At 52.3% G+C, this 72,089-nt stretch overlaps 1 pseudogene; it reads left to right on the plus strand.

Moving 5' to 3' along the window:
* Window positions 1-29,801: 29,801 nt before the first annotated feature.
* Window positions 29,802-30,271, plus strand: LOC125154165 (guanine nucleotide-binding protein G(I)/G(S)/G(O) subunit gamma-12-like; annotated as a pseudogene).
* Window positions 30,272-72,089: the final 41,818 nt, after the last annotated feature.

Raw genomic sequence — 72,089 nt, forward strand, 5'->3', positions numbered from 1 at the left:
CTGACTACTGGGTCAGCGAGCACACAAACCGATCAAACTAGTTGACACATCTTTCTGTTACATCAAATCCACCTTGGCTGAGAAGTTAATTCCTCCCAGAGGTTGTGTGGTTCCTCACTAGTGCGAAGGAGACGCTATAAAATCGGGATTTGGGGCTTTTCCAGGACAATTCATGACAGCTCTGGTAAGACTGTGGTGTTAGCACAGAAGCAGCAGAGCGCAGACCCCACCCTGAAAGGAGCGGCTGAGCAGAGAGCGCCAATGGAGTCCTCGTCGAAATACGGTGAGGCTCTGGAGCACCCTCAGACTCACCCATGACGCACCCCGGGCGGAAGGGGTGAGGGACAGAGTCGTTACCAAAGACCACCAGCCCGGGGGGAAGGATGGACCCCGAACGACCATGGCCCAGCAGCCAAGGAGCCCTCTGGTCTCCCACCATCGCCACCACTGTTCAAACCCAGTGGAAGTCGGAGGACAAGGGGGCCCAGAGGTTGTGGCCCACAGAGGTCAGCCCCCCGGGGCCACCACCACAGGGCTGAGGACATCACCGAATGGTCTGGAAGGCCAAAGAGAGCATTACCAGTACCCGCATCATCCCTGCTGTAAGACGAACATCACAGGAGGACGGGAAAGAGCTCCCCCCCCAACCCCAAGAGCTGAGGACGTGTTTAGTGTGAATCCGATGGCGTCACGCACAGTGAGCGGCGGAGCAGAGACGCGCAGCCAGCGGCCCGTGGAGACCACCCCAGGGCCTCTTGGCCAGGCACACCCCCCCACCCCTCCACCCCGCTGCGGCCACGGCTGCCGGCCCGCATGGTCCACCCGCCACCCAGGCGCTCACGTCTCGTCCCCTTTTCCCTCTTACGAGGTAAGAAATAAAACTGGAGGCATCCGTGAGCAACTCGTGTTCTTTACAAAATGTTCAGCTTCCAAACCCACTGGATGGGGTTTGCCAAGCCGCCGTCCTGAGCTCATCGGGTGAACAAACATCACAGCACAAAAGGCGAGCTGAGGGCTGGCCTCAAACGCTCTCCCCACATCCCTCCTCAAGTGCATTAAGACATTTTAGAGCTCGCTGGCAAGTTCTAACCTTAAAATCCTGATTATTTATTTATGCCCTTTTTGTCTAAGAAGTTAAATCCCCAAAGCATCTCAATTTAGATCAAAAGCAATTTACCAAACTTCACCTGGCACACCTGTGCCTATGATTTGTTAATTACCCGCTTAGCATTTCCAGAGCTGGAAGGCAGAGAAGCAGCCTCACTGGCTGCAGGGGGAAGCCTCTGATATTCAGCTCCTGTGATAGAGCCTTCCAGAACGCCCGAGGTGTTCAGCGGGTGAAGCTACTCCACAGCCACGGAGCCACATGCATTTCTGCAAATTGCTTTTATTTTCCAGGGTGAGGAATGTAACAGTGAGCAAACAGACACATAAAGGCAGGTGAGGTTGCTGACATATTTCTTGGCTACCTGATCAAATTATATAATGGCACTAATACATCTTATCAGCGGTGATCTATCACACACAGGATCACCAAGTACCAGCACCCCATTTATTTCCCCGCCGCTCCTGGTTTACAACTTGGCATGGGGATATCAGGAATAACAATAATTACTTGCCTTTACATTGCTTCAAACGAAAGAAATCATTAAATTGCACGTGTGAAAATAGGATCTCGTTGCTAAGATGGCTTTGTTAGCTTGCTTTCTTGCTTTCTTTTCTTTCTTCCCTCCTTCCTTTCTTACTCCCTCACTGCATCCGTAACAGTCATCTGTGTAAGTATCACCCTCCGTAACAGTATAAGCAGTGGTTATGGATGCCAGGCAAGTAAGAAGATAGGGAGTTTATTATAGCAACACAAGGCAAAAAAAGTTTTTTCCAGTTTCCTCGTGAAGAAACAGAGAGCATAACCTTTTCTGAGCCCCACCAGTGCCAGAGGGAGGCAAGGAAAACGGGGCTCTGTGGGGGGCTGTATCACACGCAAGGAGTTCTTAAATCTTCATTTGCTGACTGCTTTTTAAGTTAAACTCTGAGGGAGTTGGATATGCCCCATGCTTTGGAAACATCTAGAAAATTAAGATTATAAAATTTATTGGCTTCTGGAAGTAATAGAGCTGTAGCTCAATGCCTCTGGGCAGTGGCTTTCTGATTCTCCCCCTGGAAATAGCCCTCCTCCCCCATTAAGCTCCCACTGTACTTTATTTTTATCTCTTCCATGAAACTCGCCACGTTTTAACTTGTGTTATAATTGTAATTATGTCCTAGCTCGTTCATTACACTGTGAGTCCCTTTAAGGCCAGATCCTATCACAGATTCCTCCCTGGATCCCTCGCCCCCCTCGCACACACACAGCCGCCCACAGAAACCACTCAGGACGCACGAGGGCTGCCGGGAGCAGACGGGCGCTCTTGCCTCTCCCAAGGTGGGTACCTTTCTGGTCTCTTCTCCACTCCTCTCCAGGAAGACCAGGGCAGCATCTTCCACTGTCGCTTCATGTTCAGACATGCAAAACTCCATCAAAATGTCTTCACAGTTAGCCCTCTCACTACCGTCCATCCTGAAATGTTGGCTTGGAAAAAATGGTACATTCGGGAGAGGGGAAAACAGGTATTCTAGTAGTCACAACTAATTGAATCCTACCCTTCGTAACACAGCACGAACAATCTCACAAAATACAGCGAATATTGAGTCAAAACCACTGGTTTCCAGAGGCTGCAAAGAAACACCCACCTTGGTCTGTCTCCGTCCGTGGAGCAGGACACGGGTGGATGTTCTCCTTCGGGAAACACAATCTGTTTGGATAATGAAGCTCACAAAATGCTGTGTTCGTTGGGTGTCCCAGGACCCATGAGCATGTGCACACCAAAGAACACTCACCTCTGACCTAACTTGTGCAAACTGAGAAGATAGGAGCCTGTGTGCATTCGGCCCAATAGTAACAGCTGAAATAACTCCAAGGCGATGCATAACGATGACTTGAAACACACAAGGAAGGAAGTGTTGGGGCGGGCAGAGGGAGCCCAGACACAGGACACAGGACTCAGGGTCCCTCTACAAGCAGAGACCAGCACTGAAGCTGCCTCAGCTTCCTCATCTTACCCCATAAACTGATGGGCTGGAGTCACAGCGCCAGGCTGACCTATAGAGGTCCAGAAAGCTTCCACCCTCGATGGAAACTGAGGATGCCAACCCCAAGACAGCCATCAGTCACCCAGGATGACCAACAGTCACCCCAGGACGGCCAAGAGTCACCCAGAATGGCCAACAGCCACCCAGGACGTCCCAGTCACCCAGGACGACCAACAGTCACCCAGGGAGGCCAACAGTCACCCAGAAAGACCAACAGTCACCTAGGATGGCCACAATCACCCCAAGACAGCCAACAGTTATCCATGACAGCCATCAGTCACCCCAAGATGGCCAACAGTCACCCAGGAAGACCCACGGTCACCCAGGACACCAAAGTCATCCAGGATGGTCAACAGTCACCCCAAGACAGCCAACAGTCACCCAGGACAGCCATCAGTCACCCAGGATGGCCAACAGTCACCCCAGGACAGCCAACAGTCACCCAGGACAGCCATCAGTCACCCAGGATGGCCATCAGTCACCACAGGATGGCCATTAGTCACTCAGGATGGCCATCAGTCACCACAGGATGGCCATCAGTCACCCCAAGATGGCCATCAGTTACCCTGGATGGCCATCAGTCACCCTGGACGGCCATCAGTCACCCAGGATGGCCATCAGTCATTGCATAAGAGCCACAGTGATTGGAACGTAGGACCTGCATATCCCTTCCATCTCAGAGGTTCTTAAGGATCTAACCAAAGCTGGAAAACAATCACCTGGGTAACGGCCCCTCAGACACACCCAGGCTCAAATCCACCAAAACTTAGGAAGGAGTCGTGGTCAACACTCCCTCGTTTCTGGAGTGGCAGCACACACGCACCCTGGCCCCTGGCTCAGCCACCGTGCCGATCTCCATCAGTCATCAGAGTCAGCTTCCCAGCAAGGTGTGCCCAGAGCAACTGCCATCTCCATTCCCAACCAACATTTAAACAGCTCACGGTGGATGACAACGAGAGAAATCACGCCGTGGGCCAGACGGCATCCCACCTGTTCCCCGGGAGACGCCCCGAGACTGAGCTCAGAGTGAGCCAGAGCAGTGCCAGGAGGAGCCCAGTGCCCCAGTGTCCATGTCTCCCTGCCCGGTACGGAGTCACATCCTTGTGCGTTAGTGTCCTGGGGCTGTTGAGCAACTTAGCACAGACAGACACAAGAGCAATGTCTTCCCGCCCGTCCTGGAGGAAGACAGCTGATAACGCGGGGCGAGCACGGTTGGTCCCTTCTGAAGGCTCTCGGGCAGGATCTTCTCCACGCCTCTCTCCTACTTCCCGAGGCTGCCTGCAAGCATTGGCATGGCTGACCCCACGCAGCCCCCCGGTCTGTGCCTCTGTGACACCCGCCCTTCCTCTGGTGTCTCTGCAGCTGTGTCCTTGGGTTCAGAGCCCCCTGGCGAGTCCAGGGTTCTCTCATCTGGAGATCCTTACTTACATCTGCAAAAGCCCTTTTTTCTAAATACAGTCCCAGAGCACCTGGGTGGCTCAGTTGGTTGAGCGTCCGACCCTTGATTTTGGCTCAGGTCGTGATCCCCGTATTCGTGCGTTCGAGCCCCATGTCACACACTGCACTGGCGTCACAGAGCCTGCGTGGGGTTCTCTCTGCCTCTCTCTGTCTCTCTCTCTCGAAATAAGTGAACTTTAAATCAATCAATCAATCAATCAATCAGGTCCCATATGGCTGGACACACTTTGGGAGATGGGGCCCCAGTCCACCCACCACACAGACTTCTCTGAACCCTTACAAACCCTGGCACCTCGCGCCCCCACCTCCCCTGCACCCCTCAGTGCGTCTCACAAGACCACCATCTCCCCGAGAAGCACCCAGTCGGTGCCGTGGACAGATCATGTTATCACTACTGCCTTTCCAAACTCCTGGAGAACAAGAACAAAGGGTGTGTTTTTTCATTTCCACAGAATAGGCCTCTACCAGGAACCTAATGTTTTAAACTTCTCTCGTCATCGTCTGTGGTCAGTTGCATTATTTCCCCGAGATTCGATTTTGTGGATTTGGATCAGGAATAAGAGAGAAGAGCTGGGAGTAGAGAGGTATTATCTTTGCAGACAGTACTGAGTGCCTGCCACCCGCACAACCTGCAGGAAGCCCCGTGAGGAGGGGGAGGAAGAGGAAGAGGAAGAGGAAAGCAGGGCTGGGTCCTCAGGACTGACAGGGAACAAAAGTCTGTAACAACTCACTTTCCATGCAACATGACACAAGCGACAAGACAACTAGGAATGGAATATAAGGGCAGGAGGCAACTCAGTCCACGGACAGAATGGAGGGATGATGTCTCAGAGGAAACGGCCCTCTGTTGGGTAGGGAGAGAAGGACATTCAGGACCAAGGACAAGTGTGCAAAAAGGTACAGAGGAATGAAGATTTGGAGATCACGCAGGTATGTGATGGGGCAGAAAGTGGAGGAAGCAAAGCTTGAAATGCAAACTGAAGCCGGTTTGGGAGTTGCCTTAAATGCCACTTTGAACTTCTATCCTATAGACAGTGGGTATTATAAAGCTCCCCACGTCCTGCGGTTGGGGAAGACCCCTGCCCCTGCCAGCATTTCTGCACATAAAGGTGCAAGTTGTGCACTGAAGAACTCCAGGGGGCCACCATTCACATGACAGTCTGGGAGAATGACCCCCTGGATTTGTGCAGTGTTCAACACCGCAACCGTACAGGGCCATCCTTCCCTTCATTCTCTCTTCCCACTCAACAGCCTTTTGTGTGAAAGGCAGATTTTTGCATTTAGATATTTTGGGACTGGAAGCTAGTATTGGTAATACATCAGAACTAATCAGAATAAAGCATGACAGACTGTCATAAAAGCTTGCTTGGTAATTCATGCTAGCATTTATAACATATAAATAAGTTATGTATATTGTAGCTGCGCAGAAAGCCTGCAACAAGAGAGTAAATAATAAAATGATGAAAGGTTGCCAAACTGGAGTGTGTCTATCAGGGTATTACAGGAATTATTTTAAGGTTTCATTTAAGAAGAGAGCATAGGAACAGATTTATGAAATGGAAGGAAGTCCAAGCTGAGCACCAGCACAAACTTGAAAGCAGACAGTGCTGCGTGATGGGGAGACGCTGGTAGCGGTCGGCAGAGCCAGGCGACCCACAACACCTATACTCTGAGACAATCAGACACTGGCCGTGTCACAGAGGCACTGCGAGGATCTCACACGAAAACTGGGAAAATACAAAGGGATACGTCCACATAAAACACAGTTATGTCAGGGGAAAAATGAAAAAGCATGCTAACTCCTTAGGCATTGGAGAGCAACGAAAGTCACACAGTGTGTACCCGGACTTCTCCCTCCTCTTGATTTGGATTTCCGCATCTGATATGTCGGGAAGATAACTAGCAATAATCCTGCATTAAAAAAAAAAAAATAGATTCGAGAGAGAGCGAAGGATCTGACTTGTATCTACAGCTCGAAGTGTGGGAGGGGAGACAGGCTTAATTTTAGGAGGCTTGGGCCAAAGCATTAGCGTGCTGCAAGGGTACATTAGTAAGTCTGTACCCACAACAACTCTGCCTTCAGCTTATTCAGGTCAGGCAGCTCAATGCAAGAAAGATCGACGATTTGGAAGAGGTTCAGAGGAGAACAGAGTAACAACACTGTTAAGGGGCCGGTTTCAAGGACTGATTTAGGAAGAAAGATTAAGGACGCTAAGTGTGCACAGCTTCCCTAATCACGGACTAAGTGAAGACAAGATAAACATCATCGGATGTTTAATGGGTAGAAGCAGGGGGATAGAAGGGGATTATTCAGACGAGATTTTCAATGTATGCAACACATCGTAAGCTGTTGTGCAGAGCGATAGGATAAGGACTCGGCTCGCGAGGAGGGACCGTGAACGAAGCCTCACCGAAATGGGTTTACGGGACTCCTCCGACTTTCAGAGAAGCCTCCGCCCCGAGACGTTAAAACGGATGAAGAGATGAGGTCGATCCTCGTTCGTGGAATACGAGGCCATGCTTACGCTAAAATAAACCGGCGTTTCGGCAGGGAACACGCTGGAATGAACGGACTCAGGCAAAATCCTGACTGCCCAGCCCAGCCCAGCCCCACGGTTCTCGGGAGCCGCCGTGGGGAAGAGCAGAGGGGCAGCACTGCTCCTTTGTCTCCCCTGAACATAAGCTCGCAAGAATCTGACTGCTCAGCTCACCCCTGCTCCCTCCAGGTTCACTGCTATTTTCGTGCTGTCAAGATCTTACCCATTCGCCTCCGTTATCGTTCTTACGGTGGCGGTGGTGGCAGAGACGGTGGTAATGGAGGTGGTCACGATGACGGCGATGGAGGTGACCTGGTGGTGGTGGTGACGCAGTGTTGACGGTGGTCGTAATGGTGCTGGTGGACCTTACAAACCACCTAAGAGGCTGGTGCTGAGCCAGTGCTAGGAGGAGGTCAGTAAGAACAGTTGGGGACTTAAAACCTGAGATGTCTGCTACCAGAAAGAAACGCTCATCAGGGAGACTCGACAGAGCATGCCTGCAATGCTATGTGGTGTTCACTTGCACGTCACAAAATTCGTATAAACAGTATTGAGCTACAAATCACATGGTTTTGTTGTTGTTGCTCCTGTTTTGGTTAACATCGTGCTTTTAAGATCTGTCCACACTACTTTAGGGACATCTCATTATTTATTGCTGCACTATGTTCCATAGTATCCATTTGCCACCATGTGACTTAGCCATTCCCCAAGTCATGGGCCCCTCCCCGCCCCGAGGCTGCCTCCAACTCCCCACCAGTACAACCAAATTTGGAGCAAACATCTCCAACACTAAACATACGGACGCAGGCGAGAGTGGCACTGTTGCGTCACGAGCTAGAGGAGGGTTTAATTTTGCTACGGAATCCCAGAGGGCCTTTCAGGCTGGGTGCCCCACCTACCCTTCCTCCAAATGTGCATGGCGACCTCCATTCCCCCACATCCTTGCTGATACTTGATATTAAAAGATGGTCTACTTTTTGGTAACTCTATGCACGTACAACCGTATTTCATTATTGTTCCAATTTTTGTTTCTTCAACAATCGGAAGCCAACACTATCTGATTAAGGGTAGACTTTCTGAGTCAGAAATTGACCAGGGAAATAGAAACCACAGTAGGTATATTTCAAATGCAGGGGGATTTAAATTAAGGAAGTGGCTACGGAATTCTAGGAACGGCCAAAGGAGCAATCCAGGATGGGTGGAAACCCAGGGATTAGTTACTACAGGAAGCTGCACCCTCCTGAGAGCTGGGAGGACAGAGAGAGGACGGTGCACGCACCTGCTGCCACGATGCCACTGTGGGAGCTGCCAAAGGCCCCGGGAGCACACGGCCCCCCGCCGGAGCCAGACCCCGGCGCCACTGAAACCCCAGCACTGCCTCTCACTGCGGCTGCCGGGCCCCCGGGGGGCACAGCCACAGAGGGCACAGCCACCGGAGCCAGCTCTTGGCGCTAAAGCCCAAGACCTCTGACAGCTGCTGCTGCCGGAACCACCAAGGACCACTGGAGCCCCAGGAGGCCGGCGGCAGGGACTCATCCAGACTGGCCACAGGGCCGGCCAGCAGACCCGCTCTGTGCACCGCGAGGCGAAGTCAGGCCGATGCTGCACGCACCATCCAACCCCTGGAAGCCCCCGCCCGACCAGCGGATCACGCTGGCACTTGTATCCTCGGCACGAACCTACAGCTGGTTCAGATAAGCCCCCAAAGTCTGGGTGTCCCTCTCTCTCCGGTGCACGTTGCCACGGGCACACGTCCCGGGTCCCCTTGGGGAAGCTCCGACGAGGACGTACCGCTCACCTCTGTCACCAGGACGCGGGGCGCTTCCTCAGAGGGACCCACTCTTCCCATCTGTCGAAGGGCTCCGAGGCGATGAGCGGGCTCAGGTCTGGCAGACTGCGGGAGACGCCTTCGAAGTGGAGTAACCCTTCCAAAATCATCATGGACGGAGGCCGCAGGGACCTCTGCGTCCTCCATGCACCACCTTCTGGAAGGAGAGAGGGGTTCTTGGGCCAGGTAACTCCCAGCGAGGCGTGGCCATGGGCCACCTGCTGCTGACGATCACTTGAGGAGGGGTCTCTGAGGACCCCGCCCACCTCACACCAGGCGGCACTGCCGTCCCCACCGCGGGTTCCAGGGCACAGTCCATGCACCTGCCCATGAGCCACCGCTTGGCCTTCTAGAAACACCCAACCTACGTAAACCCTTCACTATTCTACTCAGGTTCAAGAGTTTATTAATCTTTAAGAGTTCTTCGTACATCAGACATTACGAACACCTCTACTTTTCTACCCACCTGCAAACACTATCAATGATCTTCACTGAAGAGAACTTTTTTTTTAAATTTTTTTAATCTTTATTTATTTTTCAGACAGAGAGAGATAGAGCATGAGCAGGGGACGGGCAGAGAGAGGGAGACACAGAATCCGAAGCAGCCTCCAGGCTCTGAGCTGTCAGCACAGAGCCCAATGTGGGGCTCAAACCCACGAACGGTGAGAACATGACCTGAGCCAAAGTCCAACGCTTAACCGACTGAGCCACCCAGGCGCCCCTGAAGAGAACTCTTTAATCGGGAGGCAACCACTCCAAAATTGATTCACCCTATGACCTTAGGTCTTCTGAAATGTCTCCTCCCCCAAGATCACGAAGATATTCCACTATATTTTCTTCTGTAACTGCACAGTTTTTCAAAAATTTGCAGGGAGTTTAACTCTGTACAGCGTGTGAAGTCAGGATACAACACCCTTCTCCATTTAGTGACTCTATTATGCCAAACCGCCTCTGAAGTCAGAGCGTGTCCTTCCACAGTGGAGGGACCACTCACCAGACAGCAGCCTCCTATATTCGGGCATCCATTTCTGGGTCCCCCCATCCCACATCCCTAGGCCGGTCCCTGGGACCTCATCCTGCTCCACTGGGCTGGTCCCTGGGCCCCCCATACTGCACCCCCAGGCTGGTCCCCGGACTCCCGTCCTGCTCTGCTGGGCTGGCCCCTGGGACCGCCCCCACCCCCGTCCTGCACCCTCAGGCTGGTCCCTGCACCCCCTCTCCTGCTCCGCTGGGCTGGTTATCAGTTCTTGCACCAGAACCATTCTCTCCCTGGTCTGGCTGGGTGTTCTGTGTTTATTGTGGTCTTTTAATACCCCTTAATATGGGGAGGGGATTTTCCTGTTTGATCTTCTCTTACGAGAATTTCTAGGTTATTCATGCATCTTGATTTCTCCAAATGAATCCATTTCTTGAGTTCCCAAAAGAAATCTTGCTGGAATTTTTATTGAAATTACACTGAAATTATCAATTAATTTAGGATAAACTGACATCTTCACAAAGTTAAACTGTTGGATCCATGAGCGTGATGTGTCTTTCCATTAATCAAAATCTCCCTTGGGGCACCTGCGCGGCTCAGTCAGTTGGGCGTCCGACTGCAGCTCAGGTCGTGATCTCGGGGTTCACGAGTTCGAGCCCCGCGTCCAGCTCTGTGCCGACAGCTCGGAGCCCGGAGCCTGCTTCGGATTCTGTGTCTCCCTCTCTCTCTGCCCTTCCCGCTCTCGTGCGCGCACTCTCTCTCTCTCAAAAATAAATAAACATTAAAAAAAATTAATGAAATAAAAAATGCAAGTAAGTAAGTTCTTTCCAGGACGACGTTTGCTCCTGTGATGTTGGAGCTACTGTTTTGCCCGTACCTAATCGCTGGACGGAGGACCCTACGCCTTCAGGAGGAGTTTCAGCAGCAGCCGTCGGCCTTCCGCGTGCTTGTCTGCACCTCCCCGGGAGCCAGGCACTGTCTGGCGCTGTCCTCCCCTCTGACTGTGATTCAGGAGTCACTGGATCTACAGAGATCATTCCAGAAACCCCAGAATGGATCCACCGTAACCCAGAACCTGTGGTTCTGGAAACGCACCTCCAGAGGAGTTGAGAGAAGCTTCAGGAAATAGATAAGGTGAAAGAACTCGCAGCCGCCATCGCCAGGGCAAGTCCTGTGTGCCACTGGCGGGCAGGTGGCTGCACAGGGGCCGGTGTGCACCTGGGGAGCGTGCTTGCTGCACGGGGAAGCAGGTGCCCGAACGCCATCACGTGCGTCGGGCCCCGTGCTGGGTTCCTGCTGGGACCCCCACCGTGCAGGCCAGGAAACTGAGGCTCGGTGGCTTCCCGAGGGCAGACGGCAGGCCGACCCAGGACTAGAAGCACATTCCACATCGCCTCTGCTCCGGGGGGCCCTGCTCCTCCCAGGCGCCTTATCAAAGCGAAATTCAGCCAGGGAAGCAAACACACACCTGTGCTGTTTCGGACCTGTACCTGCACTACATCCACACTCAGGTTCAAGGCCATGACTTCTGTTACCGACAGGGCAGTGAACGAAAGTCTGGCCCAGTGTTTATGGGCTCCGGGCTCAAAACAATTTCATCCTTCTAAATCCCACAATTATCACAACACGAGGGGAGAAAGCCTCGTGGTTTTGGTCTTATTTTGGTTCACATAAAAGTACCAGGTAATTGAGCGGACTGTACAGTGTGGGGACATAAAGATTCACCCAGATATTTTTTTTAACATTTATTTATTTTTGAGAGAAAGAGAGAGAGGGAGAGAATGAGCAGGGGAGGGGCAGAGAGAGGGAGACACGGAATCCGAAGCAGGCTCCAGGCTCTGAGCTGTCGGCACAGAGCCTGACGCGGGGCTCGAACCCATGAACCGTGAGATCATGACCTGAGCTGAAGTTGGACGCTTAATCGACTGAGCCACCCAGGCGCCCCTACACTCAGATATTCTTAGAATCCATTTGGGGGAGCTCAATCACCTGATGCATTGCATGGACACTGCTGACTGAAATGAAGGACAGTTTGATTACTAAATGTAATCACAGCTAGTAAAAGTTTGTTATTTCTTCATAACGATGTACAAGTAGCTAATCTGAGATCATGGAAGCCATTGCAGAACTTTCTGGGTGATACTGTGATTTTTGTGGGACTTTCTGTGTGTGTGTGTGTGTGTGTGTGTGTGTGTGTGTGTGTGTGCTGAAATTTACATGCATATTAAGTGTTTTAAATGCGGGGGGGGGGGGCGTCATAACAGCAATAACATGTGCAGAGGTTAAGAAAGGAGACGCACGGAGCCAATCCTGGGGGGCCGTCTGCACAGAGAGAGGACGGTGCTGAGTCTCTGCAGATGTGCAGTTGCAGGGAGAACAGCAATGCTCCAAGCCAGAGAGGGGGATACGCCTCTGCTCCCTCACTGTTAGCACCCCTGGGGGGTGAGGATCCCTTACCGTTGGATGGGTGAATGGGGCAGGAGTCGTGTGGTACTGGGGGACATCTGCAGACACTTCCCAGGCACTCGGTGCCCTCGCCACCTTCACCAGGTTGTGGGGGCAGAACTACCCCAGAAAGTGCGGCTCCTGGCTATGCCCCGGGGCTGCCCTGAGCCTCGCCCCCTCGCCCTCACCCCTCGCCGAGCGGGGTCTGGCATACTTGCCCTGCCTGGCAACAGGTGGCACCGAGGACCCAATCCTGCCCCGGAAGGAACAGGACGGTAAGATGCTGCTGGCAAGGCTGGGTCCAGGTCAAGGCCTTCCCCCTCTACCCTGATCGCACGGGACCTGCAGGCGTCTGACTTTTGGCTCCTACAGGGTGACACAGCCCTGCTTGAGGTTTCCAGTTCAGGACACTGTGACCTGTGCCGGTTCGTGGGTGAACTGCACGGCACTTAGTGTGGAGCATTATTAGGGTAAATGCCCTCATGCTCTCAATTCTGTTTGGGGTTTTGTTTAAGTTTTTCTTCCTTTCTTTCCTTGTTCCTTCCTTTTTTTCTTTCTTTCTTTCTTTTTTTCTCTCTTTCGACAGAGAGAGAGAGGGGAGGGGCAGAGAGAGAGGGAGACACAGAATCCCAAGCAGGCTCCAGGCTCCGAGCTGTCAGCACAGAGCCCGATGCGGGGCTCGAACCCACAAACCGCGAGATCATGACCTGAGCCGAAGCTGGACGCTTACCCGACTGAGCCTCCCAGGCAACCCCTCAAGCCTGTTTTTAATGGATACGTATTTCCATGGGCAAAACCACAGCCCAACCGGCAATGATGGCTGAGAGAGGAGCCACACAGGAGTGGACAGTCAGACGAGAGGCCACAGACTGAGCAGAAGGGACACAGGAACTGCGAACTGGCCCCCAGTGCCCACGGGGCATGGACGGGGTGACAGGGGGAGGGCAGACGGCCCCCCAGCACTCTGAGAAGGACTCTAGGAGGGAGACGGGGGTGTCTGCGTGGAGCCCTCTGCCACAGGGCACACGGAGCGGGCGGTCACCGTCTTGCACCACAGAACAAAGGTGGCTCTGACTTCCGGCAGGTGCGCTGCACGCTGGCTGGGAGTGCAGGGGGCACACGGGGCAGGGCGCTGCTCTGCACTCCAGAAGCCGACCTTCCAGTGGAGAGTTTAAGGATAAAAGGGTGGAGGCACTGACCACGGGGGATGTAGGAGCTCGAACCTCCAGGTCTGTGGGGGACGGAATTAAAAGTTAGTTTGCGGGGGGCACCTGGGGGGCCCCGTCGGTTAGGTATGAGACTTCAGCTCAGGTCACGATCTTGAGGTTTGTGAGTTCAAGACCCACATTGGACTCTCTGTCGTCAGCACAGAGCCTGCTTCCGATTCCGTGTCTCCCTCTCTCTCTCTGCCCCTCCCCCACTTGCACAAACGTTTTCTCTCTCTCTCAAAAAAAAATAAAATAAAAAATAAAATAAAATAAAATAATAAAAATAAATAGGGGCACCTGGGGGGCCCAGTCGGTTAAGTATCCGACTTCGGCCCAGGTCATGATCTCACAGTTCGTGAATTCGAGCCCCTTGTCGGGCTCTGTGCTGACAGCTCAGAGCCTGCTTGGGATTCTCTGCCTCCCTCTCTCTGCACCTCCCCAACTCATGCACACACTCTCTCTCGCAAAAATAAATAAGCATTTTTTTAAGTTGATTTATGGGACAAAGTGGCATCCAGCAGACCTGTATGGAAGGATGAAGATTTAGGCAGAAGGAAGAGAGGCATTCCAGAAGACACAACATAAGTAAAGACTGAGTGGAAAAAAGAAACAGGTCTGGTGAGCGAAGATGAACGCCAAACTCACAGGGTTGGGGGTGGGGGCAGGAGGAGGAAGGAATGAGGGAGGGAGGAGGCTGGGGGAGGGGAGAGGCTGGGGAAGATGAGGGGAGGGAGAAGGCTGGAAAAGGGGATTGGGAGGGGAGAGGGTGGGGAGGGAGAGGGGAGGGAGGAGGCTGGGGGAGGGGAGGGGAGAGGCTGGAGGAGGAGAGTGGGAGGGGAGAGGGTGGGGCGGGAGAGGGGAGGGAGGAGGCTGGGGGAGGGGAGAGGCTGGGGGAGGGGAGGGGCGGGGGCCTCTGGCAACAAGGGTGAAGAAATCATGGCAGAGAAGCACCAGCAGGAAGGTGCAGTCGGGCATAGAGATGGGTCGCCGACATCAGAAAGCGTGAGTTGGGGTCCCGGACAAGTCCCTGACTCTTTCAAGGCCTGGGTGTCCTCAGCAGAGGAGGGCAGCCGGCTGCTCACACCCTCAGCGGAGAGGCCTCTGGAGTGACACGGGAGTGGGGGGAGGGGCAGGGCGGCTATGGAGAGGGTGAGGCAGGGCCCCCCAGGACCTCGGGCCCACAGAGCCGCAGGCCATCAGCCCAGAGTCTGTTTGGTGGCCTGGAAATGCAGAGGGGTGCAGAAGACATGGAGAATGTCCATGTTGCTCTAACATTTTACCCCGAGGATGCAGGGCTTTCTGGAAAGAGACGCCCGCTAAGATCTTGAGGCCTGAAATTACAGGATCAGGAAGCAGAAGAATCAGAAAACTATAAACGTATGATCCGCAATGATCTGCGAGCTCATCATCCCGGACCCCAGTGCGTCACACTCACATGGGCTGGCCCTCAACCCTGGGTTTGTCTTCAGCCCCGTCATCGAGATGATGGCCCTGCTCCTCACAGCCCCTTGATATGCCCGTCCTGGCTCTTTGCAACTGTGCCCTTTCCTTGTGTCCAAGCCCGTGAATGCTGAGGCCACCTGCCAGCCCCTGCCTCGTGAGTGTGGCCGTGAAAGTTGTCCTTCTTTTCAGGAACTGCCTGCCCAAATTCCGGCGCTGGCTGCCACTGGGTCTGTCCACAGACAGACACGTCCCGTGGACCCCGTGACTCACCACCTCCACCCTGACGCCAGACCCCACAGCCCCAGCAGAATGACAATGAAGTAAGTCTCCGTTTACAGAACCAATCACCCAACAGGTATTTATGGGCACTGTCGTAGGTATAAAGACGTTTTTCTGGGTGCCTCTAACATAGTTAGAAAAATGAGAAAACCACATCTCCAGTAAATAACACACAGAGACACCACATGCCTTCAGAGGAAGGAGAGGAAGCGCTTCAAAAGTCTGAGCTTGAAGTGAAGAATGGGACGGGTTTGGGAGAGGTGGAGAAGAGTTTCTGGCAAGAAAACGTCCCGTTTGCACGCATGCCGTCCTCACAAAGTCTGCCCTTGGTGCTGAACGTTAGGGCCTCTGTGTCCTCGCCTTTAAGATCGGGCTAGCACCAGATCTCACTCAAGCATTCTATGATGGTGATTACCTCTTGATTTTCAAGTAAAATTTCTGGGATTAGCAGGAAAAACGAATCTAGACAGCTGTCCATTTCGGTTTTCCTTTACAAGTTGCAACTGTGTTTATTTTTCTCATCTTGGTAAGGAAAGCCCTCGGTCTGTGTTTGCGGACCCTCCCTCGTACTCAAATCTGGTTTTACATTTCATAAGGGAGGGACAGGCACTCCCTGTGTGCCTGCGACCCGAAAAAGGCTGAAAGCCACCCGGATTGTTTCTGTCGTGGAACCCCGTGGGCACCCACAGCCCCTGGAGACGCGTCTGCTATTCAGGGAGTGTTCCCAGGTCTGGAAGCCATGGCCGGCACTGACTTGTCGGACAGGAGGATGGTCGGGGAAAGAAAGGTACAGGGAACAGGGGCACAGGCCCTGGGGTGGGGAGGGGCTGTCTGAGCTGCTAAATAGCCCTCCCTGCTCCGTCTTTTCCCGCTGCCCTAGCCCTCAGTCTTCAACCGAAGACGCGGGAAGGCCGTTAGTAAGTGTCCCAAACACATCCGAGATCTAAGGTCTTTATGTAGTGTGACCGGGACAGGTGAGGATTCAAGCAGTAGGTTCGGGCTCAGTCCAGGCAGGTGAGGGATTGGAATTCGTGAGGCCCCCTGGCAGGTATCAGGGCGCGCTTGTAAAGAGATAATTCAGGCACTGACGAATGGAAGTTCAAAGCCAGTGACACAGAGAGAAATCTGAGATACGGAGTTCAAAGTCGACGGCAGCAAGAACAAATTGCCACCGCGTCTCGAGCTGTGAATGTGGGCTCCTTGCATGGCTCCGCCCGCACCTCGGGTTGGGGCGGGGCTGAGCTGGAGGTGCGGGCGCGGCTTTGAAGTCCCCCCGGATGACGGCGAGGGCAAGGACCCGGCGGGCGGGGCGAGGGAGGGGACAGCATCAAAGAGCACCGTTTGCTCAGGGTTGGGCCTATCTCCAGTTACAGCCGCATAATCCACGGTGTTCACCACTGTTTGCTTAGGTTTAACGCGGAGTTAGAATTCTGGTTTTGCTTCTCACTTAGGAAAAAAACAGCTTTGTGCAGAGAGGTTACTAAGTAAGACTTTTGAGAACTCTGTTCGCCCTCATAGGGTGACTTTTGGCTTGTAACCTGATCCCTGGCAGGTTACTGTTGGTGTATAGAATTTCCAGGAGACTGGAAGACATTCGGAAGACATTCTTACTGAATACTGGCCTGCCCTGGTAACCACCCAGGCACGTCTACCTGCCAAGCTCCAGGCCGAGAGCTTGGGGTCCTGGGACCGAGAAAGGTGTAGAGACCGCCTTGCCTTCTCCACCGTCGAGGATTTAGGACGTAATGAAAGCGCATGGAGAATTCGGCCCATCAAGCTTTCAGACTGTTTTCTAGTTGACTGAATGCCGTCAGCCCAACAAAAGCCAACGGCTCTGAACTACAACTCTGAGATCAAACATCGCGGGTTCGGGCCCCAGGAAGAAGCAGCACGACGCTGCAGGGGGGCCTGGAGAGCAGTTTTCCCGGAGAGGCAGTGTGGACGCGCGGTCCACCGTGGGAGAGGTGGGTCCCGCATAGACGTCTGGGGCCCTCCTGAACACAGGGCACCTGACGCACGGGCATGTGTTCAACGCACCTGGGACAAAGCGTGTTCACACACACGCCCCGCGGTGCAGAGACCTCTCCTAGGTCAAGGTCACGGCCGGATTTGCACATGAGCCTGCGGCCAAGTTCAAGCATTGTGGCCTGAGCTGTTCGTCTTCAGATCCAAACCCCCGGACTCACGTCAGACTGCAGCACTTGGAGAAGGATGGGCCGCCGTCCCCAGAAGTGGCAGGCTGTGTCACACGAGGGGCCTCGCTTCCTGCCTTACTTCTCTCCTAATAAACCACACATTTACGTGAAGGAAAAGTCGAGACACTCTAGTGTGTGACACACACGACACATCCTCTCCACAAGTGTCTGCTGAGCACGTCCTAGTCCATCCACCGCTGGGTCAGAAAATGAGAGGGAACCAGAACAAATCACAGAAACTGCTCCTGTCCCCAGACACTCTGCACGTCGCATTGAGAAGCAAGGCATTCCCACAAGGAAACCTAAGCAAGTGCCCAAATGGCTTGAAACTGGGAACACACAGTGCTATGAGGGTCCAGACAAGGGGGAATCAACACTGGCTGCAGGGACGAGACCTCCCGGAAGCAGGTCCTGGGAGGCTCCTGGGTGACCCAACAGATACAGCAGGTGGCAGTGACGTGGGGTAGGTGGAGAAGGTAATCCAAAACAGGAAAACAGCCAGGGGCGCCTGGGTGGCTCCGTGGGTTGAGTGTCTGACTTTGGCCCAGGTCATGATCTCACAGTTCGTGAGTTCGAGCCCCGTGTCGGGCTCTGTATAGACAGCTTGGAGCCCGTTAGGATCCTTTCTCCCTCTCCCTCTCTGCCCCTCCCCTCTTCTCTCTCTCAAAAATAAGTAAACATTAAAATAAATAAAATAAATACAACAAAGCAGGAAAACATCTACAGCCAGGGTGGGAGAGGACGTGTGGGGAGATGCAGGGTTGCAGGGCCACCGGGCGGGAGAAGCAGCGGCCCTGCGCCGCGTCCCCATGATTCCCACACCAACGCTCTCCGACTGCAGATGAACAGGAAAGGACAGCACGTCACATCCTTGGCTTCATCAGAGCTCGGACAATCCACTCTCAGTGGCCACTGGCCGGGTGTTGAGGCGTCGGGCACAAATGGGTACCACCGGGGGCGCCTGGGTGGCGCAGTCGGTTAAGCGTCCGACTTCAGCCAGGTCACGATCTCACGGTCCATGAGTTCGAGCCCCGCGTCAGGCTCTGGGCTGATGGCTCGGAGCCTGGAGCCTGTTTCCGATTCTGTGTCTCCCTCTCTCTCTGCCCCTCCCCTGTTCATGCTCTGTCTCTCTCTGTCCCCAAAATAAATAAACGTTGAAAAAAAAAAAATTCAAATGGGTACCACCGGAGACGGGAGCGCATCCAGGGGGCACCCCCCGCCCCCCCGCCCCAGGCACCCCGCCCTGGGAAGCAGGGTGTTACCTGGGGACATGGGAGAGCTCGACGGGGTGTAGGGGGAGGGCGGCACAGGGAGGTGAACCGCGCAGGGGCGGGGAGGGGGGGGAGAACACATGCAAAGATTCTCCCAAGTTTTGTTCCGACCACTGCTGAGGGACAAGCCCAACATGCCCCTGCTGCGTCCTTCCGTCCCAGGACAGGGTCGGGATTGTACCAGAATGCACCAATCACGGCAACAGCCGTCCTAGTCCCGCATACGAACAGACAAGACCGATGCTGCATCTACACCCGCAAACCGGCACCCGCCGCACACCCGCCTCAGCAGAGCAGCGCCGCCCTGCTGGCTGTGCCGGCCACAGACACTGGATCCTCCTCCGCATCCGGCTCTCTCGTGCCCAACCCCCATTCCGCCGGCAAAACGTGCGGCGCCATCCGCAGGGCACGGCGGCCACAGTGCTGTGCGGCCCGTCACGGCCACGCCCCCGGCCTCGGCCACACCCTAGGCCACGCCCACGGCCTCGGCCACGCCCACCGGTCCCCCTGCGCTTCTGCCCGGGCCCCGCCATCTTGTTTCGAACAGAAGGCGCGTTACAGAAAAGAAAAAAGCGCCGGTGTCGGCGGGGACGCGGAGCCGCCAGAACGCTGCGCCACCGGTGGGCCGCCAGGTGGTGGTGCCGGTGCGGTGGGAGCCGCGGACGGCCCCGCACGGGGCTAAACACAGAACTGCGTCCCACGCGGGAGTCCACGGAGCGGGCAGGGCTCCGACACGTGCTTCCCACGCTCACCGCGGCACCGCTCCTGGCGGCCAGGAGGTGGAAAGAAGGCAGAGGGCCATCCGCGGGTGAACCGACAGACAAACGCGGTTGTTGAAACACATGTTGTTTATCTGTGGAGCGGAATATTGTTCAGGCTTAAAGAGGAAGGACATCCTGACACCTGACATCCTGACGTTGGTTGCGACGTGGACCGGCCTTGAGGACACTGCGTTCAGTGAGATAAGACCAACCTGGAGGAGGACAGTGTGCTCAGTGAGATAAGGCGGTCACGAAGGGGCAAGCGCCGTGTGACTCCACGTGTACGAGGTCCCTGGATACGTCACATCCACAGAGACAGTAGAGGCTGGGTGCTGGGTGCTGGGCGCTGGGCGCTGGGCGCTGGGGGAGGGGAAGTTGGGGGTTAACGGGGACAGATGGAGAGGGCTGAGGAGATGGAGAGGGTCCTGGCCATGGTGGCGGTGATGGTGGCACAAAGGGAATGTGCTCCGTGCCAGGGTTCACTTAACGACGATTAAACGGGGAAAGGTTGTCTAACTCGTATTTTACCACAATCGGAAAAAGAGAAGCCAGAGCACTGGTTTCCAGACGTGGATCAGACCCGCCGCTCCTGCGCTTGCAACCCCGCGGTGGCCCCCGTCTGGTCTCCGAGACGCTCTCCCCTGCGTGCCCGTGGCCGCCGTCCCCTGGCACAGGCTGCCTGTGGTCCCTTCTCTGCACACCCCACCCCCGCGACTGGCACGACCCTCTGTGGCCTCGTTCCCCCCGCACTTACCACCATCTGACACAGCAGGGACTACTTACCGGCTTATTTATTCTCTCTCTCTCCTGAAATAAGAATATAAGTTCTATTAGGGACAGATTTCTCCTCTTTTACCCTAAATATCCAGGACCGTGCCTGGCACACAGCAGGCACAGTTAGGTCAATTCCTAACTCTTACATCTGTTGAGCAAGTGAGCGAATGAATGAATGAATGAATGAATGAATATGTCACGTTTAATTATGTCAGAGACAGAAGGAGTGTTTTCTTTAAAATATTAGCTTTTGGGGCGCCTGGGTGGCGCAGTCGGTTAAGCATCCGACTTCAGCCAGGTCACGATCTCGCGGTCCGTGAGTTCGAGCCCCGCGTCAGGCTCTGGGCTGATGGCTCGGAGCCTGGAGCCTGTTTCCGATTCTGTGTCTCCCTCTCTCTCTGCCCCTCCCCCGTTCATGCTCTGTCTCCTTCTGTCCCAAAAATAAATAAACGTTGAAAAAAAAAATTTAAAAAAAAAAAAAAATATTAGCTTTTGGGGGACCTGGGTGGCTCAGTCAGTTAAGCATCCAACTTCAGCTCAGGTCACGATCTCGTGGTTCATGAGTTACAGCCCTACACTGGGCTCTGCCATCAGCACAGAGCCTGCTTCGGATCCTCTGTCCCCCTCTCCTGCCCCTTCCCCACTTGCACTGTCCCAAAAGATAAATACTAAAAAGTAAATAAAATACTAGATTTTTCTAAAATTGATTCCTTATATATCGTTTTCCTTTGTCTGAAGGTAATGCTGTTAAAAAGAAATCCCTATGGCCAATGTGTACGTAAAGCACAAAAACATAAAGAATTAGGCAGAAAGTGGCTTTACGACAACATCATCCTATCATTGACATTTACCACACACATCTCCATCGCCACGACTGTATCACAAACGCATACACGTGCGTGTGTTAAAGAGGCTTTGACAAATGTCACATCAAGAAGTAGTTGTAAGAACAACATCTTCACTTGACGTTCCCCTGTAGGTTATTTCTGTGATAAAGTTTCCAACTCTGGCTTCCTCTGCAAGCCGCAAGGAAGAAATGCACATTTGAAGCTCCACACACGAGTGAAAACCCCTCTTGAGAAGCCGATAATATTCAAACAAATAGCTGGATGTTTTGGAAGAGAAGAGCATTCTTTACCGGGCAGCATTTTCTCCTAAACCTCAGCTGTCAACACGGGCGACGACCCCACCTATCAGATGTCATGGGGTACCTGAGTCCCCTGGCCCGCCGGCCACTTAAAATACTTGATTTCCTTTTGCTCAGAACAAGTTCCAATTATCTCCCTGCAAACCAAGGCTGTTGTCTTCCTGGCGTTAACTGTCTGAACTGGCGCAGCGGCGGCCGGGGCGGCCTCGGTCACTGGCGGCTGTCAAAGGCCACTCGGTTTTTACAGATCACACAGGACAGACACAGCTTCGCACAGACAACAGGGGAAAGACCGTAGCTTCAGGGAGCACTGCGTGTTGCAAAAAATACAAAAGACTAGTGCTGTTGTGCCCAGAAGGGGATCATTTCTGGATATTCTGCCTTCCCACGCTTTGTTCTAAAGTGATGGGGAACAGGGGTACCTGGGTGGCTCAGTCAGTCGAGCGTACGACTTTGGCTCGGGTCACCATCTCACGGTTCACAAGTTCGAGCCCTGTGTCAGGCTCTGTGCTGACAACTCAGAGCCTGGAGCCTGCTTTGGATTCTGTGTGTCCCCCTCTCTCTGCCCCTCCCCCACTCGTTTTCTCTCTCTCTCTCTCTCTCTCTCTCTCTCTCTCTCTCTCTCCCCCCCTCTCTCTCTCTCTCTCTCAAAAATAAACACTGAAAAAAATTTTAAAACTCAAGTGATGGGGAATAAAACACCAGCTGGCTAATTGTCAGGAGCACCAGGAAGGTCCGGGCAAACAAAGTAAATTTGGAAACAGAGAAAATGAGGCAGGTTCTAATGGCTCACGATCAATGCAGATCTGTTGTGCTAATAAATGGTTCCTGTGCGGTAAACTGGAAGCAACAGCAGAACGCTTCCTGCCAAATCCTCTAGAAAACACATTTCTCTCCAATTCTTCTCAAGGCAGAAAAGCTCTCATTGCCTGTATAACCTGATTATGTGAGAACACATGGGCAGCCACCATTGGCTGGCGCCTCGGTCCCCCAGCCTGGAGACACTGGAGGGAAGAGGGAAGGAGAGGCAGGGTTTCCTCCCTGAGGTCAGTCCCGGGGACTAAGACGCGTGTCGTCCGTGACTCACGATGGAGTTTAGCATCACCGCCACCCCCACCGAGAGAAGGCCGTCTCTTTGTTGACAGAGATACTTCCTCTTTTGCCGTCTACCCAAAGTGTGTTTACTTGGGGGAAATGCAGGAGCTAGAATACTCTGTAAGAACACTCGGATTTTTAGAATGAATTCTCGTTTGCCCTGTGTGTCTGCCCTCCCCATCTGTGGCCTTGGCTAAGTCGTCCTGACCCTGCCTGGTCCTGTCAGCCGGGCTCACGCACCCGACCACCCTCTTCTCCATCATGCCACCTGTGTTATTGGAGCGGCAGCACAAGATTTACCACCAGATGAAAGCTTTTGGTAATTCACTAGCACAATCTGTATCTGTGCTGATTAAATGCGGACCGAGGGAAAGAAAGTTCTGAGCCCGTCAGAAATCCACTAGCTGTGTAACGCATTATCACGACAAACTTCTAGCCAAAAAGTCTGAGCAGATGAACAGAGTGATCGCTTCTCCTCCTCTGTACCGTTCCGGCAAATATCTGCAAGCATAATGCTCTATTCCCCAGAGCTGCTTCCCCGCGGCTAACGTGTCAGTACAAAGCCTTGACTCCGGTTCCCCATTGGAACGAGTGTTTTTCAAGATTTTTGTCACATCATTAATAACTTCACTCAAAGATCACACATCTTTACTTCAAATAACGCATTCAACCATGTAGTTAGCGTCTTGCTGACCTCACTTACAAACCACCTTTGACGGTTCGGTAAAAGTATGACTAATTGCTTATCTCGTGTCTTTACTTACAAACTACTTCATAGATGTTGTTAATTATCTCTCCACGGCTGCACAAGTGAGGAATATAAAAAGATGAATTTTTGTCTTTGAAATCATTTCATAAAAATACATGTGTCTAAGTGCATGCACGTAGACAAAGACATTTTGCAGATGAGTTAACTGCAAAACAAGATGATTAGTTCTAAACTTCTGTGCAAGAGTCCTAAGTGAGAAAATCGATACCATTATCTCAAGGCAGTGCTTTCACATCTAAAGGTCAGATTGTTTGGTTATTTCAGTTAAGTTTATAAACACAAAAGAGAAGCGCACAATTATCTGATCAGCTCTGCCAGGATGTTCCCACTCCTCAAGCGCAAGATGCCGCGTACAGTGCCTTGAAAACTCTTCATATGTTCCAGCCTGGGATGGCTGGGATCCTTGAAGTGGCCAGGGCCTCGGGAACGCCAGTCCCACTGATGGCGAAGCAGAGGAACTCAGCCACAAATACGGATTCTTCTTTTCTGTCACACATTCTCTGGCGTTAAACCATCAACCAATGGCTCCCAAGCACTTCTTACAAACCTAGCGTCTGACCAGCTCATCATGCTTTTAAGCTCAGAAAAGTCAGCCCGTCTCAGTATCATGTTAATGGTGGGTGGGGATCAGCCCTTGGATTTGGTCACTTCTACCAAGTGACCTCACAAACATCATTTGGAAAGTGATAAAGGTGGTGTTTGGTGCAGCTCATGGGCGTCAGCGTGGCCTGACCAGGATGCACAGCAAAGACCATGCAAAACAGATGGAATTCAAAAAGAAAGAAAAACAAAAGAGCAAACTGGAATCTGCAATAAATGAGCTCAGACCAAGTACGCCAGCTTACACCAAGCTATTTCACCTTGAAAGTCCACCAAAGAGTTTCCATGCGTTAGCCTGCTTTCAGGATCTTGGTTTCAGAGTTTTATAAATCTTATATAAAGTATTTAGTTTCAAAGAAAAAAATACCACTGAATATGTACATTTATGTTTGTCAAATGTTGGCTTGTTATTTTGGGGAAGAGTCTGAATAAGTTCATTTTTAAAAACTACACTGGGGGCGCCTGGGTGGCGCAGTCGGTTAAGCATCCGACTTCAGCCAGGTCACGATCTCGCGGTCCATGAGTTCGAGCCCCGCGTCGGGCTCTGGGCTGATGGCTCAGAGCCTGGAGCCTGTTTCCGATTCTGTGTCTCCCTCTCTCTGCCCCTCCCCTGTTCATGCTCTGTCTCTCTCTGTCCCAAAAATAAATAAACGTTGAGAAAAAAAAAAAAAAAACTACACTGGTAGAAATATAATTTTGGTTCAATTAGATTTTCCTGAATGTGAGCTACCTTTGATTCACGCCCCCCACCCCCCCACCCCCCCGTATTATCTTCACCCGGGGAAGGAGGTGGCCGCAGATATGGAGGGAGAGAAAGAACACATGTGACAGCCTTGAAACTCAAAGCTTTATTTATCTCAAGAACAATAAAGCCAGAGTTCTTTCATTGTCCAGAAATTATTTCAATGTTTTAAAAAAAATTACTGGAAGTACAGAAAGCTCATCTTTATAAAAATTATTATACCTTTAGTTTGCTTCCTGTGAAAAGGTCAGAGGGCCTAGATCCAATTAATGGTAAAAATCTACTGCAGTCCATGACATAATTTAGTAGTGACTACATTTTATTATTCCTACCGTCTCTGAGACAAAAGCTACCACTGTGTTATAAGCCCATTCAGAAAGAGACCCGTTATATGGACTAAATCTCCAAATATATTGAAAACAAAAAACCAAAAACTCGGCCGTTTCTCTTCGAAGGGAATCGTGCTGTGGCAAATAAATGCAGCCGCCTTGTGTACAAGACGCGGGTCGCAGCAGCCTCGCCTCCAAGTTCCTACTGTAAATTAGTCATTAAAGCGAGCACTTCGTACCCGGGGGAGAAAGAGAAGGGCACAGGGAAAATACCTTGCGAGGGTGGCTCGCGTGTCTGCTGTTTGTGGCTCAGGAGTTGAAGTGGGCTCCCCGCAGGGAACGGTTGGAATCCTCTGAGCGCCGGGAGGCTGGGGGAGCCGGGGTCCCTGGTGGTGGAACAGAGGGGCCGCGTGGCTCAGGGACAGTCCTCAGCCCTGCGGCCCCTCCCGGCTCACAAAGGAAGCAGGTGGAAGAGGAAGTGCCACCCCAGAAAGGTGCGTTGGGCTCTGAGGGAGACGGAGGACACTTGCCACCAACCGGCTGGTGCAGGCTGTCCCCGGGGGGGGGGGGGGGGGGGGGGGGAGAGACACTGCACGAACCTGCCCCCCTGGGCTGGCTGCGCATGATGCAGTCACACATGCACCAGAGATCCAGGCAGACAGAAGTCTGCTCTGCCGGCCAGGGTGAGACCCTGCAGGATGGCAGGGAAGACGCCCTCGGTGGCCACGGGCTCACCCCTTTCCCACGGCCAAGTGCACCACACAGATGCCTATAAGTGGATGACGAAGGGGAGGCGTCTGGGACCAGGGGCCTCCAGGGTTCTTTGTGCAGCACCCTCAGCAAAGGGGACGCGTCTAACGTGGTGTCACCAACGTGGCCCGTGTCATACCTCACAGCCCCATCACCATCATGCCCCACGTCCCTGTCGCCGGCGTGGCCCGGGTCAGGCCCCACGTCCCCGTCGCGGCCCGGGTCAGGCCCCACGTCCCCGTCGCCGGCGTGGCCCGGGTCACGCCCCACGTCCCTGTCGCCGGCGTGGCCCGGGTCAGGCCCCACGTCCCCGTCGCCGGCGTGGCCCGGGGCAGGCCCCACGGCTCCACAGGTGCCGGCATGACGCAAGTCCACAGCCAGCCCTCCCGCACGACCCCGGTCGCTCTGGCCGCGCATCGCCCTGCACGGCTCATCCTGGCCTCATCTTCCTAGAAGGCTGGTGACCGTCTGCTGAGAAGCCCCCGCGTCCCCGTGTGCCACGTTCCCCGCAGTCTCCGGGTGGTGTGGACAGTAGACGAGACGCACCAGACCAAAGTCTGCAGACTCTGTCGTCCTGAGAGTCACAGGACCACGTGTGTGCAGTAATACATCTCTCGAGAGCCGTCCCCAGCACCCGAATTCAGTGGTCAGGCCCAGAGCAAGGCAGGGGGACAGGTCAGCACAGGGGACCGACCAGCACGTGCAACGGTGCCCCTGCACATCTCTCCCTGCACGTGTAAGAAAAAACCCCCCGAGAGCACGGTAAACATACGAGGAACGAATTCCATGGCGACGTGGGCTGTTCTTTCTTCTCTGCGTTTCCCCTGCACGTAATTGAGAAACAGTCAGCCCTCCTTGACATCAGTCATCGCCGCCCGCCCCCCAGAGCCGGGACGAGCCATTCGGCTCCCACTGTCAGAAGCTTTACAAACCCACACCCGTGTCCTAGGAGGCCTGAGAAAAGGATAAAGCAGAAAAGAAGTGGAGCCCCGACTGGGATTCCCGTTCCGGAAGCTGCTTTCACTGTGACAGGTGGGGAGTGAGTGCCTCTTTCATGGTGACTTGTTTTTTGTCCCAGTTACCAGCCTGTCACCTGCTTGTGGGTGAAGGGAACTGACGTTAAAGAGGAACGGCTCCGGGTTCTTCACATATCTTATCACAGGTGTGAACTAAGGGACAAGGGAATGCCCGAGGTCACCGAGCTGGCGGGCACACAGCCTGGTGACAGTCTCCAGGGTAGGGATTATGCAGTGCAAGATGCAGCCCAGCACAAACTCGGAGTACGCTCGCCCACTACTTGAATGACTGAGTCAGGAAACGTCATTCCCTTCCCATCGTCTGAGAGCTGCAGGCCTCTACTCCACGGCGACTGGGGACAGAGAGGCACCAGATACCGTGCTCTAAGGATTTTTCATGGTAAAGACATGGCCTCCGTGTGAACATAATAAACATAGACGTTTACGTACCGTTCCCATCATGGAAACCCAACACCATTGTATCTGGGTATGTTTTTCAGTGGTTGGCTACAGTTTAAAAAATTATTAATAGTAATCCTCCCTCAGGGGCGCCTGGGTGGCTCAGTCAGTTAAGTGTCCAACTTTGGCTCAGGTCATGATCTCACGGTTCATAGGTTCAAGCCCTGGTTCGTGGGTTCGAGCCCCGCGTCGGGCTGTGTGCTGACAGCTCGAGCCTAGAGCCTGCTTCGGATTCTGTGTCTCCCTCTCTCTCCACCCTTTCCCTGCTCACGCTCTGTCTCTCAAAAATAAATAAACATTAAAAAAGTTAACAGTACTCCTCCCCTTAACTGACTGTGGAACGAGGAGATGTGGATGCGGGACGGCCAGCGGGGGCACGAGTGGAGACGGGAACAAATACAGACTCCGAATGACTCCCGGGAGGGCTCTGTCCACATGCCTGCCCGCTCCCCATGTGCTCAGGGAAGGGAGGAACCGGCGGGACCGTCATGTGCTCATCCCCACCCCTGCTCCACGTTCAAGACACCCCACACTCTGGCAAGTCCACTTCCAGAGTCTCTGGGGTCTGTCCCGTCCTGGGTCCCTGCTGCCCCCTAACGCAGCCATTCAACATCTCACGAAGGATTTCATCTCTCCTTACTTAGAACTGACCACCGGGGCACCTGGGCGGCTCCGTTGGCTAAGCGTCCGACTCTGGCTCAGGTCATGATCCCACGGTTTCTGAGTTCGAGCCCCACGTCGGGCGGTGTGCTGACAGCTGGGAGCCTGGAGCCTGCTTCCGATTCTGTCTCCCTCTCTCTCTGCCACTCCCCTGCTCGTGCTGTCTGTCTCTCTGTCAAAAATAAATAAACATTAGAACTGACCACCGTGTCGCCGCTGTCTGGTACAATGCCTGGCACATAGTAGGTGTTCATTAAGTACCCTCCAAATAAATGGCTAAGAGAAGGGAGTTATCTCCCAACTCCCGCTTCCCTCAGTCATTCCGTCCTGCGTGCCGTGAGAGTCATCTTTCGAAAGCACTCATCTGCTTTAAGAACTGAGGGGTGAGAAATATTCTCCTGTGAGAAAGAATAGGCACTTCTTAATCTCAAAATATATGTTCAGCAGGAGGACTATTTTTGTAAAAATAAAGGATAACCCGACAGAATGCACAATAGAACTGTAATTTTAACAACGGAATTCACCCCGTTCTTTTGAAGCGTCGGCAGTATATATTACTCTGCATTAGCTACAATGATAAATAGTGTTTTCAAGATTCAAACACATCAATTACGGCGTTCCTGGGTATTCAGACGTCTTTTCCTGTTCCATTTTGTACACAGATCCTCTCAGACTTCAAATCAACGCTTCAAAAATATTTATTCGTTAATTGTAAACCCACAGTGGCCGTTCTTAGCTTTAATATTCTTGCGAAAACCAGGAAAACCAAATTTGCCTTGAGCAAAATGTATTCATCATACTAAACGACGTATGGTTTTGTTATCTGTCCAGATAAAAAGAATACTGCTAAGGTTAGAGGTAAAAGTAAATCTTAAAACATGTTTTCCAAACCAGTTTGTCACCGAGGGCTAAAACTCCAATCTTTTGTGCCAAACGTTATTCTGTGCATCCATTCCTCTACTAAAAATAAGTCACTAACATTTTAGTATAATTTACCCTTAATAAATCACTTTTCTACAAGTAGAACGGGAGAACAGAACAGAAAAATGGGAAGGCGGTGGTGCAAAAGCATCAAAATTTTGCTTCGCGCAAGCCTCGTGTAGGGACACTCTCTCCCCACCTCTCCTGAAAATCAAGATTTGGGAAGAAAGAGTTTTCCTACTCTAACAGACGAGAATGGAGACTGGGGGAAAAAAAAATCTTAAATACAGTCTTTGAATCTCTTACCCAGCACTTGGAACACTCTCCAAAATCTAGTGAACCTAGAATACCAGCAGCCCTAATTCCTGAATTCCATTTTTAAAATAATAAATTAACGTTTCAAGAACCTGCAACACGGCGCCACCTGGTGCCGGCAGAGGGAAAGGAGGTTCCAGCCAAGAGACCGTCTGGTGCCCTTTGTTAGCTCCAGTGAGGGAAACGGAAAAACACAACAGTTGTCCGTCATCACGTTAAGTCCCAGCGTGCTACTAAAAACAAATATCGTGTGAAAATAAACTTGGAAATTATTCATAGCTTATCCCCAACGATCTTATTTTGAGGGGGAATACATCACATTCTGCTGATATCGACACTGAGTTCTTGCAACGTGGCCACTCGGCCAAGTCTTTCCATGTCAATATATTTTTAAATCATAAGAGCGTTTTCCAAGTGCACATGCGAGCGACATTTCTTGGTCGTGGAAAGTCGCCCCAAGAACGGGAGCTTCCTCACTGAAATACTGTTCCTGAGGGAGCGGGGTCCCCCTCCCGGAGGGTAAATTGAGAACCCCAGATCCAAAATTGACTTGGAAATTCAAAATAATCAGGGAAATAAAAGTGCACAGAACTCGGTCGAGTACCTCTCCTCCCCAGGACACCAGCACCGTCTCAGAACCGCGTCCACACGGAAATGGGCGTGACGGAAAGTCCCCTCCCGAGGAGCCCTTGGACGCCGAGTCCCTGGCGGCGGAGGGGGAGGCCGCACCGGCAGGCGGGCGGGCACCGCACGGCGGGCGCAGGTGATTCGTCCCGCCACTTTCAACCTGAAAACGGTGGGCCCAGGAAGTCTTACTGGTTCCAGGTAAAAACAACACCTGACGATGTCGAGCGAAAGGGCGAGCACCAGCAGCATCGCCCAGGCGCAGGGAACTGTGCCACCGAGGACGGAGCCCCCACCCCCCCGGGGAGAGACTAAAGGTGTCAAAGGCATTCACGGACCCCGTGTCCCACTGCAAGGAGCACGCCAGGAGCGACCCCGTGCTGATCCGACGCCAACCTCAAAGACCCTTTCGAGGATAAGAAAACTTGCATCGTCTTACAGAGGACCACGGAGACAGTCCCTCGCCTGACCTCCACGAAGCCAGTCACGGGCAGTTCCTTGGAGGACATTTACCTTCAGCCTCTTGGTAACCACCGCTAGCGACCACAGTACCCTAGCCTGGAATGACTCACTCTGACTCTTGATGTCCCAAGCTGCCCTTTCTCCAAAACACCTCTTTTGACCTAATACAGAATAATGATCTTTTCCACGTGATGACCATGGCGTCCTATTGGCTTACTGCTTTAGACAGGTCGGCTTGAGCCATTTTAGAAAACATGATCATGTACTCTTAAATATATGAATAACCCGGTCCTATCAAGACCTAAACTACCTAAGTACCCGTCTGGGTGAAAATGCCAAGAACAACTTACTGAAACCTTTATGTCATGGTATGTTTTTGATAGGGTCGTGTCAACCTGTGCAGCGTAGACGGGTGAGGGGCGTCTTGTGTATGTACATGTATCGATGCTTATTTCCTTATTAAAATTTCTCTCTCCGTGCCACCAGTTGAAAGAAAAAAGAAAGCTTCCCTCCCAAGCTCCGCTCCACGGCCACCAGGCCCACCCCACCCCACCTCGGAGACGTCCGCCTGTCCGGCCGGCCACTCACGCTGAGCTGCCCGCATTAATGGCCATGAGTCACCGCATTTACAGAACCATTGTTAAACACGTAAGACTTGACTTTGCTCGTCTGATCTCATTTCCGGTTCCTTCCAGACTGCGCCCTCTCATGCAAACGGCTGCCAGGTCACCGTCCCCGAGGCACCACGCACCACGCTGCCACCAACCTCACACCCCCGGCCCAGGACCGCACCCAGACCCGAGCGAGAGGGGGCTTCGGGCACACCGCGTCCTCCCCTAAACATACGTGCTCCTCGAGTTCTGCCTTTCCAGGATATTCTCTCCCCCCATCACAGTGCGCTGCCTCCAGGCTCCCGTTCGAGCCGTTTCTTCACAAACCCCCTCTGCAGTCTCTCCCGCTTCCCTGAGCGGGCGTAGGGGCCTCCCACACCATCCACTCCGGAATTTCTGCAGAGACTTCATATCTTCACTTTGACGGTTTGAGTTACATTGTCATTTTCCCACCTCCACAATGCGCCTTGGCCACAGAAGAGCCGTTGTGTAGATTTACGGGCTGATGCTCCAAACGGCGTCTGGGGACACGAACGCCTACTACAGTCGCTGCCTCCCTGCTACGCTCTCGGTTCCCAGGAAAACACTCCGAGGCAGATTCCACCATTCCCTCCACTTGGAAGACAGGGAAACCCAAGCGAGGAAGGTAAAGCCGCTCGGCTCAGAGGCCGAAGGGCCAGAACCCACACCAGGCCCACCTGCCCTTCCGCCCGTCCAGCCGCGTGTGGCTACCCCCGTGCAGAGAGCAGACGGTACGGCAGCCGGTGCCTCCCCAGGGAGGTGTGAGGACAGGCCGTGCCCAGGGCACCACGGACCCCGCATCAGAGCCTCCCCAAGCACCCACGTCTGAGGTCTGCGGCCTACGATGTCCCCGTCTGGGTGGCTAGGCAGCGAGCCCTGGGGGCAGCCGCGGGGCGCCCCCCTGAACAAGTGCGGGAGGGCAGGAGGGGGCACGGGCTGGGGCCACACGCAGGCCACACCCAGCAGACAGCGACCTGCTACTCCCCACCTCCAGCAGCAGAGTCCCAGTCCCCTCCTCCCCCCCAACAACCTTGGTGGCATCTGCTGTACAGCCCTGCCTCACAGGTAAGGGGGAGCTGGGAGAGAATGAGCCTCCGAACACATCTGGAGAACCCAAAATCCATGCCAGGCTGCACTCTGCCAAGGTTCCTCTGTCTCCCTCAAACGCCCCACATACGACCCCCCACGCGCGAGCCGCAAGCATGTGTAAGGTGGTGCCCTGCCTCCGTAGCCGTGACCCCCGTCTCAGAACCCCCACCTGTGCAGCGCACCTAGGTGGGGGCGGCCCGGGCCAGGAGCCAGGAGGGTCCCGGAACCTCGCGCTGAAGGCTGTACCCCCTTCAGCTGGATGCAGGGGTCCCTCCTTCTTTGCCGGCCACACCTGTGCATCTCTCATCTTTAATTCAACATCGAGCCGTGGCCTCCGGTGGGCAGGCCTCCCCACGGTCAGAAGCACAGGTCGGGAAGGGGCAGCGGGCCCTTTCCCCTGAAACTGTGAAGTCAACCACATCCACAAACAGAACGGGTGCCCAATCAACGTTTTTTGATCCGAATTACCAATCGGTCTGGGAATCAATCTTCTGACCCCCTTTTACGCGACCCTAAATTCTTGCCAAAGTTACTGCACGTGGAGGAAGAGCCAGGATGGCTGCAAGAATTTCAAGAATGGAAATGAGGACCAAGGAAAGGGACCCAAGTGTCAGTGTTCGGGGGCCACCCCTCAGATGAGGAAGTCACAGATTTCAGAATGTCACGGTGGAAAGGGATCCACAGTCTCAGCCAGAGCTCGGGGTGCCCCTGACCCCCCCCCCCCCGGGCAGCTCCCAGGTCCAAGCTCCCCATCTCCTGACTCCAGCCAGACCACGGTCCAGCCTGGGACACGGGCAACTTCAGAAGGGATATGGACAAGCTGGAAGTCATCCACTGCTGGTGGGGATGTGAGATGCTGAGGAAAGGTCCGGCGAAGCACAGAGTTACCACGTGACCCACCAACCTGGACACACTGAACACAGACACGTGCACACATATGCTCTGAACAGCATCAGTCACAGCAGCTGGACGGTGGACATGACCTGACATCCACCAGCAGATGCCACTATACCCTGTCCACATGCCGGGGTATCGCTGAGCCACAAAAGGAAAGGAAGTGCACACGCCCAAGCGTGGATGCCTCTGGAAAACGGGGCTACGTGAGAGAAGCCAGTCACAAAGGGACCCACGCAGTAGGAGTCCATCTGTATGAAACGTCCAGAACAGTAAACCCATCGGGACAGAAAGCGGACTGCTGGTTTCCAGGGTCTGGGAGGAAGGAAACACGGAGTGACCGCTAATGGGTCTGGGGTTTCCTTTTGGGGTGAAGAAAATGTTTTGGAACTACATGGAGGTGATGGTTGTACCCCAATGTGAATACACAAATGCCACTGAATTACTTCTCAGTGACTGACTTTATATAAGGAGAATTTCACCTGAGTAACAAACAAAACAAAACAAAATTAGATTTAGTTTGAGGTGTATTAGGAGTAAACATAATTACCACTTTTTCTGACAACTTCTGTTTTGGAATTCGACAATTTAAGCAAGTTAACAGTGCTCAGCAAGAGCTCAGCCTCTGGGAGCCTCTGAGGGAGCCACCCCTCCCACTACAGACCCAACAGCTAAGCACCAGTCAGCCCTCAACACCAGTTCTGAATCCATGTGTGAAGACCTCATCGATCGTGCCAGTTACTGCATAAATTGTACCCATAACACAGAAGCACACCCCTGGGCTGCTGTGCCAGAGACCTCAGTGTGTCCCTCTCTGCCGGTCATGGGGCAGCCGTCTGGGGTCAACTCCTCCGACACAATCTCAGAGCACAGGGTCCATGGAAGCACAACGCCCTGTGATCACAAGCAGCTGTGCACGGGGATCCCCTTCGGTGAGAGAGATCCCCCAGGTGAAGCGGACGGGCGCGACTGCCCTTCTGAGGACGAGGCCAGCGGCAGGGGCACAAGCTTGCAGCTTCGTCCGGTGGGAGGCTCTCGCCCTGCTCTCGCACCCGTGTCCGCTTCTCCTGACTTCCATCACTGGAGGCCAGCGGATGCTAAACTCCAGATTGGAAAACCTCGCTCCTCACTTTCCCACAGAAATCACTGGATTTCTTTGAAGCAGGGGTGTCCTGCCTTCTAAAAAAGATTCTTCGCACAAATTTCTGGCTGCACGTCACCCCACTCTGCCCCAGGCTGGGTTCCCTACTCTCAGACACTGTCTGCATTTCCCCGCTCTCTAGGACCTCAACACAGCACATCGGCGCTGCGTTTCCAGGGTCTAAAGGGGATCACCAGGTGTCAGCAAGTTAAGGCTGGTGCAGTAGCCCTCCAGATCCCCCTCTGCACGGCAGGACGGGGCGGCACAGCCTGGCAGACGGGCACACCCTGTGAACACCAGTACAGTACCTGCCTTCGTGACTGCTGTTTTACTCAATAGTTACGAAAAGAGGGGGGAAAAGCCTTATAAATTAATTATCGTCAATATTTAAAGGAGCATTGCAGTAAGTTATTTTATAATTATTTTCTAATTCACCCCATAATTTATTGATCTATAATTATTTTTAAGAGAGGCAAGCCTCTATTATTAGCATTGTAACATCAGTTAACGTTTTCCTTGAAGCAAAAGATTTAGCAACATCACCCAAGATTAAGCCATAATGTGCAGTCACTATCGACAGTATTTCAAGTGAGACTGTCTTCAGTAAGTGTAGGCATAAAGGCTAGTCTACTGAAAAAAGAGAAAGGGAGAGGGATGGAGACAGAGGGAGGAAAGAGAGGAAAAAAGAAAGAGAAAGAAAGCAGAGAGAGAGACAGTTGGCTGAAACACTAAGGAAGTCAGTGCAGGATGTAGTCAAATACTGACCACTTTTGATGTCACAATAATGAGAGAGATCGTGTGTGTGTGTGTGTGTGTGTGTGTGTGTGTGTGTGTGTCTAGGGAGTGTTATTCTGAAAGTTGCCAGGCATAAAGAATTTCTCAAAAGGGAAATCCCAAACCCAAAATAATAGCCAACATATTCTGTTCAGGACACATGAGATTCCAAGAAAGGGGAAGAAGAATCTAATTGCAGATCACCTAACATTTTCTGGCAAAGAATCCTTCCAAATAACCTATAAGGAGCCACAGGGGAACCTTGAAGGGAGAAGACTTTGCAATGGGAACAGAATCTGCACGAGGACCCAGAGGCGCCCTTTCAGGGCACAGGACACCCCAAGCTACTTCGTCCTCTGCAATCCTCCCCACTCAACATCTCCCACTGTTACCTGTTCAGGACTTTCAAATCTTCCTCACTTACAGACTGAGATAATGACAGGAGACTTCTTAAAGAAAATTGGGTTCCATGTAGCTAACGGGTTACAAACGTTCTAATTGTGCATGCTTACACCAAGTAGGCCCCCCACTGGGGACTTCCTCTCTGTGCTGGTCTGAGGTTTGATCGTGGAAACAACAGTGAAAGCACTTTGAGAAATGAAACAGGGAAGGCAGAGAAAATACTTCGGGAACCTTACAACTGATGGAACAGATAAAACACCACGTAAGACACACGGGCCCCATCTCAGCCTCGCCTTTGCCTTAAAGGAGTAACAACTACTTACTCCCCCACACCCTGCCGTGAAGTAACTATACGTCCCCGCAAACGCCACCATAAACTCTGAAGAACCTGCTCGCCTTTCCAGACTAAGGCACACCTGGTTCAGACGCTCCGTAAGATCACTGCCCACACAGGACCCGCTTCGCTTGGAGGAAACCTCATGTTGCGGTGGTTCTGTGGTTTGGTGGAGATGTCCTAACGAGCTGCACGTTGAACTAGTGGGACACACATGTGACCAGAAGCATTTTTATCCCGTCTCCTGCTGTCCCTTTCAACCTGCCCAGCACAGACTCCCTCTGTCTGTGGGATGAAAACCCAGCAGGCCCGTCAATCCCCCTAACGGCTCAGGGGCCTCTGCTCCAAAGCCAGCGATCCCTCTTCAGCCTGCGGGAGCCCAGGGACCACCAACAAGGTGAAAATGTGTCTCTTTGGGAAAGGAGGAGGCAAACTTCTGGAGAAACTTACAAGGGAAGAAGGCAAAGACACAACCAAGTAATACCGGTCACGAATAGAGATGCGAAGCCAGATGTAATTAATAGCATCACTTGTGGCCAAAAGTCAAAGAATTTGGATGAACAAATTCTTTCTAACTGACAAGAACTCAAAAATAAATAGAATTCGTGAAGAATCTTCTCGCTATTAAAGAAACGAAAGCAGTACTTAAGAACTTTCCACACTTAAACATAAGACAAGGGGTTTTTACAAGTGAGTTCTCCAAAACTTTCAAGACAAAGGTTATTCCGTCCATTCTCACATAATGCCCTTCTGGGGGATGAAGAGAGGGACCATGCCCATCTCATGAGGCCAGTACAAACTTCATGTCTAATTAGGCAAGACCAACCTCATTCCTGAACATATATCCCAAATCCTAAATAAAATATTAGTAAACCAGACCCGGTTGTGGATAGGAAAACAGAATATGTCCTGGCCAAGTCTGATTTCTTCCAGAAATGCAAGAGTGTTCTCATATTAAAAAGTCCATAATATTCATCCACCGTATCATCAAAATATTACACAGTCATCTCAATAGAGATGTGGTCAAACATCATTCAAGCTAGGATCAGAGAGAAACGTCTCCACCCTGGTCAAAACCGTGTATGAAATACCTACCATGGACACTCTTCATGGGAAGACTCTAGAAGCGACATTCCCTTAAAACCAGGTAATGACCAGGATGGCCATTGTTGTTGCTTGAATTTAACACCTGTGCTGGAGAGTGGAGTCAACACCATGAGGCAATTAAAATACATTAAAGTCACCGGGGCACCTGGGTGGCTCTTGATTTTGGCTCAGGTCACGATCTCATGGTTCGTGAGTTCGAGCCCCACATCAGGCTCTGTGCTGACAATGCAGAGCCTGCTTGGGATTCTCTCTCCCTTTCTCATTCTCTCTCTCTCTCTCTCTCTCTCTGCCCCTCCCCTGCTTGTGCTCGGTCTCTCTCTTTCTCTCAAAATAAATAAATAAACATGAAAAAAAATTAATAAAGTCACAGGATTAGGAAAGAAGAAATAAAGTCACTGTGAACTACAGAAGATATATATAGAAAATCCAATAAACATACGAAAAGATATTCAATCCTACCAGTAATTATTCTCAATGTAAACTGAGGACACACGAGATTCCATCCTGCACCCACTCGACTAGAAAAATCAAGACTGCTGATAACACCAGAGCTCAGAGAGCATGTGGACCAATGGGTCACAGAGTGCAAATGGACACAACCTCTTTGGAAAGCAATTTGCTATTTTGTTGTGACGTTCAGAGTTTGGAGGTCCTACAAGCCAACAAGCCCACCCCTGGGCACATGTCCCAGAGAAACCCTGTGCACGCTCCTGAAGAGAAGTCTACAGAAGTACTAACAGAGGGAGAGTTTACATCATCAAGAGACTAGAAAGAACTCAAATGTCCTCAGTGCTGAACGGATACACAAACTGTGGCATATTCACACAAAGGGATGTTGTGCAGAGATGAAAATGATAGCAGCCACGTACAACAACTAAATCTCTTTTATTCAAAGGTCTATCAGGGTAGAGGTGGGCAAAGCTGCTGCGGGACAGGCCACAGGGCGTCGGCAGGGACATGAAGAGTTAGGGTAATGGCGGTTCACAGGGCCTTTGAGAATGAGATGAAGAGAACTTGGTGACGCATCAGCAATGAGAAGTGTCAAGGAGGATAAGTCCCGGGCTTCAGGCTCGTGCAGTTGGTTGGGGATGCCATTCTCTGAGGTAGGAACACAGGAGGGGATGGAAACACAGAGCAGGTGTCAGATAAGCCACTCTGTAAACAGGAGACGCCCACAGGAAATGAGAAGAGACCATGCCTGTAAGGGGATGAGGACTCTCACATGGAAAAGACACAAGTGCAAAGGCCCTGAGGCAGGTGTACACTTGGTGTGTTCAAGACCAGCAGCGAGGCTGAGAGCTCCCGGGGGCTGGAGGACCAGAGAGGAGGGAGGAGCTGAGGTGGGGCAGAGCCTGGAGACAGTAAGCATCCAATAAAGGTGGGTCTCCCTCCTTCTGTGACTCCTTCCGGTGCCCCCCCACATTCAAGGGAGCCCAGCCTAAGAAGCACAGATAGATCATCCTCCAGAAAAGGCAAGAGTCACTTTTGCAACATGAAAAATCACTTCCGAATTTATTTCTACATTACCATCTTCCCCTCAGGCAATCTGACTTATTCCTCGTAAATCATGATTCTGTCTCGTTCATGTTCCTGTTCTCAAGCCTAAAGTTTCCAACTTAGCGAAATTCTTCTCCAGACTGAGGTTTAAACTAGAGCAAAAATGCACTACTAATGAGCTAGACATAGCACATGGGTTTAGTAATAACAAAACCTAAAATTGGCTTTTGATCTATAAAAAACGTAAAATTCATCGTCGTGCTATTCATTTTTGTCAGCTTTCTCTGAGTGAAGCCCGTTCCAAAAAGAATCTTCATTACACAGAGTCACGGAATACCTGCCCCACAGCGAGAAAAAGGTGGACCAGGTGATTGAAGTCCACGGGTAATCCAGAAACCTCATTTCAGTGCAATTTCGAGACTTTCTGCCATCAATACCTCATTACAGCCACTCTCAAGAACAAAATTGGCTGATTTATGAACTTGGACAAGTTTCTTGGCCTCTCTTAGCCCTCGATGTCCTCAGTTACCGAGTCACGGAGGCTCCGCGGATGCTCCCGTGGCCGCCCCCGCAGCGGCGGTGCCCCAGCCCCTGCAGGACCGCACGCGCCTCCCGTCCCACAGGCCGGGTGGCCCGAGAAGGGGCCCCGGAGCTCCGTGACCAGCGGATCGATGGCTGAGGCGCTGACCCATTTCGCGGAATCTCAGAGCCCGACTTGCAAGCTTGCAGACTCTACTAAGTCACACTTAGGAGCAAGATGGGACTCGCCAATACACTGCGGAATCGGGACCTCACTTCACAAAAACACATAGATAAGAGGAGGGAAGCCAAATACAGGGGCTTAAAGGCCGGACAAGAAACACTTAGCAAAGAGAAAACGGAGAAAAACACAAGGTGGGCAAAAACAGAGAAAATCCCAGATACAGGAAGCGAGTCCGCGTTCGTCAAGTGTGGCAAGAGCACTCGGGACGTCGCCAGTATTGACCCCCTATCGACCAAAGATTGTCAGATCACCTTGGCCAGTGACATTTTTTGTAGCTACACATGTAGACTTTTACAATAAAAACACGCCAGCGATTCTGTCCCCCAAATTCACCTCCCGACCAACTTTGCTGGGATGCAGTGAGAGGATGAAAGGGGAAACACACGTGAACCCGTTTTCCTCCATCCTGGCTGCGGACTGGAGTCACCTCGGGGGCTTCCAACGCCCTGGTGCCAGGGCCCCACCCCCAGCCAGTCTGATCTGGTTGGGCCCGCGGCACAACCTCGGCCAAATCCCAGACGGCTCGAACGTGCAGCCAAGGGTGAGAACCACCCTTGTTTCAAAAGTAGGAAGCAAAATGGAGGAACGGCCACAGGACAAGAGGGCCGATACAGAGGGGTGTGCTGGCTGATCGGACGCAAGTCGCCTTCCTCCCATCTTACAGAAGTGCCACCGGAGCGAGAAGAGACTTCAGTTCTGGGGAATGCGGAGCTCTGTCCGGTTCAGCACGTAATTATATTCCCCTGTCTCTCCTTCCAGCCAATTTTCCCGCCGTGCAAGTGATTCGAAGGTTCCTATGTCACCACTCCACTCAAAACCCATAGGACTCGCCGCCTGGTGGGGCCGGTAAATTTCCTTTCACTGACTACGGTGCCTGAGAGCCATGCTGCCCTCAAGCCAGCGTTCTGCCTCGCTAAATTCCATGGCAACGCCTCCTTCTGCTCAGGCGGTACCCAGCCCGCCGGCCTCCTCAGCCCCAGACGTAAGCAGCTGTGTCAGCTTAAAGTCCCAACTTCGAAATTTACAGTTATGTAATCCTGAGACAACTCACTGAGTGCTTTCCACACGGTTCAAATGAAGATGCCACCACGTACACGTGGCCCGGCTGGCAGGGCCACCATCACACTCGCCGGGGCTGCGTTTCAATCTGTACCACCCCTGGGCGGTATCGGAAGAAAGCCGAGATGAGATCAGGGATGCGATACAGGGACTAAAATACGGTGGTTCTGTAGCTGTCTGGTTAATCTGAACTGATATTTTAAACTCAGGGTCTCTGCTGTGCCTGCAGGAAGAAAACGATTCATGAAATACAGATGTCCCTTTATCCAGGATCCTCAGTGTCCGGGGCACTCTTCCAGAAAGCCCGAAAATGGGACACACACAGCCAGCGATCCCCCCAGTCCCTCTAGAGCCAGCCGTGCACGGACCCATGTTCCACAGTGGATGACATTTCCTTCTCCACCTACTTCTACCTGCGAGCTGAACACCTTCATGCCCTGGGCCCTCTGAGACATTAAGACGGAAGAACAAATGAGTTCTTGTATAAATACATATTGTTTCTGTAATTGGAAAGAAATAATATATTTAAAAAAAAAACAATGCTCTAGAGTGTAGGAATGTTCATAAAACACAAATAGGAGTGTAAATTGGTAAAGCGTTCTGATGGAAAATTTGATAACAGAAATCAGAAATTGTTCAATGGGGCGCCTGGGTGGCGCAGTCGGTTAAGCGTACGACTTCAGCCAGGTCACGATCTTGCGGTCCGTGAGTTCGAGCCCCGCGTCGGGCTCTGGGCTGATGGCCCAGAGCCTGGAGCCTGTTTCCGATTCTATGTCTCCCTCTCTCTCTGCCCTTCGCCCGTTCATGCTCTGTCTCTCTCTGTCCCAAAAATAAATAAACGTTGAAAAAAAAAAATTAAAAAAAAAAAAAAAAAAAAAAAAGAAATTGTTCAAAATAAGCATTTAAGTTTAATTAAATAAACATATTCCCTAACACTGCAATTGCACATCTAAGAATTTGTTTTCAGGAACCAAAGACTTAGCACTGGTGAGCTCTCTTTCACATGCATATGGTTTGCAACAGCAGAGACCAAAATCGTCAGGAAGTAGAGATAGGCAGTAGGTCTAAGGATGTTCACCATATATCTACCTACCTACATGGACAGATGGGTGGGTGGGTGGGTGGATGGATGGACAAACGGATGGATGGATGGATGGATGGATGGATGGATGGATGGATGGACAAACGGATGGATGGATGGACGGATGGATGGATGGATGGACGGATGGATGGATGGATGGACGGATGGATACATGGATGGATGGATGGATGGATGGATGGATGGACGGATGGATACATGGATGGATGGACGGATGGACGTATGGACAGATGGACAGACGGACGGATGGATGGACGGACAGATGGATGGATGGACGGACGGATGGATGGATGGATGGACGGACGGATGGACGGACGGATGGATGGCCGGACGGATGGATGGATGGACGGACGGACGGACGGACTAATAGGCAGGCAGACTTGCTGGAAGTCAAGGCAAAGTTAGGTTGCATCATCCTTATTTGAAGTAAATACACCAGCTCACACGAAGACAGAGTTTTCCCTGGTCCTGAGCAATGTGATTCTGAACTCTGCCATCGATGGAAGTTTTATTTCAAATGCACATTCAAGCTACATGTGGCTGTTTCTTTCTTGGCCTTATGGGCATAACATAGAAGCACGAGTGTGTGCCTTTATTTCTCTAAAGGTCCCGATGATATGGTCCAGGTCACATGGCCTTGAATATGTTTAAAACTGGAAGGAACGTTGGGGCCTAGTCCCTCAACCACACTGTTCACGTCATCAGTTCCATCGGGCCTCCTGCGAGAGCCACAGGGAAGACTGTCACGGCTGAGGGACGTTGGGCCACACAGATAGCAGAGACTGTCTTATTGAAAAGGCAAAGGAATCCCCCTTGTCCACCGGCCATAATGGAGGGAGGTGACAAGCGGGAGATGCTTAGATCCAGTATTTGTGACAGCAGAAGTAGTGTCCTCACGCCACAGAGTTCTGCCAGATGAGCCAAACCCAATTCCTTCACCTCCTAATACCAAGTTCCCGCCTACTCCACTGTAGACGTTCACTATCCCTCACGTGTTACACGTACCAACAGAGCAGTACAAAATTAACCGCTGAATACGTACCTTTATTTATTTTAATAGAAGGATCTGATGTCATCCATCTAAGTGCCAAAGGAAACCCACCAAAAATGACTATTCGCGTTTGGGCAAAATTGCCACGTAGATGATTCTTTTGGCCCTGATTTGCTGAATCAAGGACTTCTTGATCCCACTCCAGAAACACAAATGTAGAGTCATGCTCATCAGCACACAGGAGAAACACTCAATTTCTCTTTTAAAAAAAAACGTACAAATATCAGAGGACACGTTAGATATAAAGGGGCTAGGTCTCGATGCTGGTTTACGCCATTTAAGGTGGAGATTTGATAAATTAGAATATCATTTTTGCCCTCCTGGTTCTCATGATGGCATTAGGATAAAATGTCTAAAAAACCATTTAAAAGCTTAAATCAATATTAAGATCATTCAAATTGCCCAATTAACAATTTCTGTCTATCGAGTCAAAGGTTGATGGTAGATACATAAATTCTATGAAAGGTCTTGAAAGATTCTTGACGGCTTTCTTTCTATTAGTTGGAGTACTGGGTGTTTCATCATTAGCACTAGGAATTAGCATGGAACAGTGATCCGAGAGAGAGATGCTCCAAGACAGGATTTAGAGGATAAGCGGCCAACGTGATGTGGGACCCTGGGCCATGATGGTGCCACTGGCGAGGGACATGCCTCAAGTTGTCCCTGGGGCCTCCACTGCCCCTCCCGTGCCTGACCGCTCTCCGGAGGAACCTTCTCCCCAACCGTCTTCCCCTGGAGAGGCTGAAAGCAGGTGGCAGGAAACAAATCTGAGACCGCGCCCACAATGTCCTCACACGTCCGGCCGGGGCAGGTCATGGGCTTGGTTACCACCTACGTTCCCTAGTCCTGTTTTCACAGCCTTACCGAATTTAAGCTGCTAGCTAGGAAGAGTAACCCAAGATTAAGAAGAGGACTATCTCATTTTCAGGCTATCGTGTATTTTCATACACAAATTAATTCAAAAAATTACTCCGTTTCCTTAGGTACGCTAAGCGGTTGTAAATTCACACCGGAAGCCAAGCGGTGAGCCCTCCTGGATAATGGCTGTGGGCTATATTTTAAACTAGCCACTTTGGATGTGTAACTTGCCCATCAATCGCACAAACACACAGGTAAGAGTTTACTCATCACACAGTTGCCTCCAAGAAAAATGGAGACTTTTTCTTAAATCTTTAGATTTTACAAAAACTTAAAAGTTGCTCTAGAATAGAATTTTGTCCTGAGATAGCACAGAATGTTCTCTCCCCAAAGCAAACATCCCATTTTTTCAAAATTGTATTTCAATCACATATTTGGCTAATTACCAATGACAGACCTACAAACACTTATTAAACATACAAGACTAACTAGTCCTAATGGGGATTCCATCAAGAGGACCATCAGCCGCGCCCCCCCTTCTTCCCAGATGAAGCCCCCCGACTCCTTGATTTTCAACATTGTCCCCCAATATTTCCCACCTCCATAGTCAGCCCCACAACCTGCCCAGGGGCTCAAACTCGAGAGGCCGAGGTCATCCGGACTCCTTTCTTTGCCCCCACGCTGCAAGTCACGCTGGCCTCATCCCAGCCTTCAGATGTGCAAATGCCATTTCCACCTGCCTGCACCTGGCTCGCTCTGCCCTGCTCCCCACTCAGATCTAAATTCAAATGTTGTCTCCTCCCTGGGGTCTTCTAAATCAGTCCGAACTCTATCTCCGTGACTCGTCTTTTCTCTTTCCAAGCACCGCTCACTGCCTTTAATTGTCCACTGTTGTTCGTCTGCTCGTTGCTGCTTGCCCCCACCTGAACGTGAGTTCCAGGGGAGCTGGGGTGGTCTGGGTCTGGGTCAGGCACGGCCCAGAGCAGTGCCTGGCACACGGGAGGCACTCAGGGGGCATCTGCTGAACGGTTTTGTGTATAGAAAGCACACGTATGGATTCTGATACTGATAAAAAGATGCGGTACAGTCTAGATATCGCGATAGGACCCGGTGGCCCGCATAAGGATCCCCACCTGAGAAGGAATTCTGTGAAAGGCCCGCAGGAGAATGGAAGGGAGAGAGGGGATGGCCACGCACCTGCTCTTACGCGCCTCAGCTGCAAGGGACGCGTGGCTGCCACTCAAGTCCCCACCTGCCCGAACTCAGCCACGCGGCTTCAGCCCAGCCAGCAGGGAAGCCTGGGAATCTGGTCTTCCTGAGAGCCCCAGAAAGGGAATCATGGCAAACACAGAGCTCTTCCTCGACCCCAGGGGGGTCCGGAGAGAACATTCCCCCCCCCCCCAAATGAGGAGGCACAAGAGACTGAGGCCAAGATATTCTCATGAGTAAGAACGTGGATGCATGAGAATATTGGGTCAGATTTGCTACGGACTCTAAAATACTATCAAGTGATGGTTCTGTGCTTAGTGAAATTCGGGGGCACTTTTAACAGCCCCCAGAGCACTCGCTGCACCCCAAGAGTGCTTACTGCCTGAGGGACTCTGACTGCAACAGTCCGGTTCCTTCTCACAGTGTTGGGCTTGTGTACAGAAGTGTCCTCACTTCAGTTCGGTCCCCACCACGCCCCATCCATGGCAGCCTGGACTCCAAGGACAGGCCATCCTCGGGCTGCACGTCCCCAGACCCATCCTGGGCTGCCTGCCAGTGCTGGACCATCTCCGTGAGCACGGCCTGAGTCCCGCCTGCCGGGGGAGCGGGGACGTGGTCTCTGCATCCCCGCACGTCCCATGCAAAACCGCGTCTACACAGCAGGTGCTTTCGATGCCCAGCCACAAGCTGCCCTGGAGATCGTCACAGACAACCCACAAGCAAGATCTACTCCCGCATCTGTGTGTCTGTCTGTCTATCGGAAGACACTCCTCCATGCGGAGTGCTTAGCCTATATACACAGGGCAGGCCAGAAACATGAGGGGGTGAAGGCGCCCCAAGACAGCCCCCACCGATGGGCAGGGGAGTTGTGAATGAACACCCCTGCCTCCGGGGACCACCCTGAGGTATGTGCACTCAGGGTCCCCCGTGAGATGAAGCCCTGGGAGATGCATGCTGGTGGACACATCCCTACACAATCCCTGGTACACACAGGACCCCACTTCTTCACGGGGCACCCCACGGGTGCACAGAGCCCGTCACTTAGTAGGTCCCCCTTAAGGTTGGCCTAAGGCTCTGCTGTGATTGTCTTGAATTTTTTCATCACTTTTGAACAAGGGATTCGGCATTTTCGGCTTGCACTGGGCCCTGCAACTTATGGTGCCTGTTTGACTTACTGGCCTCGTCCTTCATGAGGCTTATTAGGGCCCCCCTCAAATAAGCCACTTGCATTCAAATCCCTGCCTCAGAGGCCGCAGTTAGAGAAACTCGACCCAAGTCAGAAGACGCCCCTTCCCTTTCCTCGTACTCCCCCCCCCCCCCCATCGGCCCCCTCCGTGTTTCCTCCGTTCTCAGGATATCACAACACATCACCAAGTGTGAGGCTGGGAACTCAGTTTTGTCCCCTGTTCAGTCAAAGTCCAGCTGCAGCAAAGAGATCTGCACAGCATGTGCGGTGGGAATACAATACAGTGACCTTCTCGACTCTCACTGATCATCGCAAGAAGCCTTGCGCCTCAGGATCTTTGCACTTACCGCCCTCCGGAATGTCCCTCTCCCCAGGAAAACCATGTAACACAGAGAAACACACACACACATGCTCAGTCTGTTTCTACATCAGCCAGGGCTGGGATATTCACATAAGGATTCTTTCCCTCTCCAGTGATTCAGCACCGGCTTCCTCTAAACCCAAAGTCCCCAAATATACATGAAGAGCTTTTCCTTTGCTCATTGTATGAATTAATTTCGGATCACACCTCCGGCATAAATTGTACCTTCAATAAAGATGACCGTGAACTCAAAATTAACTTCCAAAACACTTCCTGTGCATCGCTGTGCTACACGGGGAAGCTGTAGTTGCCCCCTTGACTCCACTTACCTGTGGAATCTGAGGACAGAACCTTGATCTTGTGGACACTCTATCGTAAGAAAAAATGTTATCAAATATCCAGTATTGGGCCATTTCCTGGGACAGTGCCCAATTACTAATTTGAGCCTGATGAGCCTGCATAAAATCTCCACAGACAGGAAACTGAGAAAGGTTGAGGTAGCAAGAGATTTTTCTTTTCCTTGAAAAATGTTCCGTACCAACTACATACCCATTACATTACGGTTAATTTTAACATTTTAATCACGGGATCCATAAATTTTAATGTGTTTGTTGTGCACTTGTTATGGGGTCACCATCGGGCTAAACATCACGAAAGCACAAGGCACATTTAGGATATGGTTTCAGCCCTCAATCTGGCATAAATCTGGTTGGGAAAGCAATTTATTGCTACTTGAACACTGTGGTGAAGTTAAAAACCTACCTAAGCAGACAATGTGCATGGTAGGCGAACAACAGAAGTTCCCTGAAGACGTCAAGCACACCTTTACTTCAAGGACTTGGCATTTATGGCTCCTTCTAGAATGTTCTTTCCCTCAGCCACCTCCAAGGTTTGCTCACTCACTGCATCAGGTCTCTGTTCAAAGGCCCTGGGTCACATGGGGGGTTTCTCCTTGTGCCCTGCTCCCCACACACTTCACAGCACTTGCCAGCCCTAACTAGCACGGACTCCTTTAACGTTTCTAGCTTCTGTCTTCCCCTCCCGGGAAGTGCCAGGTCCGTGAGAGCAGGAACTTGGTCTGTCTCCACTCACTACTCTGTCCCTGACATCTACAGGACTGCCTGGATCACAACAGGCATGTGACAAAGATTTCTTAAATTAACGTTTGAGAAATGAGTCATATAACAGCTTCTTTCACAGTATGATGTCACGGGGATTAAGATATTTTCCAGGAAAGGTTACAACTACCATCATACGGAATTATAAGCTTCCTAAGGGGTAAGCCCGGTCTCCCAACATCAGCCTCATCAGCCAACTGTATGAGCAAACTTCCCTACAACTTGCTGATGGCCTACATACCCCAAATAAATGCTGGATTTGTGTACCTACAAACACACATAGATTATCTATGACCAGCAGATACAGATGAGCCCAATTAAATATATTCCAAACTCTGAACATTAATTCCAAGGCTGGTGTTAATTTTAGATGTCCACATAATTTGAAGCAATTAAACTCCATATATATCTGAGCCACATCTTCTACAGACCCTTTTCAGCAGGGATGACAAAGATCAGACAGGAAAGCAACTGTTGGGGCGCCTGGGTGGCTCAGTCGGTTAAGCGTCTGACTTCAGCTCAGGTCACAATCTCACGGTCCGTGAGTTTGAGCCCCGCGTCGGGCTCTGGGCTGACGGCTCAGAGCCTGGAGCCTGCTTCCAATTCTGTGTCTCCCTCTCTCTCTGACCCTCCCCCGTTCATGCTCTGTCTCAAAAATAAACGTTAATAAAAAAAATTTTTTTTTAAAAGAAAGTAACTGTGCGGTGTCTCATCTGCTAAGGCTGAGCCCTCACTACAGAGTGGATGCCCTTCTCTACCACAGTCGTCCAACTCGTCCGTTTGCTTGTTGGTTGGTTCAGACCAGGCAGTGTCCTGTATTCTCGGATTGAAATGGAGATTTCTTGCGTGTGTAGGCTTCATCTGATGACATAAAATACGCTTCCAGAAAACTCCCCTAGTGGCCAAGTCATGCATGAACCAGCTGGGTTCAGTGCGTGAGGCCAGAGGAAGGGCCAGCACCCTTAAACACCAACCACTTGCTGGGAGGCTACCCAACACCCAAGCCTCGTCCACCCCTTCTCAGAACTGCACTGAAGTCATCATGGGCACACGCCAGTCAGCAATTACTTACCATACCTTGCGTGGCTTGGAGTTTAGAATGTCTTGTAGCAGAGTCCGTACCCATACAATCTGGGTGCTTCCTAGGGTAGTTAAGTACAAAGCACGTGGTCTTGGGATATGCGTTGGCTGACAGGTATTTCTGCCTCAGAGCCTGGCAGGCCACCCACAGTGACCACGCTCTGTGGACTAAGGATGGAAAGCCACCTGAGAGCCAGCCCCAGGACCAGTCAGTGCCTCCCTCTGGCAGAGTTCATGTTCTCTGTGCTCCCTTCGTCCCCGGAGCAAGCCTCCCCTCACGCCATGGAGGGATCCTCAAGAAAATACGAACAAGTGGAAACTTCCGTCACTCTGATGAAATATTAAAGCAACTCTGCTACAAGATGAAGACTTCCATGCCCAAAAGAAGAAAGATGCTAGAGAAACCACTCTCTTCACATCGTCACGGGGGTGGAGAAGAGGCAGGACACTTCCCACTTAAAAGGACGGTCACATGCTGGTGACGAAGACAGTACTTCTGAACGTTGGCCTGGTCTGTGTGCAGCCCGCGACTGTGGCAGGTGGCGCGGACAGCGGGCATCGTACCCTCCTCCTGGAACACGGGCAAACACCAGCGTCCAGTGTCACAGCGTCACTCCCAGAATGGAACACAGGAGCAACATCAAGAGTGTTGTCCAATTGTCAGGGCCACGTCATCTCTCTGATGGAAACCAAGCTCTGGAGACTGCCAAGCTGACTAATTCCTCCTTATTCTGAGCCTACCTTATTCCTTTTTTTTTTTTTTTTTTTTTTTCATGTAATTCTGCAAAGCTTTAAAACAGGAAAGGAAAATTCGGCCATGAAACGCTTTACGTGACATAAAAATCCCCACCCCCAGTCTTCGCCCGTTGTATTGCCCCTCCATACAAAGCAAGTTTTATTAACACAAGGCAAGTGCTCAATTTAAAGGGAACTGTAGGCATTAAAGCAGATTGTTTTATGTCTCTGACATGGATACTCCGGGTGGATGAACTATCAAGCCCTGGGTTTAAGTGTGATTAATGCCGAGTACTTGGAAAGCATCCAAACTTATTAAATCTGATGGAGTAAAACAGCATAACTTTCTCACATTATTTCCAAGAGATACGATTAGACTGAACTGTGGCCGTGGAGGAAACTAGGAGCGAGCCATGGTGCAGGGAAGAGGGAAGCCTGTTTTATTTACAAAGAATGAAACAAGGGGGGTCGGGCGCTTCGGCGAGTACGGGCAGAGAGCTCCGTCACCTTGGCCCAAGGAAAGAGAGAAGGCCGAGAACAAAGTCAACACAACCTTCCTGTGCATTCGGCGGCTTTTCCACCCCGCCTCGAGCATGGCGCCCTAGTAGAAGGAAAAAGAAAGTATCTGGTAAAAGTGCCCGCCCCCCGCCCCCCGCCCCAAAAGGCGCATATCGATACGTTCGCACACACACGTCATAGAAGCATCGGGGGTGCGCGGAACGGCCTGCTTTAAACGGCCCCTTCCGCAGAATGCCGCGTGCTCCCGAGCGCCCTGTGTTGACGCAGCGTGTTTGCAGCCCAGACAGGCTCGTCTGAAACTGACTGCTCACAGGCTGACCAGTGCGGGCACTGCGTGGGCCTGGCCCTTCTGAGCCACACTGCTCCCCAAAGGCAAGCAGTCCCAAAAACTCACACGCTCGCTAAATTCATTCAGTTCTGCTTTGAACAAGACGAAATTCCAAAGACACAAATAAACAGAAGAAAATGACAGACTGACATAAATGAAGTCCCAGTTTCCAGCAGAGAAGAATCTGCTGGGTGTGTCCCCCGCAGGGACAGGTCAGGCCCTCGCCATGGAGGGACACAGGGGACACCGGTCCCCTGGGCCCTGTGCAAACCCTGTCAAGACTCTACACACCGGCCATCTAGACACTCGGGTGCTTGGATTCCAGGCAACTTGGAGAAACAGACACATACAAAAATCTAGTCATATCCAAGCCCATCCCAGTCGATGACAAATCTCAAGGCAAATCTGAGACGTGGGAGGAGAGACGAACACCCCCCCCACCCCCTTCTCTTAACTGATAAAATAACAAATAGAGAAAAAAATCCGCCAAACAACAAAGCTTCAATTTATTATACATGCTCATCAATTTAACCCAAAAAAACCCTTAAAAGCCTGAGGGTGATCCAGCCCCTTTAATACCCGGGCCCTAAGCATGCCACAGACCGAGGCCCAAGCCCCAGCCTGCTTTGTCTGCAAAAGATGAAAGCCAGGCGAGCACAGGTGAAGGCTTTTTTTTTGAATCATCACCTGCAATTAAGCAAAGGAAAACTAAGAGGAGAAGTGGTAAGCTGAACTCGCTTTAAAAAGACGTCCCGAAACAGGTGGATGCTTGCTGCAGGCTGCTGTGGTGTCTGCTCACACGCTCCCCAAACGCGTTCCCCAAACGCGCTCACCGGGGTTCCCTGCATGTGAACATCAGACCGCCCGGGGCTCGGAGCAGAGAGTGCCACGCTGGACACGTGCACGGAGCACCCGCCCCTTACCCCTAATTCTCGACACATACCTCTTAACCACCGGTCGTTGTCTTGGAAACACCGTCCCCAGCAAGACAACTCTGCCTGCGACCCAACCGTGCATCTCAATACACGGTCTCCCGGACTCCAGCTCACAGCACTGCCACGCGTATCCGAAAGCTGCTGAGACAGAAAATGTCAAACGCCCTCGTTACGAGGACAAACCTGTGTGACTGTGTAAGGTGATGCTTGTTAAGCAGATTTTTTGTGGTGATCGCCTAAATATACACATATCAAATCCAAAAACTTGTGCCAAGAATCAACTAAATAAACATGACGTTTTTGTTTCAGGCTCTCCTCCACCAACAGTCCAACTACTGCGATTACTAAGGCCTTTTCAAAAGGTAGAAGAGTGTTTACCCAAAATTTCCTGAACTGACCCATTCTCCAGTAATGGGATGTTCACCATTAAGCTCTCTTCATTCTGAAAAAGCACGGTGAGTTTGCTCAAAAAAACAAAACAAAACAAAAAACGTCAGTGCCGTGTTACAGCACTTGGTCGTCACTTTTCAACTTATTTTAGGAAAGCTGCAGCGTTTGAACCTGCCTGTTGCTCGCCTTCGCGGACACGCTGTCTTCCGGAAGCTGTAAACTACAGGCACCTGCCTGGCCTCCGCCCGAACGTCCTGCCCCCTTCCCCCGCGTGGAGATACACTCGGCCAGCGACGCACTGTGTTCAGCGACGCACCGCGCACGCGCAGAGAGGACACACAGAGAAGACTGGCTTTAGAGGCGTTCGCTATGAAACAGACACCGACGGGGGATCATGTGGGCTCCACACCTATGCACGGCCAGTCAGACGTCCCCGTGACTCAAACCATGACTTCAAGAAGGAAGCCCTCTTGCCTTGAAATGCAAAAGCGAGAAGTTGGTAAGGCTGACTTCTCATACGATATGAAGCTCCAAACATCACCATTTTCTTCTCGGGATCATCTGGGAAGAAGACGGGAGGAACGCATTCCCACCTGTGCCACACGGTTTCGGAGCTTCTGAAGTTCCCGGTGCCTTCTGACTGCTTTCGTTTTCGTAAATCGGTAACGAGGACCAAGGAGAGCCTGCTTTCTGCCACTCGGAAGCTAACAGGGCCAATAATGCACTAGGCCAATGGACAGAATAGCTGTTCCCTGGAAAGTACTTCTCCAAGGCAACAGTGTTTTTAACCTCAGTCCGTGAGGACAGCATGCGCTCGCGTGCCCCTGGGTAAACCTCAGCCTTATGCTGGTCCCCGCGGCCCTGCTCCCAAAGTCAGTCAAATGTCTACATCCTTTCTCCTTCCTGCATCTGCATGGAATTGTCTGGACACTTTGCATTTCTGCTGTTTCTGGCCCTTGCCTCACGCTCCCCACCTGATGCCCAGCCCTCAGGTTCCTGAGGCCACAGTCCCTCTCACCTTTCTGTGTGTCCCAGGACAGCGACCTTTCCCAGGCCAAATCAATGTGTCAGGGGAAACAAAACCAGACCTTCTGGCTGGATCTGCGTCTGGGGTTCAGATTCCGTGGATTTCCAACCTTCCTCAGCTAAGGATCAAACAATCCGAAGAAATGGTGTTGCAGGGACCCTGCCGTTCCATCAAGGAAATGAATACGGAATCCGCAGCATTCCGCATAAAACACGCTTGTTTTCTTAGAACAAGTAAAACCGACACTCCAAATACCACAGCCCCTATCCTCAGTCTGTTTGCCACCTTCCCCCGAGTGCCGCTCTGCCTGGCACGTCTTCAGTCACAGCAAACAGCTCCGTGCCACTCCTCCCTTAACTACAGCGTGAACATATGAAGAAGAACGTTCCGGGAAGAAAAGTACAACTCCATGGGCTTGCCAGGTAAAACCTTAAGGAGTATATCACAGATGTGCCCACGCAGGTAGGAAATCAACGTTTTACCCCCGGCCAAAGGGAGCCTGTAGAATTCGTCAGCTCCAACCGTGAATGAAGCAGAAACCAGGTAAGGACGCCGTCTCCTCCCCTCGGCACGCGGACCACCTGACCTGCCAGCGGTGCACCTGAATGCGCTTTAGCAGACCTCCCGGAGCCGGGAGCAGAGGCGGCCACCCCGCCGAGCAGAGGCCACCGCGGTCAACACAGGCGAAGGGCGGAGCCGGACTCAAGTCATCGGACAAGGTGGGCCAGGCGCCCGGTCCTTAGGGCCTTGCCGACTGGGGGGTTTCAGGAAACGTGTGGACCTGATAGGCTGCCCACGTGCCTGTCACTTGTCAGGATCTGTCGAAGCATGAAGGTCAGGGCCTGCCTGATTTCTTCGCATTTGGCTCAGTCGGTCACTTGCGAGCAGCTGATTCCTCTTGTCCTCTAGATCCAGGCCATACGGCCACTTTGCATTATAACTAGGGCCACGTCCTTTTCCACAAATGAACTGTCAATGCCACCTGGTCTCCTCACACTGCCTCATGCCGCTCTGAAGAGATACATTGTTGCCGTAGGTACCTTGCAAACACGGCCTCCAACCCCTGGCTACGTCACAGAGCACTAGTCCTGAACCACACACCCGACCCGGACGACGGGGAGACGGGAGGGTGGGAGGAGGGAGAGGCTCACTAGCCAGTGCTCCCTTTAGCAGCCAGCCTCAGCTGCCCGTCTGCAGGGGAGGGTCCCACCCACTCCCTGTGTTCCCTGTTGGCACTAATAACTTACGGGGCTGGGAAGGGGGTGACCCGCCCCCCACCCCCCGCCGTCGCTCCGTCTTCAGGAATTCTCGACAGGGTCCAGTCAGGTCAGAGGCCAGAGCTGCACCCCCTCTGAGCACGGCCATGGTGGCCCTGAGCCTGGAGCTGAGGAGAACACCAGAAGGGCCGGAAACGGAGGCCCACACACCCCCGGTCCCTGATACCTTCCCATCTCTGTCACCACCTTGCTCATCCCGACCCAGCTGCCTTCCCACGGGAGACGGATCAGCGGTTCTCGGGCGCTGTAACCAGTTCCCAACAGCTTGCGGGAAGGCCAACTGAGGCAGGGATCCAGGTGTGGAACTGGGGGAACCGGTGGGGGGGCCATCTCCTGAAAGTAGCCGTTACAGGCAGGGCCCCGGCCACGGCACAGGTCCAGGAAAACCGTGTTTCTGGCCCTGGTGGCAAGACTGAACAATCGACAGGTGGATGCGTGAAATACTGGCAACGAATCACGTTTTAGTGTACGTGAATCTCAAATGTTTCGTAAGCACAATCCCACTGTCTGTTGTCCGAAATCCACGTTTCACTGGGCATCTGGGTGGTCCTAATTCTAGCTGAGCCAACACGCGGCCCCGTCAGGTCTGCCCCCGTCCACCCGTCCAGGGAGCCCCCCTCCCTGGCTCTGGGACTCCAGAGCCCTGCAGGGGAGGGATAGGAACACACATCCACGGCTCTGCTGCAGGCAGCGTGGCCCACACCCGTGGGTGCTCCTTAGGGAAGACAGACTCATGAGGGCCACATCCCCAGGTCCTTCGACAGCTCGGTTCTCCTTCCCTCTCCTGTGCCACCAGCCCTGCGAGTCCCAGCTCTGCGCGGGGCCCTGCAGGTGCCTGGGGCTCGCGTTCCAGAGACAGGAGGCAGGCCTGGCCCGGGCCCAGGGGCTCCGTTTATGCAGCCGGGCCCCCTGGTCCAAAGCGTAGGCTTCCTCAATCGTTCTGAGCCACTCAACGGTTCCATGTTCCTCTACATTCTGCTCCAGGAAGGGTCAGCGGGGCTCAGGGGGGGCTTGTGAGCAGTGGGCCCGCCCGGGGTCAGCTGGCCTCTGGGCACTGGGGACCTGGGCAGGGTCTCCTGTGGCCAGCGTGCCAGGGGCCGGGCTTTTCGGAGCGGCCGGGCTGGATGTTTACACAGCCAGATTTAGAAACTCATCACAGGACCAACCTGTTCTGTGTCCATCTGTCCATCCCTTTTATAGTCTCAGATTCACTCACTCGGTCTGAACTCACTTTGCGTTCATGAGGCTGCGGAAAAATACACGTTTCCACATGGCCAGGCAGGAGGAATGTTCTCTCTCCTGCTCACGTGCTCTGCCGGCAGGCCTGCGGCCCCCGCACGGCAATCCTGGTGGGTAAGCGGCCAGCAGACGCCCCGTTCGGCACTGGTGCAGACCCGGGCGCCTTGCAGAGACTTGTGCCCGCGGTTACACATTAACGCGCCCTCGGCACGCCACCGCAGCCTCGCCGAATCCGTACACGTCGTCCAAAGAAAGCCAGCGCCTTCGGGTCCCACCAGACCGTGGGGCTCCCCTCACCTGCCCCCTGCTCCCTGCGCCCGCTCTCGTGGCCGCCTCGGTGCTGACCCGGGAACCTGGCACACACTCTCTCCTCTAAGTGCTTCTCCAGATTCTTGGGCACGAACCCACTACTTACTTATTTTCTAACATTCAATGTGCAGACCACTTGCCAGCTTGGTGTTGGCCACTTATCCCCAGAGCCACGTGGTGATGGACTAGCACAGCCACCTCGTCATCCACCTCCCAGCCCCCCCGTTACTCTGCCATCAACCTTCGGCTTTACCCACTCAACAGACGTCCACGGAGTAACGCCACGTGTCCCCTCCATGGGGAATGAGACGAGCAAAAGTCACGCTGACCTGGAGAGGGTCGCAGTCCAGTGGAGGAAGTCACGGAGCAGAAGCGCTCGCCGCCTGGACCGGTGGTGAGTGCCACGGGGCGGCCACGGGGCATACAGCCAGGCACCGGGGCAGACCTGCACAGCCCAAGGCTGCTTCTGGGTTCGAGGTCAGAGGCAGCTCCTCTGGAGAGGTGACATTTGATCCAGAAGCTGAAAGACAGAGTTGAATGTGCAGACGGGAGGAGGGAGGGCTTGGCAGGTGGGGGAAGCCACTGGTCCAGACAAGGCGGGCCACCGTGGGCCATCAGTCAGCAGCGTGCAAAAGTGGCTGCAAAGAGCCGTGGGGGAGAGACGGCTGGGAGCCCGGACGCCAGGCTCCCTCACACTGAACTTGCATTTCCTGAGCACGGATCACACGCCACACCCAGCACTGTCCTCGTCCTGGACACCCAGCCCCGCGAAACCCCTGCACCCCAGAACTCACATTCTAATGGGGTCGGAGACGGTGACAAAATCAGCAAAATATGCCAGACTCGGGTGCCATAAGGGCTACGGAGAAACATAAGGAGGGAGGAGGCAAAAAGAATGTCCAGGCAATGGAAACTCGGACTCTTTCAAACAGAAAGTTTGCTTTAGAATATTCTAGACTTACAGAGATGATGCAAAGATGGCAGAGAGCCCTCAGGTTCCCTGTGGCACACCAAGGCTGCCACATCACCAGCAGAACTCCAGACCCAGTCCCGATGTCACCGGACGCTCCACTGGCGTCCCCCTCCTGCTCCTGGACCTCACCCGGCACACCCACTGCCTCGTCACGTCCCCTGAGCGAGCCCCCTCTGGTCTGCACCAGTTCCCCAGCCGCCCTGGGTTTTCACGGCTTTGACAGGTGTGAGCAGTGCCAAGTGCCCCTCGGTGGGAGTCGTCTAATGTTGTTCCCAGGCTGGGGTTCTGCATATCGGAAAAGACTGCCCCCGAGGTGACGTACCCTTCGTATCATATCGTAACAGGGGACAGGATGCTCAGGAGGGGCCTCACTGAGGTGAGGAGACAGACTCTAAGTGAAAACCTGAAGGAGATGATGGAGTGAGACATGCTAGTAACCGGAAGGAAAGAGCTCTAAGCCTGGGAAACAGCAGGTGCAAATGTCCTGAGGCAGGAATGGGCCAGACATGCCGGGAACAGCAGGGAGGCCACGGTGACTGGACACGATGCACAAGGCGAGAAGACTAAATGAGTTTGGACACACAGCAGTCAGATCACGGGCAGTCTTGTAACAAATGAGGATTGTTTTGTGTGTGTGTGTGTGAAGTTTTTTGTGCAAATGAGTGACACAATCCAAACAGTTCTCAGTGTGCCCTAGAGACTGGCACAACTGCCTGCCTCACCCATCCTGCACCTGCACAAATGCCCTCCCTGTCTGGGGGCGGGGCTGTGAGGGCAGCAGGTCCTGTGACCCCACCCTCCCTCCCACAGCTACTGAAGGGACAGACGTAAAGACTCTTTCCAAGCTAAGTGGAGCCGAGTCGGTCAGAGTATTCCTCTTAGAAATTCGGGCCACGAGACACAGAGGGAATCACGCAGTGAGTGAGGGGCACCAGAGCCGGGTGGCTTCAGTCCAGGCCGAGCTGGCCACATTAGACTCACGCCCAAGCAGAGGAAGGAAGGCTGCCCACCAGAGAGATGTCGTTTCCACCCTGATTATTTGACTCGCGCTCCCAGCTGACGAGAGCCCCAGCTGCAGGTGTCCTCTCGGTGACTTCTCCGGGTCCTTAAAATAAATGCCCTTCCCCACTTTCATTTAATAGCTCGAATGGGTTTCTGGGCTTTGCAACTGAAAGAACGCGGAGTGTAACCAGAAGATCGTGCTGGTGCCCGTGCCTGGGGCGGAGCAGAGGGAAGGCACCCAGGACGCAGGGAGAACAGTAGTAACACCCGCACAGCCGACGCGGCGACCGGCCGGCCTTGCGGCCTGTGAGGCGGTGCTGCCCCGTGGGATGGAAACGTGGGGAACAAGCCAGTGCCCTCGGGGCACCAGGGGCACGAGTCGCCATCATCTGCACAAGCATTACAGCTTGCAACAGGGAGTCACGCTCTGGAAGCCGCTCCCAAGGGCAGAATTCCAGCACGTGCCACGGAGGACATTGGGGCAGGTGAGCCTTTCAAGTGCCGTCACTCCAATCCTCCTGCCAGCAGATGGTGACACACACAGGCAAGCGTGGCTGTGGCCCCGCCACGATATGATCAGGACGCCCTCCACCCAGGCAGGAAGTTAGCATAAGAAGAAGGCACGCTGAACATCGCCAAAGGGTTCGGCTGAATCTCAGGCTTTGATCACAAAAGTCTCTCACTATCAAACGATCTTGCCAATTTATTACAAGGCAGTGTTTCCTCCGCACGTATATCAAAGTATCAAAGAAGCTACTGGGACGAGAATCTAGAGAAGCGTTGAAACAAATACTCCCCAGCCAGACCAGTAGCATCCTTATCAAGGATGTACCCGTGCAGGTCATCAGATGCCTTCACATCCAGTCCCCTCGGGGGCAGCGAAGCCGAGACGTGACTCCCCCGGCCACAGCTGGTGACCCCTGCTCACCCTCCACCACCTGCGCCAGCTCACACGTGCCCCTGCCCGAACACCAGGCTTGTGTCATCACCGTCCCGAGCCTCGTGGCGTTTCCCTTCTCCGCGTAGGGAGGGTGGCTTACTGTCGGCCAGTCCCGAGCCACACACGTCCTTCCTTTCTCCCCCCGTCCACACAGTCACATCCACGGGTTCAGAAAGCGCACAACACACTCTCGCCTCTTCCTTCTCAGCAAAGAGAAGCGAGCTGTCACGGAAGCGGGAAGGTTCACGGGGGCCGCGTGGCAGCAGCGTCCCCAGCCGAACACGCGAGGTGAGCCTGGGGCAGCGCCGGAAGATGTCCCTTTGCGGTCATGGCTGAGACCTGGGCAACAGCCGCTGCGTCCCCGGCTAGCGTCCGGGGGACAGGACAGGGCCGTGTCCCTCGCTAACGCTCTCCTGGGTCAACCCTGCAGTTCTAACAGCTCATCCTGGAGTCTGGGGAGTTTCGACAACTCGTCTTGTGGGCACCCCACTCCGCTGTCCTCGCCAGCCTGTGCCCTCGGACACAGCACCGGGACACCAGGAAAGAGGCCGGCGCAGGCCGCGGCCTGAGGACCGTGAGCTCCGAGGAAACCCGCCCGCAGCAGCAAGAGGGCACGCGTGTGGCCTTCCTGCTGGGGGCGTCCCCAGCCCCTCCTCACCAGAGCAAGGGTCAGGGGCAGTGTGCTTGGCTCAGGGTTGGGGGCACAGCAGCGAGAAAAGCCAGGGGGCACTGTGGCAGTAAACAGCCACAGGGCTGCTGAGACCTCCTCACAAGTCACCAAGTCATGGGGGACCGCAAAGTGACACCTGCTGGGGGAGGGCCCGGGGAAAGCTACAAAAGTTACGGGCAGGAGACATTTAGGAGATGACTGCCCCCTTGACTGCTCGCCTCAAGCCACACACAGCCCAGGTAGCCGAGGGTGGAGTCCCTACACCCTGGAATGTCAGAGCGTGACCTCTACTGCCCAGCCACCCAGGCACAGGAAGACCGTGGGGAGCAGGCCGGTGACCTCTGGGCGGAGGGAGATGCGCACAGCTATGCCCGGCAGCGGGGACACGGCCCTTGGCCCAGGCAGGTTATCTGCCGACACCCTCACAGGAACAAACCGGAACCCCAGCCGCTTCCAGGTAGCTCCTGAAATGGCCAGTTTCCAAATTCGACTTAAAAGATATGCAAAAAAAAAACGGGGGCGCCTGGGTGGCGCAGTCGGTTAAGCGTCCGACTTCAGCCAGGTCACGATCTTGCGGTCCGCGAGTTCGAGCCCCGCGTCAGGCTCTGGGCTGATGGCTCGGAGCCTGGAGCCTGTTTCCGATTCTGTGTCTCCCTCTCTCTCTGCCCTTCCCCCGTTCATGCTCTGTCTCTCTCTGTCCCAAAAATAAATAAACGTTGAAAAAAAAAAAAAAAAAAAGATATGCAAAAAGAAAAAAAGAAAAGTATAATCCATACTCGGGGCTGGGGGGGGGGGCTGCAATCGGGAGAAAGTGACTCCAAGCGGACCAAAAGTTGAATCTAGCAAAGGTTCTCTTTAAAAAGTTAGCTATTGTAAATATGTGCAAAGCTTCAAAGGAAAATCGGTTCAAAGAACTGAAGGGAATGTGTTAGGCACGAGTGAGCAGAGAAGGAACGGGGGGAACGTGGAAATGACAAGCCAGAACCAGACCTGGTGAGACTGAAGTTTCACTAGACGGACTCAACAGCAGGCAGGGGCGGGGAGACACAATATGCAGTGAACGTGAAGGCAGAGGGAAAGAAGGGAGGGGAGGACGACGACTGAAGGAAGAAACACAGGGCCACAGAGCCTCCGGAGCAGCGCTGGGTCCCGGCATCCGTGCGGCCCGAGTCCCGGAAGTACAGAGGCCGAGGGAGGACAATTCGCTGGAAATGCTGTGCCGAGACGTCCCAAGTTTGGTTGAAAGAAAATCACCATGGAGACCCAAGAAGGTCACCAGATGCAAGCAGGACAGACAGGAGCAAGACCACGCCCGGACGCAGCAGAGTGAGACCGCTGAAGGGCAAAGATGCGAACAGCCTGGCGAAAGCAAGCAGAGAACAATGACCCGTCACCTGGACAAGAACAAAGACACAACTGAAAGCTGATGTCCCCCCACAAGTGATAAAGGCCAGAAGACATGGGAAGGACTTAGTGTCCAAACAGGAAAAACCCTCAACCAAGAATTCTGTTTCCAGCGAATGATATTTCAAACATGGTAATGAGATAAAGGTGCTTCTCGGCGCACCAACACCAATAGAACTTACCATGACTGGAACCGCCTGGAAGGGAGCCCTGTGGGAGGACAGAAAATGGCACAGACTAACTCAGATCCACGGGACAGCCTAGAGGACACCAAAAGTGGTAAATATGTATATAAAAGTGTGCTTTTCTCTTTTATCTATTAACTTCTTCAAAAGAGTGGGGTTTTTTTCATTTTTAAAATGTTTTATTTATTTTTGAGAGAGGGAGACAAAATGAGAGCAGGGGAGGGGCAGAGAGAGAGGGAGACACAAAACCCAAAGCAAGCTCCAGGTTCTGAGCTGTCAGCACAGAGCCCAATGCGGGGCTTGAACTCACAAACCGTGAGACTGTGACCTGAGCTGAAGTTGAATGCTTAACCAACTGAGCCCCCAGGCGCCCCTCAAAAGAATGTTTAAAGCAAATGTTATATGTGTTGATAGACCCTCACTACAGGTGTGTGGGGGTGTATATTTGTGTGTGTGTGTGTGTGTGTGTGTGTGTGTGTGTGTGTGTGTGTGAGTGCACACACATGCAGCTGACTCTACACACCATGCCAGAGCACAGTGCCTATATTTTACCAGAAGGAAGTCATCGTTCATTTGAAGTATGCTGTAATAAGTTTACGATGCCTATGTAACCTCTGGAGTGATCACAAAATAATTTTAAAAGAAAAGCAGACAAAGAAATGTAGGTAAGAAACCAATAGAGATAGTAAAGTGCTCTATGTAAACACTTAAGGCAAAAGAAGGAAGAACACGAGAGCTGAATGGCAGACATGAATCCACCCTTATCATATTAAACACAAATTTAATAATTGCTGTAACAAAAAGACAGGACTGTCAGACTGGATCTGAAAGCAAAATCCAACTATATGCTGTCTACACGAGACACACTTTAATTTGAAAATACAAAGACAGTGAAAGTGAAACATGTACAAATTTTACACCTGAGAGAGCTGGAGTGGCTTATTCATAACAAACTAACAGTTTTTAACCTAAGGAATATTTCTCCAGACAAAGAGGTATGTTTCATAATGATGAAATGCTCAGTGTGGCGGAAATTATAACTCACACATTTAACAATGGAGCCCCAAATAGTGGAGCCCCAAAATACTCGGAGCAAAACCTGACAGACCTGAAAAAGAGACAGAGATTATAGCTGGAGACTTTGCCCATCTTCTCTCCAAAATCCACAGGTCCAGCAGGCAGACAACCAGGAGGGACTCAGAAGCCTTAAACCACACCGTCAAACAACTAACTTCCATAAAACTCTCCTCCCAACAACAGCAAACAAAATATGCAATCTTTTCAAACACATGTGGGACATTTACCAGGACTGACCACAGAGCAAGTCTCAATAAATTTAAAAAGACTGACATTATAAGGAACACATTCTCTGACCACAGTGGAATTAGACTTCAAGTTAATAACAGAATTATTAAATGGTACATCCCAAAATGTGTGGAAAGTATACTAGATACTTACAAATAACCAATGAGTCAAAGGAGAAATCATACACTTGACCAGAATGAAAAGGAAAACACGGCTTGTCAAATCTGTGAGATGCAGCTAAAGCAGTGCTCAGAGGCAAATTCATCACTAGAAACTTATACTAGATAAGGAGAAAGTCTACAATCCATGACATAAAATTCTAATGGAAACAGTCAAGCAACAGATAAAAATCCATGGAACCAAGAAATGGCTCTTTGAGAAAATCAATAAAATGTAGAAACCTTTAGCTAACCTGATGAAGTAAGACACATGTATTGCTACTCAGTGTAGACAACGGAAACAAGTGTGGCAAACTCTTTCGTGCTCCTGGAAGAAGCCAGACATGAAAGCCTACGTGCCGCGTGATTCCGCTCACACGAAATTGCAGGAAAGGTGAAACCATATAGCTCGGTGGCTGCTGGAGGCTGGGGTCAGCCTCGTGCTGGAGGCACGAAGGGATTTTAAGGTGATAAAAGTATCCTAAAATTTTATTCTGGTGGTATTCCCATGACTTTACACTTCTCAAAACTCAGTGAACAGTATGCTTTAAGTAGGTGAGTTGTAGTTTACGTAGATCACATGCCAGTAAATAAAACTGTAGTGTGTGTGTGTGTGTGTGTGTGTGTGTGTGTGTGTGTGAGGGGAGGGGGGAGGGGGGAGGGAGGGAGGCCCCCCACCTGGCACCACCTGATCTCTGCGGCCTGCACCCGTTACTATCTAGAACTGCCTACTCCTTGGTAATCGTACACACCTTCTCGCTTTCAACCCCAAATTATTTTCCCCCTCTGACCCACTTCCTTAAAACCCTATCCCACCATCTCTAGATGTCCAAATCCCAGTAACGTGAAGAAACCCAACCCACTCTTCCCCTTGCCTGGTCCCTCCTGATCCTGGTCACCCTCCTTCCCACGGAGACGCTGTGGCCCCCACTGGCTGGAAGCGATGCTCCCCTGCTTGTGGTTCTAGTGCCTCTGCGGGCCACCTGCCCCAGTTACTGGTGTCGTCTCTCGGGTTCCCCATACACGGGGGCTGCTGTGCTAATTACTGCCACCTTCCAAGCAACGCTTATCACAAGTTGGCACTTGATAATCGTTATCCGCACTCCCTCCCCAAGCTCCTGAAGCCACTGTGACTGATGTCTGAACTGCCGAAAGTCTCCTCACCACATCCTCCGGCCACTGGAACCCCGACAGCCGCTTCCATCCCTGAGACACCTCTGGCCATCGTTGTGTCTCTGCTGGCCCTCTACCCCCTGGCCCCCCGCCCAGCCTGCTCCCTGCCTCCCCATCCACTCACCCCTCACAGCTTCACAAATACCTCCCTACGATGGCTTTCAAATCTGTCCTTGAACCCATACACCCCCAAGCCATAGATCTCCACCCACTTCCTAACTGGTTCTCCCAGCTCACCTGGAATTCCCTGGGGCCCTGTGTGTCCCCCTCCCCCAGGCCAGCCCCACCATCCCGTTAGTCACTGAATTTCAAAAACACGTCTTACGGTGTATTCTCTGACCCCAGTCGTGGCTGCAAAGATAAAGGAAGTCAGTCTTGCTCATTTTTTCGTATCACAACACAATTAAGACAGTACTTTACGCACCATAAGCAACCGACAATATTTTTGAATCAAAATGCCTCACGTTCACCTGGAAACCAGTGACTCTGTGACGCACCCCTTCAAACAGCGTCTTCTGTTGTCACTTCCTGTCCCCCTGTCCCTGCCGCCGTCCCTCTGGTGTGCCTCACACTTGAATCGCAGCCACAGGCTATTGTACACGTGCTGGTTTCCTTGTGCACGAGCTTGCCTCTCATTTAGACCATTAAGTCACATCAACCTCCTGAGCATGGAGAGCCCCTCCCCTGGCAAGGGCGTGGCCCACTTGTCCAGTGGGGACCAGGGCTCTTCCAGGATCTCCAGAGCCCCCTCCTGCTCTTTTCCTTTCCAACAGCATCCATCCACCTGCTCCCTTAGTCTCCAAGTCATTCCCATCCCTCGAGGTCGGGACCAATCCGCCCTCATTGGGAAGCTGTGCCATCCTCTCCAAGTCCGGAGCGCTTCTTGTCTCTCCTGCTCTCGCACATTTTAGGGTTTCAGGTGGGAGGATTTTCCACTTCTGACAAGATTATACGCTCCTTGAGGTGGAGGGCACCACTTTATTTGCAGCCCTTATGACTCCCAGCGGGGTGGAAAGACCTACTGCATCCAATTAAGAGATTACTGAGGTCTCCAAAGGCAAGAACATAGATGGATATGTCTGAGAATGCAGAGCCTATCTCCCAAATGTCTCCACTCTGCCTCTTTCGAGTAAATTTCCTTTAGGTTGGGACCCCAGGTGTTTTCCCAGAATTAACATTTTTGTTTCCATTACATGGGTTTTCCCAAGAAAGTTCCCATGGAATTATTTTTGTTTATGAAATAATTTAGAGGGGAAAAAAAACTTGCATAAATGCTTGAGACAGTAAGGTTCAAGGAACTGAAATGTTTGATTCCTTCAAACTCCCTACGCTATAAAGAGACTTTTCATTGTTAAAGCCTGTGCTCCCCACACAGGCCACCAAGAGCAATGTGAAGAAGGGGCATGAGCAGTGGGGGTCCGCTTAGCGTCTCATGAGTCCCCACAAGAGGAGACCCCGTTTAGGGTTTTGAGGAGCCCACACAGCAGCAGGATCAGCGGCCGCATGACACAAGAAGGCGATCAACAGAAACTCAGTGACGCCAGAAGAATCACCAAGAACGTTCTCTTACATCCGAGAGACGTGTCCACCACATCACTCGTGGAGTCGACTCCTCAGGGTCTGGTGAATGGAGGTCTACTGGCTACTAGGGTCACAATCCTGGGAGTGGGAACCCGGCATCCGGTTCGCACCCCAGCCCCCGCACCTCCTAGCTGTGTCACCTCAGGGACCTCCTCACTCTGTCTGCACCTGTTTCCTAAGTGGGGATAATAACAGTGCTCCTATGTTACAATACGCACATAGCCATACTCAAGAAATGCCACCCACTACGACATTTCCACATGCTGTTGTCACTGCACTGGCACATTGCTGAGAATCCTGGCCCTTGCTACCCTCATGAAGTGCTCTGTCACCACCCTGGCATCGGGCAGGCAGCTCTCTGAACTGGAGAGGTCCCACCTTTTTCTATTCAAATTCTGGTACCCAGACCAGGAAAAGCTCAGTGAGCACAACCCCACAGAAAACACTGGCTTAACAAGTCTTGTTTCGGGGCATCTGGGTGGCTCAGTCAGGTAAGTGTCCGACTTCGGCTCAGGTTACGATCTCGTGGTTTGTGGGTTCAAGCCCCACAGCGGGCTCTATGCCGACAGCTCGGAGCCTGGAGCCTGCTTCAGATTCTGTGTCTCCCTCTCTCTCTGTCCTTCCCCCACTCACGCTCTGTCTCTCTCTGTCTCTCAAAAATAAATAAACCTTAAAAAGATAAAACAAAATTAAAAACAAAACAAAAATAACAAGTCTTGTTTCTTAGCCTCGATTTGTGGTGCACAACAGCAAGCCGCTTGGCATCTGCACAGCCAAACTGAATCCTTACTTTTGTCTGATCGATTTCTTTTATCACTCACACACTTTGCTGATAATCCCGTTTGGTATCACCTGAGGGCAGACTCAAAATCATCATCAACATTGCCACACAGTCCAAACTACACAATCTGTCCTTACAAACGCTCCTACTTCCTGACCCGCTTGTCCTTGCGAATCTCCACCCAACCCGTAGGACTTGGCGACCAGGATGCAGAACCGTCTTTTCGATCCTCAGCAGGTGTGAGTCTGAACGGGTGGAAGGTGGTCATTTAGGTGGAAGGGGAGCTCGGGAGCCGAGCCTGCTCTCGCACAGGGAAGACGTCAGCGCTCCGAAAGCCTCACCTCCTTTGAAGCCCAGCACATTGTAAGAAAATCGTAAACATATTTACGGTGAACGTTTCCCCTGTCTAGCGTCTTGCCCGCCCCCGCTCCGTTCACACCTGCAGCCTCTGGCATCTGGACGCGCTTTCAGGCAGGAGGGCTAGACTCCCTTCCCCAGCACAGTCCCAGCAGAGACCGGGTACGCAAGCCGGCTGCTGAGAGCCCTTCGTGACGGGTCAGGCAGGGGGAAGGTGGGGGCCACGTCCAGCACGGCGGTCCTGCACAAAGCGCTGAGACGGAACTTGCAGGGGGGCCGTTCTGTAGATGCTTCTCAGACCCCCAGGTCTGGCTTTCAACCTTCAAACTTGGGACCCCCAATACGTTCCCAATAAGTCCCCCTCATCTTCCTTAAATGGTCATAATTTCTACTGTTGTCAACGAAGAACCTTGGCCGATTGACGGCTGGAGGCCGGGTATCTGTTATCATGAAAGATCCGGCATCAGCTCCCCCGCCGGGCCACGCCGGGCCACGCTCCTCCTCCCGACCAGGGCGGCGTGATACAGGGGGTGTGCGGCATGCGTGTGACAGGGTCCCACTCCCTGGTTTGCCCTCTCCACTGGGGGAAGCCACGCGGTCTCCGAGGCCGTGAGGTGGAGGGGTGGGACGAGAACCCGTGTGGCCGGGGCTCTTACCACGGGAGTCCATCCGGCAAAAGCAGACACTGTGTGGATCTCCCGGCGCCCCTCTTCCCCTCCCCTGCTGCCATCGCCTCAGTCGAGGACACGCGGGCCTCTGGCTCCTGGTCCCAGCTGAGCCCAGCGCCATCCACCCCCACAGGTACCACCCTGGAGAGCACACAAAGGAGGGCCCAGGGCAGGACGGCAGGTCAGTCATCGCTGAGTCACTAACCGCCAGGAGCCCCGGGATGAAGACACAGAAACGCAAAGTCCTGAGGAGGGGGACGAATGTGGGGCTGCAGCAAGGGGGCCATCGGTGCGCCGGCCTCAGCGGCCGCACAGACAACCGCCTGGCATGAGCCTCGGGAGAGGAGATGGCCAGGGGCTGCAGTGAGGACAACGCCCCGGGTGACGCAGGCTCGCCTGTGTCCCTGAGCAGGTGGCCGGGTGACGATTCAGATCCTTCTGAGCACGGCTTCTCCGCCCGCTCCACAGACGGGGTGGAAGCCTCCGCAAGAAACCAGCTGCAAGCAGACCACCTTCGGCCAGACATCACCCTCCAGTCCCCCGTCTCCAGCCTCTCTCCCTCTGCCTTCGTCCCCAAAACAGACGTGCTTAGCTCAGGCCTACATTCGACAGCCTCCGAGAGCACCCTCATACGCCTCTGGAGGAGATACAAACGGTCGAGCTGCAGTGGGAAGAAATTCGGCGAGTTCTCAGAGAGCTAAACACGGGCCCACCCTCAGACCCAGCTACCCCACTCGTGGGTCTGTACTCAGAGGGCTGGAGACAGGCACTCCCACAGACACCACGGCACACCCGCGTTCACAGCAGCGTGACCCACGCTGGCCGAAAGGAGGAACGACCCAAGCGCCCATCACACGGTCCACCGTGCGGCCCGCCCGCACGGCGGGACGGGACTCACTGCCACCCGCTACAACATGGATGCACCTTGATGGCTCGAGGCTAAGAAGCCAGACAAAAAAGGTCACATAGTGTGTGAGCCCACTCTTCTGAGATACGCAGAACATGCAGTTCCAGAGACAGAAAGGCTGGTGATGGGCATGTCTGAGGACCAGAAGGACGTGCTGGCCACACAACGCTGTGAGCCCACCACACACACTGGATTTAAAAGGGGTACTTTCTGGAATGTGAGCTTCACCTCAGTAAAAACAGTGCGATGCGGGGAAGCAACATTCCCATTTTATGGAAGAGCAAAGAAAGACCGAGCTCAGGGTCAAACATGGGCTTGCGTGCAGAGGCCGCTCCTGGCCTCCCTGCTCCGAGCATCTCAAGCCTTGGGCCTGAAGCAGAGTGGGTAGGGCGGGAGGGGCCGGTTGCCCCACAAGGAAATGCGTGTGTGACAGTTCGTGTGCGTGGAGAAAACGTGCGGGTCGGACAGCAGGCCGGGGGGCTCTGACGCAGGTCACGCTCGGTTTGGGGAAAGAGGTTGGTTAGCGCACTAATGCTAACCATGTGGGAAAATATTCACTTCCACGGACCAATGTCCTGGGGCCGTCACAATGAAAAGTTGGCTGTTTCTACACATCTGTCCCATGCAGCTTCCGTCTTCAAGGCAACATCTGCCTGTTCTTTCTCCTCCCCCTTCTCGTTGTGCTTTGACTTATTTCAAATTTGCTCTATTATGTTAACTTGGTTCATCTTACGTTTTCACGAGCCTATCAGTTTTCCAGTGTTGAGCAGTATTTTTAGCCTCCTAGTGTTAAGTGATCTCGTTACTTTTAATTTGATGATCCGTACTTGACATTTTTTGACCTTATGTTCAAAACTAAGGTCTTCGTTATGTTTGCTCTAAAAAAAAAAAAATCATGGCAGAGTTTTCTTTGATTATTAGCCAAATGGTGTCACTGAAGAAAACCCAGATGTTATATATATAAAGCTAGTAAGTATCAAATAGATTACATTATACGTGGAGGGAAATGCAAAGATAGGACAGCGAATACAATTCTATCTTCAAGTAAACTTATTCTTTTCCATCTTACTCAAAAATAAAAGTGGTTCTGCGCCCTCATAAAGCGTATTGACACCAGTAGATCGTTAGGCTAGGGAGGAGAAGCTTTCTCGCGGCTGTCAGTGTCCTCTCCGTCGGCGGAGTATCTCTTTCCCTGTCCCTACAGCTGCTACATCAGTGCCTCCCACACTGATATCTGACAACGTGACCCCCCCAGACAGCACTAACCTCAAAGAAATCAACAGCCATGAAGAAATTCTAAGTATTCTTTTAACTCTAGAAATACGGGTGGAAGTCAAGTCCACCAACAAACCCATGACTTCAGGAAAGGCTTTCAAATGAAAATACTGATTCGAAGGGGCACATGCACCCCAATGTTCATAGCAGCGCTACTGACAATGGCCAAAGTATGGAGAGAGCCCAAATGTCCATCGACTGATGAATGGATAAAGACGATGTGGTACGTACATACAATGGAATACTACTCAGTGATCGAAAAGAATGGAATCTTGCCATTTGCAATAATGCGGATAGAACTAGAGTGTGTTATGCTAAAAGAAGTAAGTTGGTCAGAGAAAGACAAATATCATACAATTTCACTCCTATGTGCAATTTAAGAAACAAAACAGATGAACACAGGGGAAGGGAAGGAAAAATAAGACAAAAACAGAGAGGGAGGAAACCCATAAGAGACTCTCAAATACAGAGAACAAACTGAGGGTTGCTGGAGGGAGGAGGGGGAGGGATGGGCGACATGGGTGATGGGCACTGAGGACGGCACGTGTTGGGATGAATCACTGGGTTCTACTCCTGAGGCCGAGACTACACTAATTTGAACTTAAACAAAATCTTGGAAGAAGAAACATAAAAATCTAAAACTCCTTCCTAGGAGGAATAAATGCTTCAAGGGACAACAAACTATAAGCTGAGAGAGATTCATAAGTAGGCAAAATGTGTTATAGTTGAGAAAACTGCATCAAATCTCCCAAGAATTCATTAAACTCTGATAGCGTCTGAGTAACAAGGATTGCTTGCTTCCTACACTTACATTTGTAGAAAGTTGGAATTTCCAAGACATAAGAATTGCTACGTGTATCAGTTTGCTTTTTCTTTTTCAAGTGTTTCCTCTTGTGAAACAAACAGGTGGTCGAAGTCTTGACAAGACTTGTGTGGATAACTCACTGCACTTCGGACAGAATCAGGCAGAGTAAATACTCAGTGTTAGTGATTTATTTCTTTAAAGTTTCACCTGCCTTGGGGTGTCTGGGTGGCTCAGTCGGTTGAGTGTCGGACTTCAGCTCAGGTCATGATCTCGGGGTTCGTGAGTTCGAGCCCCACATCAGGCTCTGTGCTGACAGCTCAGAGCCCAGAGCCTGCTTCAGATTCTGTGTCTCCCTCTCTCTCTCTGCCCCTTCCCCACTCACACTCTATCTGTCCTTCTCAAAAATAAACATTAAAAAAAAAGGAAAGAAAATCATTTAAAATTTCACCTGCCTTCACACATATTCTCTCATTTGACCTTCAGATGATGCCTTGGAGGTTCATACATACCTCAACGCGTCCTCTTTTTTTTAATTTTTTACATTTAATTAAATTTTTAAAAATTTAATTTTTTTTAATTTTAAAAAACTGTTTAGGGGCGCCTGGGTGGTGCAGTCGGTTAAGCGTCCGACTTCAGCCAGGTCATGATCTCGCGATCTGTGAGTTCGAGCCCCGCGTCGGGTTCTGGGCTGATGGCTCAGAGCCTGGAGCCTGTTTCCGATTCTGTGTCTCCCTCTCTCTCTGCCCCTCCCCTGTTCATGCTCTGTCTCTCTCTGTCCCAAAAATAAATAAACGTTGAAAAAAAAATTTAAAAAAAAAAAAACTGTTTAGGGCTCCACAGAGGACTGACCTGACCCCCACAGAGAAAACAGCCCCTGCACGACCTGGGCAACCCTCTCCCGAGTCCCCTCCCTGCCGGGACGTAAAATGTCAAATTGCAGCTCTAACCATCCTCTCCCCAAATCCGAACACCAGCGCCAAGATGAGTGAGGCTGAACTAAAGCACTTTTATTGTATTTCTTCCATCCCCAGGAATCTCTTGCCACGTTGTACTTTCCGGGTTTCAGTGGAGACACTGCTGTGTCATTTGGGGGCTCGATTATATATTCTCCTGTACTTTTCATCAGCCAGTTCATTGTCCTGCTTGGACTTAGTCATACACAGTCATGGGAATCTTACAAGATGCCCACACAGTGTCTGGCCCCAGGCTCCACATACACTCGGGCTTAATTAACTCGAGCAAATTTGAAGGAAGAGCAGAGAAAAGTGAGAAACACGCACATGTGATGGAAGAAGAGACAGGAAACACACCCCCTCCTCAAAATGCAGGAACAGAGAGGGACACCTGGGGGGCTCAGCAGGTTGAGGGCCGACTCCGGCTCGGGTCGTGATCTCACGGTTCGTGAGTTTGAGCCCCACGTCGGGCTCTGTGCTGACAGCCTAGAGCCTGCTTTGGATTCTGTGTCCCCCTCTCTCTTCCCCTCCTCCACTCATGCTCTATCCGTGTCAAAAATAAATAAATGTTAAAAAAAAATTTTTTTTAATGGAGAAACAGAGAAAGGCCCCAAAGAAATCACAGAAGCCATAGGGGAGCACTCACCAAGATGCGGGGCCTCGGACCCCGACGCCCCAGTGCCGGCCCGGCCAAGACGCGGGGCCTCGGACCCCGATGCCCCAGTGCCGGCCCGGGGGAGAGACAGCGGGGGAATCACAGGGTGAGGACGCTTTCGGCAAGGACCGGGGGACCCGGGGAGGGTGATTCCCACCAGAGGCCGCTGACCACAGAGCCCTGAGTCCGGGGCAGAAGTGCACAGACCCACGGAGCCCAGGCAGGTGCGTGAGCGGCCGGGGCCGCCATCAGACTGCCCAGACACCGCAGCTCACACGGCGGGAAGGGACCACCTCCGTGCGGAGGCCAGAAGTCGTGGCGCCTTCTGAGGCCCTGGTGAGGCACTCTGCTATCCCCCTCCTGTGGACGACCCCCTCACTGTCACAGAGTGTCTTCCCTGCACGCCAGTCTCTATGTTCAAGTTCCCCCGTGGGGGAGGACACCGGGCATACTGGGTTAGGGCCACCCTGATGACCTCATCCTAGGCTGATCACATCTGCAGTGACTACTTGCAAACAGGGTCCTGGGGGTTAGAACTACACCACTGGAATCTGGGCGGGGGGGGGGGGGGGCACGATTCAACCCATCATAGTAAGCTGTGCCCCAGCCTCACGGATCCTACGTCCTGGAATGAGACCTGTGGACAGGGCAAGACAGAGCTCCTACAGTGTTTGAAGGGTTCCAAAGAACATTCCTCAGCAAATGCTCCTTGGCTCATATTCCTCAGCCAAAGTGTGAAGTTATTTTGTATCCATCTTTATAAAGGCTGGGATGTCACCATCTCTCCCGATGGAGATTTCTCCCCATGGTGGCCTCCATTTTTATTAGAAAGAGGCGATCCGGAGGCGCCTGGGTGGCTCAGTCGGTTGAGCCTCCGACTTCGGCTCAGGTCAGATCTCGCAGTCCGTGAGTTCAAGCCCCACGTCGGGCTCTGCGCTGACGGCTCAGAGCCTGGCGGCTGCTTGGGATTCTGTGTCTCCCTCTCTCTGCCCCTTCCCCACTTAGGCTCTGTCTCTCTCTTGTCTCTCAAAGATGAATAAACATTAAAAAAAAAGTAAGAAAAGAAAGAGGCAATCCGCTCTTCAGCAAAGCTACGTTATGTATGCATTTTATTTTTTCCTTTTGTGTATCTGTAATATATAAAATTTCTAAGGTGAACACGCATTACTGTTTTATTCTTCTTTTTACCTTGTGACCCCCTTCCCCCATTTCTCCCCTCCCCCCCCCCAACTTCTGGTAGCCACCCGCTTGTCCTGTGTCTACGAGCTCTGGTTTTTGTCTGGCTTTATCCCACACGTAGGAGATCAAACGATGCGGTATTCGTCTTTCCCTGTCTGACTTACCGCACTGAGCGTAACACCCTTGAGGCCCATCCACGTTGTCACAAATGGAAACATTTCCTTCCCTTTCATGGCCGAGCGACATTCCACTGTGTGCTGGGGGGGTGGGGGTGGGGGTGGGTGCAACGATGTCTTTCTCTGGTCAGCCATCAGCAGAACTTCGGTTGTTTCCATACATTAGTTACTGTGACTAATTCTGCCGTGAACACGTGGGTGCAGATATCTTTCCAAGTTAGTGTCTTGTTTTCCTTGGATGAGTCCCCAGAAGAGGGGCTGCTGGATTGCATGCTAGCTCTGTGTTCAAAATGTTGAGGAAACTCCACGCCATTTTCCAGACTGGGTGCTCCATGC

This window comes from Prionailurus viverrinus, chromosome A2 (assembly GCF_022837055.1).
Source record: "Prionailurus viverrinus isolate Anna chromosome A2, UM_Priviv_1.0, whole genome shotgun sequence".
NCBI classification, from domain to species: Eukaryota; Metazoa; Chordata; class Mammalia; order Carnivora; family Felidae; genus Prionailurus; species Prionailurus viverrinus.